The sequence below is a fragment of the Lotus japonicus genome, chromosome 4 (assembly GCF_012489685.1).
Source record: "Lotus japonicus ecotype B-129 chromosome 4, LjGifu_v1.2".
In the NCBI taxonomy this organism is placed as follows: domain Eukaryota; kingdom Viridiplantae; phylum Streptophyta; class Magnoliopsida; order Fabales; family Fabaceae; genus Lotus; species Lotus japonicus.
In genome coordinates this window covers 11,718,245-11,790,333 of record NC_080044.1, presented here as the reverse complement: position 1 = coordinate 11,790,333, position 72,089 = coordinate 11,718,245, and the positions used below count along the sequence as shown (strand labels likewise).

Below are 72,089 nucleotides of genomic sequence, written 5' to 3'. Positions count from 1 at the left end.
ACCAACCGCCGCTAAATCCCCTGGCGACGCTCAACTTAGCGATGGTTGGCCAACCGCCGACACTCTGATTTAGCGGCGGTTTTAACCGCTGCCGGTCCTACTTACAACCGCCGCTAAAGGCCTGTTTTGTTGTAGTGTGTTAGGCTATGTAATAACTTAGATTTGGATTGAATATGTCAGGTTATGTTTTTTTTTATAAGCGATAAGAAATATATTGAATAGAAGTACAAGGGGTACTTCAACCCAATACAAAGAGAAAGAAGTAGATAGAAAGAGACAAGCTACAAGCTAACTTGAACAAGAGCAATGATCCTAAGGAAAACGAAACTACCCCACCTAATACCTCAATGAAAATAGACTAAACAAAATGAGCCTCATTAAAACCTTGATAGGATAAAACCCCCTTGGGAAAACCTATCAAGGAAAAGAGTACCAATTTTGAAGATCAAGAGTAAATTTTCAAGGAGGTTTACAAAAAAAATCTAATAACCCACCCCACACCCTGTTGCCAATCCCTGCAAAATTTAAATCACCAATTAACGAATAAGTCCATGAAAATATTAGATCAAGATTGCCAATCAAACAAATAGCTTCTCCAAAAAACCGACCCAGAATGCAGACTCTGTGATCCCCTTCACGCCTCATGCCTTCAAAATCAATGCAAAACCAAGCCTTCTAGATATTGGAACAGGTAAGAATAGGATGCACCCAATACAGCTTCCATCCAATGCAGTTTTCATGCTGAAACCATATAAATGGCATCACCCAACCAACACGAACAACACTAAATCACAAGAAAAAGCCAGCAAACTTCTCACAAGCATAAAAAATATTCCAAATCTTCAAAAGCCAATATGAGGCCCTAGTACACGCCTTGTAGCTATGACAGGTTCATATTACCAACAAGTTAAGATAAGAAAGATGTATTCCATACACAACTATCAACAACAGCAGCTGAATCACATGTCCTCCAAGCAAGATAATGGCTCACCAAACCACTCTGATAGAGCATGAGTAAAATTCTTATTCTTTGATTTAAGCCAAAGCCAAGCTTTCATTCGAGCCTGATCAAAACACACTGACAGATTAAAATCCTCCCCCCTAAACAGCTTTGCATTTCGCCCCACCCAAATTTGTCATATTACTGCTAACCAAATAACCAAAAACCAGCCCTTGATTTCAATGACCCAAGACCCACAAACTGCAGAAGATGAGCTTTGGCCTGCCAAGGTATAACCACAGAAAAACCCAGCCATTTGTGAATTAAACCCCATATTTTCCAAGCCACCGAACAGGAAAAGAATAAATGGCATGACCTTTCTTCCAAAGCATCACATAAAGGACATGGCAAATCAACAATCGGAATGTTCCTATGTACCAAATTATCTTTAGTTTGGATTCTGTCCAGTAACACCTTCCATCCCAAAGCAATTGCATTTGACGGAGCTTGTGCTTTCCACAGCAGTTTGAAACACGGTTCCTCTTCCCAACTAACATCAAAAGCCAAGGCCTCATAAGCTGAGCAGACAGAAAAAATACCATTACCTTCCTTTATCCAGAACCATTTATCCTTCTGCCCTCTAACTGGGGAAAAAGATGACAAAATATTTAGAAGAGATGACAACTGGTTTGAACAGCCATCCTCCAACCTACAAAGCCACTGGAAATTCCAAACCCATTTATCCGATTCCTAGCGACCCATTTCCACCACCCTCAAATCTTGTTGGGCCGAGACATGAAAAAGATCAGCAAACACCTCACAAAATTTACCAAGGCCAAGCCAATCTTCCCTCCAAAACCATGTATCATCCCCTTCCCCTATTCTCCTGCTAACTGCATTTTCAAACCAGAATTTTGCTTCTGAACCAACACAAGATTTTAGTAAATCAGCCCACCAAATCGACACTTTTTTCGCTTGACCATCCCCATATTTTGCATAGAGAACTTTGCACCATAATTGGTCTTTTTCATGCATTAAGCGCCATCTCCACTTTCCCAATAATGCTAAATTGAACCATTCCAATTCTCTAATCCCAAGCCCACCCGCTGACTTTGGTTTGCAAAGATCATTCCAATTTACCCATGCCACCTTCCGATCTTCATCAGAACTTCCCCAAAGGAAGCGAGACATAATTTGCTTACATTGCTTTAGCACTCCTTTGGGAATCCTGAAAAAAGAAAGATAGGAAAGAGGAATTGCAGTTAAGACACTCTTAATAAGACATACCCTGCCACCAAAAGAGAGATGTTTTCTCTTCCATGAGGATAACTTGTTTTTCAACTTTTGTACTACTGGTTCCCAAGAAAGCAATCTTCTCGGGTTACACCCAACCTGAATACCCAAATAGATGAAGGGAGTAGTCATAGTCCTACAGTTCAACAATGAAGCAAAACGAGCCACTGCAGACCCCACAACCGAGACCCCTGCCAACTTACTCTTATGAAGGGAATATGTCAGGTTATGTAATAACCTGCAATTCGAGCCTTTTTATTTGAAAATTTAAGGAGGAGCATTACTGATATCACCCGATCATGGTAGACATCATTATGCTCACTAGTTAAATTATGTCTATGAGTTAAGGATGTGTATTTCACAGAATGTCTTCACATCAGACCCAATAACCAACAATATATCCCCAATGCTTCTTCAATATCCGTTGTCACTGCCCCACCCCACTTGGATGAGACCGAGGCTTGAACGACAAGGTCCCACCACCCCACTCAAAGCGGCCCATGGGCTTCAACGGCGATGGTCGCCGCCACGACGGACGCGAATCAGGCAATGACAAAACCCGACGAAGAGGGTGGGGGTTGACCCATCTCGATTTATTGGTGAAAATGGTAAGCACCCTCTACTATAGCTTCAACATGTTTCTGTTCTCCTCTTCTTCTTCATCATCTTCTTACTCAATCCCTCCCTCCCTCACCTAAAAACCCAACAAAAATACCCAGATTTGAGAATGCAACAGAGGGAGGGCTAGATCGACGAAGGCGTCGTCGTAGGTGTGAAGGGAGAAGATCCGGTGGGTCGAAACAGAAGTGGGCACGACAGTGTGAAGGTTGCACGGTGGTGGTAGATTTGGGTCTATTGAGGAAGAGAGAAATTGGTCATGGTGGTATTACAATCATACCCTTCTAACACTAATTCAATCCTAACCACTTAATTTAAGAATATTCCTAGATTGTTTCATCCAACGGTTCTAAGCAATGGACCACCGGTGGACCAAAATATAATTGGTCCACCCTAGTGGGCACCAAATAAAATGATGTTAAATGTAAAAAGAATTATAAAAGTATGTTCTTTTATATGATTTTATAATTTCAGCTTGTTCAACAACTAATTTTACCAAACACATTTTTTATAATTAGGTAGTTTTTCAGTTATCAGTTTTCAGCTAGCTTATAAGCTTTTAGCTAGACATGCCAACCATAGCCTAAATGTGGAAAATAAGAAAAATAAATAAATAAAAAATAAATAAATAAATTTCACAAAGATTTGTCTTATGGGTCCGATAACGTGACATATAGGCTTGGCCGTTTTAGGGGAAATGACGAACGTGAAATAATTTTCCAAATTGAGGGGCTTCTAAAACTATTTTCTAAGTTGAAGGGCCAACCTACAATAAATGTGAGACCCAAGTTTTTAAGCTTGGAATAAATTAGTGAAATTTCTTATTCACGATTAATTTGATGCAACATGAAGGAAAACCTGAACAAGTGTTTAATGAATGGAGTAAATTGTGTAGGAGAAAGTTCAGGAAAAGGCTAAGAATTGTATCAAAGTCGATAAAAGTTATAGCACGATTAGTATTCGCTTAGACCTAGGACAAGAACCCTAGGAAAAGATTAATTCCACCTTTGGAACACTCTAGGAATAAATTCCAAAAATCTTCAAGAGGAGTATAAGACTTTCTCTTATTCCTTTCCATAACAAGCGTTTCGATACGAAACCCTAGAATGTAAGAACGTCGAATTCCAATACTCGGAAGTTTGCCGAAACCGAATCACTGATAGTTCAGAAACCCTAAAATCAACGGACGATGAAGACTTTTTCTATTCGGAGCGTCAAATAAAGATTTCATCCACGTACGCCCACTCTAATCGACGTTCTAGATCTTTCTTCAGAAGGAAGTTTCTGCATCCGAGGTCAAAATCATAAAGTGCATAAAGTGCATTTTAAGCCGGTACACATTAAAAACAAGCCTCGAAAACCAAAAATCATACTGATATATCTTTGGAGAATTAGAAGATTCAGCGGGAAGAATATCGTGTCTAAAATATGTTGGAATCAGTAGGAAAAATCGGAATCGCGAAATTCTCATTTTTCCGCATTTTCCATTTCCTATATATAGTATATGAAAGAAAAAAAAAACAACAAAAAATCACAACACACACACACACGGCCGTAGCTTCAAGAGTGCCAATTCTTGACCGATCGTCGTTCCGTTCTTTGCTACGCGTAGGCCTCGAGGTACTGATGCTTTTCCTTACCTCTGATCGCTTTTTCCATAGCTTTTCTCTAGGTATTTCTGTGCTCATAGTTTTGAGGTTTTTGCAAAACTATCCTGAATATCTCATTTTTGATTCTAAACATCTTCCCTACGTTCTCCTGAGTATGTTTAGCTAATAATACTCCGCCGATTCTCGAAAAACTACCGTCGAGTTTCAATTCTGGTGAAAATACCCATTTTGGGGCAAAGCTTCGTCCTTTGGAATGAAAACTATCTCCTTAGCTTAGTGCTAGTAGGATTAGTTGTCATAAACGTCGTTGGTGACGTCCCCATCCAATTTGCTTTTTGAAATTTCAGTTTTGAATTTCTGAGCTAAAAATAATGACCAAAATACCCCTGCGACAGTTTTTGATCCGATAATTTTTCCGAGTTTAGAATACCCTTAGTTACGGCTTATGATAGCATAGGAACCAAGTTTGATCGAAGAAAAATCGAGCCACCTAATTACCTAAAGTGGCCGAGCACTCTAAGGGGGGAGGAGGAAAATTCCTTTTTCGAAAACTTGTCCTTTCGCGCTAGATTTTCGTACCTCGGAGTATGTATTACTTCGGGTAACCTTAGTGAGCATTGATAGCTTAGTTTCCGATAGATGTTGATGGAATTCTGTGGTTTTTGCTCTAAGGTTTATTTGAGGAGTTTCAAGGAGAAGAAGGCATAGAGTGTGAAGGAACGTTTGAGGAGAACGCTGGAATAACTATAGGTAAGGGCAACTTACCTTACTAGCTAATGCTTTAGGTGTCGATGTTTTCGATATTGATTTACTGTTTATGCACTTGTTTGTGGTTGATTGGAAAAATGTTTTTTGAGGCTTCGGCTGACAATGTAGATGATGCATCTACTGATATGTTTTTGAGATTGACTTACATGCTATGTGCTATGTGGGTAATCTAGGATGTGTGGTGCATGCCTTATATGCTAAGTGCTACGTGATTATTCTAGAATATGTTGAAATATGACATGTTCGTTGACTGTGTTGATGTAATTATGTCTTTCGCTGATATCTGCGATTCTGAAAAGTGAGAATAGCGGGCAGGTCATGCCGATTTTATTCTGAGATTTTGGGGAAAGTTTGATAGGACGAATGAGATTCGGGCCTTGTTATGGTTTTTCATGGATCGAGACATTCTCTGGAGTCATTTGGGATTTGGAGATCCCGGGAACTTATAAAATTCGCGATAAGATTAAAAGGATATTATTTTGTAAAGAAAACTCATAAGACATTAAACAACCTCTAAATCTTTAAGTATTGGTAATAATCTCGAAGGAAGCTTGGGAGTCAGAATCTTAGTTTTGGAAAACGAGAAGTGTCGTCGGATCCAAGTGTTGAGAAAGTTGAGAAGTTTTGAGTATGTTGATACTCTTGTGCTGTGGGAGCAGTTGTGTCGTTGGGCTATCCGAGGGATAAGCCGGGAAATTGATAGTTTCCGAGTATGTTGATACTCTTTGCTCGTTGAGCAGTTTTGACCATCGGATGGAGATGAGTCGGATGATTTGGAGATCATCATGAGGTACAGTTTATGCCTTCGGGTACAGTTTATGCCTTCGGGTACAGTTTATGCCTTCGGGTAATTCGGACATCGACGAGGGATATGATCGACCGTGAGGTTAGGATCGACCTGTTGATTGTCGGGCATAGCGGAGGGAAAAGTCGACCCGCAGGGTTAGGACTGATCCGGCTATGTCAAGGTTGTAAGTGACACCCGAGGGTTATGGTCGACACAATGCCAGTGTTAGGACCGACTCGATCGTGCCCAGCCTACTTCTTCTGGAATCGTCGAGATTGACGTTGCATGGGCATATCATGCACTCTAATTATATTCGTTGGGATTTGGATGAGTTGAAGTTGATAAAATTCATTCTGGGTATTTGATGAGTAGATGTTGATAAATATCGTTACGTGCTTTGATGATTGAATTGTACTAGAGATGTGATAACATGCTATGTTTAAACCTTAGGGTAGACAATGCAGAACTTATATGTATGTATACAATGTATATATATACCCCTTATACTTTACCTGTTGTCTTGTATTCTCTATATTATATTCCGTAAGTTGACCCTTGCACGTGCTACCTGTGTTTGGGGGGCTATGTATGCCCTTTTTGTCAGATGTCGTCGATGGATTCCTTCGTGATTCTTCGTCGTTCGGGGAAGACCCGGAGCGAAATGACTACTACTGAGCCGTCGACGTGGACCCGGACTTCATGCATGACCATATGAGAGTCGATGATGGAAGTATAGGGGATGGGTGTTTAGAGTCTACTAAGGTTGGGTGTTAGTGTCATAGCTCTGACTATTTCTCATTTTTGAGGGCTTGTGTTGCTGACACTTGACCTATCCTTTTGGGACTGTACATTTTGCCTACGGGCGTTACACTTTTCTACTTTCCGTCACTGGAGGTTACTCGTGACGAGGTTGCTACTTACAGCGGGGACTGTATTTATATTATACATTAGTTCTGTTATCTTTTGTTGGGAGTTTATTTCTTTCAGACTTTGGTTCTACTATGAAAAAAAAATATATATTCACGTTTTTCCACCTTAAGTTTCTTTTTGGTTACTAAAGTGACGCCACCGAAATCGGGGTGTTACAATAAATTTGTAACTTCAAGGACAAAGTTGAGTATTCACTCTCCCCATTCCTTCTTCTTGATCACATTTCCAACTTTCTTTTTCTTTTTCTTCTTTCTTCTTTCGCAGTCTATCAATCCTAATTGCAAACCCTAACTTCTACATGCCATGTTCACTTACTCGAATATGATAAGTGCCAATTTTACGTAGTTTTCCATTGTTATTAAGGCACTTGTCTATGTGATTTATGGAAATTATCTTGCAAATTGACTCTCTTTTGATTAGAATGTGTTTAAATGGAGATCCAATCTCAATTGTTGTTGTAGGGACATGAATCTAGTGAAGAGATGAAGATTTGGTGAAAAGATAAAGAGTTTTGGAAGGTTTGGGAAAAATCAGCTAAGCCCTTTAAAAACCAGCTGAGCTCCTTTTATCCTGTCAGAAAAGGGCTGAGCGGCCAAGAAAGGGGCTGAGCGTCTTCAAGGCGGTTAAAGAAAACCCATCCCTAAAGTAACAGGGCGCTGAGCGGCCAGAAAAGGGGCTGAGCGGTCGTGCCAGATTTGCAATTTAAAAGGAAAATTTAAATCATAACAGAGGGGAACTTCTGGGACCAGAACTGAAACCCACAACTTTGGGAAAGATAGAACTCGAAGGAGAGCATCAAGGGAGGTATAGGAGACTTGGGAGAAGGCTTTAGAGCCGATTTCATCGCCGGAGAACCGTCACGTATTCGGTTTTTCATCATTCTTCTTCTCTTTTATGATTGTAAAGCTATCCATGGAAATGGATAGCTAATTTCTCATTTGTTGGGATTGGAACTAGTTGTTTTGATGCTCATGTAATCTATTTGATTTCCTTTCATGCAAATTTGATGTTTCTATGTTAAAGAATCAATGGTTTTCTCTTTTGCTTCATGCTATATCTTAGGTTGATCCCCTTGGGTATTTTGATTGATTCAAACTTGTGTAGGGAACTCACACGTTCTTGAGTCTGAACTAGAGTTAATCATATGTATCTTTGCCATGATTCAATGATTTTACCTTGTGCATTATGCTTGTTTTGGATTGATCACCTAGAACATAAATTTAGGTTTAATAGGATGGTGGGAACTAGCTATTTAAACCTGAAGTAGGTAAAATCATCTAATGATTCTAAGGTCTAGGGATAGGGTTAGATCATTAGTCCATTCAAACATCCATGCTTAATGCTACTCACTATTGTTAATCGATCAAGGGATTGAGGGTTAATATAGCTGAGTTGATAATTTCCTACGCCGGGGGACTGGGTAGTAAGATAAGAAATGGTGGGAGGAATCAATTTCATAGAACTATATTTGTATGTGAATCAATAGAATACATAGAGGTCAGACAACGAAACTCTAATCTCAGCAAAACTATCTACCTTGGTGAATCCAACTCTTTTATCTTCTTTATTTATGTTTTTATGTTTTTAAACAAACACCCAATATATTTGTAAACCATCATTTAAGTCTGTTAGCTATTGAACGGCATAAGTATTACACCTCCCTGTGGATACGACAAAACCCTTTACTATACTACAATTGAGTCTTGAGAGATTCAACGCAGAGTGGTAAAAAATCTTTCAACAAAATGGCGCCGTTGCCGGGGAGGTGTGCCAATACTAATTGCATTGCAGTAGTTTTCATTCTTGAATGATTGTGAATATAGTGTACAGTTTTTGTTTTCTGTTTACTTTCCTTGTTGTTACTAATCTCTTGTGTTAGTTATCTAGCTCAAGAGGAGAATCAACAAGAAGCTTCTAAATCACCAACTTCTTTAAATGGATCAACCATCTCAGTCATTCTACCCCTCTGAAGAGGATAGGATTTCCAAGCTTGAGAATACCTTGGTGCAATTCATGCAATTGTCAATGATTAATCAAAGGAATACCGAGGCTTCGATCAAAAACTTGGAGGATCAAATTGGAAAGCTAGCTACCATGGTAGCTGAACATGGAAGAGATGTCGTTGAAGCACAAGGGGAAGTGTAAGAAAGTGAGGAAGAAGAGAAAAAATCAAAAAAAGAAGAAAATGATCCAACCCTTCACCACTTACCGATTTCTTCAAGCCCTCCAACGGTAAAACGTGAAGAGGATGAGGTAAGCTTTGAAGAATTTGATAGTATATCACATCACCAACACAATGATGAAATTCTTAATGTTGAGCATATAGACGTTGTATTTGGTGATAGGTTTGATGAGCTGACTGAATCCAATTCTTCAAAGAATTGTAAATTCGCATTCATTCATATGCATGTAAATAGCTTGGCATGTGAGTTGAGTGTAGGTGAATTGGTTTGGGTTGAGAAAATGAAGAGAAATAAAAAAATTTTGCTGGCTTGGAAAGCTTTTGATAGGAATTTAGATGAAATCCAAGTCAAACGGCCTAAGAAGCGGAAGGGGTTATATTATAACCCTTGTTTATGGTCACCTTGGTTGTGTTTGCGTCAAGCTAATGACGTTAAACAAGCTCTTCCCGAAAGGCAACCCAGTTTTTTATTGTTTTTATTGTGCTTTTAGAACTAGGGTAGTGATTTTGTGAAGCTTTGATTAAATTTGTGCTTTAAGGTGCTTCACAAGTTTTGATAGATATATTGAGTGTGTTTAAAGGTTTTGGAAGCAATGAAAATGATGAATTTGGAATTTGAGGGATTGACTTGTGAAAATGCATGAAAACTTACTGAAATTTGAATCATGTGAAATTTCTTTTCAAAATCTGCAATTGAGAGTTGTAACAAGTCCAAATTTAGATTTAGCATGCATATGGATGGTTGGTGTGTATGGTTTGAGTGTTTTGCAAAATTCGGGGTTTGTGGTTGTGAGTTTCGGATGAAAAACTAGTCTCTCCTAGCCATTTTCTGCATAAATTGTGAAATCGTGCTTCCCATTACTTATGAACCATCTCATGTGTGAATTAATGTTGTTTTTCAAGTTTAAGAATAGTTTTGTAGTGAACCCTTTGATGATGTGATGAAATTTCAAAATTGAAGGTCAATTTGCTCTTGTATGGTCTATGGAGTATGTCATGAGAAAATGTGCTTCAATTGTGTGTTATAAGGCTCTCCACAAGTTTTAAATGACATGGATGAGTGATTATGAGGCATAGAATGCAAGGAATTTGAGCAATGAAAAAGATAAGGTGTTGAGTTGTGAAATCATGAAATTTGACCATTAATGGAACCTAGAATGACTTTTGTGCTAAATGTGCTTCAATTGCTAATTTTTAGGTACGCACAAGTTTCTTAGGGTATTTATGTGTGCTTGGACTAAGCGGCATGTACTAGAAATGAATATATCAAATTATGGCCTATCAAGTTGTGAAAAAGCATGGAAACTTGTCTTTGGAAGACTTGGATTGTGAATCTTTGCTAAATTATGCTTGATTGTTAAATTTTAGGGCTTGGACAAGTTTTAAATGATATATGAATATGAATAAATCAATTGGCATGATCGGGAAGTGTAGAACTCAAAATTGGACCGATCGAGTTGTGGGTTTTGAGTTTACTTGAGTTTTTACACTGCACAGGGCGCCCAGCGTCCATCTGATAGGGCTCAGCGGCCTCAAACTCTGATGTCGACCGCTCAGCGCTATGCAGAGGCCGCTCAGCGCCACCCCCTTATCAGCAATTCACTCTTTTATTCAAATGAGCATAACTTCTTCATTTCTTATTGGATTTAAACCAATGACCACTCTCTGGAAAGCTCTTGAAATCTATTTTCATATGGACTAGGGTTTGACTTGTTTCAATGCTTTGATATTCTCATTTATCTCTTGTACTCTAACCTGTTATTTAGTGACTGTAAGGCAGATTAACAGGTGAATCATGCAATTTGGCCTGAGGACAGTCCAATTCCCATGGAGGGAGAAAGAGATCAAAGATTTAAGTATAGAGCTTGGTTCAAAGCATTCACATCATGAGGGAGTCCTTTTTTCACCGTTTTTAGTTTCCTTTTAATCGTGTAGTTTATATATAGCACTCGTGTTCCGGTTTCCATGATTCCCTGACTGTTTCAATACTTGCATGACTATTGTAAGAATTGCTTGATTTATGCTACAAAAATGAATGATTCCATGATTGAAATTGTGCTTGCACTAATTGATTCCATGACTTGATATGATTGCATGATTCACTTGGAATTCTTGAAGCATAACATGAAAATTACTTGAAAATCAGGGTTATTTGAAACTTTTTAGCCTGTGAGGGAGTGTTCCTATACACTGTGAGTTGAGAGAGCATCACTTCTTTGCATGGTTGATTTTGTTTGAGTCTCTGATATCATTGGCTGCATGGAATTGATAGGAAAGGATCTAGGCATATTTTGTTATGTATATATAGCTACTTAGCTAAATAGCCTTCCTATTTCAATAGAAGTCCATTTGTTACCCCTTTGAGCCTGAATGTTGAATGTTTTGTGTATTGTTCTTCACTATAACCCTATCCCTAAAAGAAAAACAACGACTTTCCTAAGCTCGATAGGCTAAGAGAGCATTCACTAGTGTGAGTTGTATGCAAGTTGGGGGGAGAAGGCTCTTGAGCTGAATTTTTTGTGCAATTTCAGATTCAATGTATTTGTAAACATTTTCAAATGTGAGTATGCTTGAAAAGAAAAAAAAAGGGCAAAAATAGAAAGAAAAAAAAATGCAACAAGAACAAAAAGAGAATAAAGAAAAGATTGATGAGAAAACAAAGGGTTGAGTTGAATTGAACATGGTGAATGGGAGTTGGTTTAAAGCAAGTTGAGGGGAGTGAATATCATGAATGTAAAGTGTGATTTCTCTCTTGCCTTGTTGAGTTTCTTTGCATATCCTGAAAAACAAAACTCTTTGAAGCCTAGCCTCATTACAACCCTGTAAAGACCTTAGTGATCCTTGATTTCACATGTAGTTTTGATGATTGAGGAGACAAGTAACAATCTTGACTTATGTGATTCAGTGATGTACATGAGCGAAACACAGACCTTGCCTGATTTACATGCTATATCCTGACTCGATTGAGTGGTTCCCTGATCAAGAGTAATTGACTGCATGCCTATTGAGTTTCAGGTTGCATAAGTAGTTGTATTAATGTCATGCATTCTCTTGTGGGCATCATGTTTCTGTTTTGGATCATTGATTCAATCTTTGTGAGATCTTGCAAATTGAGCTTTGAAAAAGTTTAAGTCATGCTTGTTTGATTTAAGTCATTACCTTTTGTTTGAGGACAAACAAAGTGCTAAGTTGGGGGGAGTTGATAAGTGCCAATTTTACGTAGTTTTCCATTGTTATTAAGGCACTTGTCTATGTGATTTATGGAAATTATCTTGCAAATTGACTCTCTTTTGATTAGAATGTGTTTAAATGGAGATCCAATCTCAATTGTTGTTGTAGGGACATGAATCTAGTGAAGAGATGAAGATTTGGTGAAAAGATAAAGAGTTTTGGAAGGTTTGGGAAAAATCAGCTGAGCCCTTTAAAAACCAGCTGAGCTCCTTTTATCATGTCAGAAAAGGGCTGAGCGGCCAAGAAAGGGGCTGAGCGTCTTCAAGGCGGTTAAAGAAAACCCATCCCTAAAGTAACAGGGCGCTGAGCGGCCAGAAAAGGGGCTGAGCGGTCGTGCCAGATTTGCAATTTAAAAGGAAAATTTAAATCATAACAGAGGGGAACTTCTGGGACCATAACTGAAACCCACAACTTTGGGAAAGATAGAACTCGAAGGAGAGCATCAAGGGAGGTATAGGAGACTTGGGAGAAGGCTTTAGAGCCGATTTCATCGCCGGGGAACCGTCACGTATTCGGTTTTTCATCATTCTTCTTCTCTTTTATGATTGTAAAGCTATCCATGGAAATGGATAGCTAATTTCTCATTTGTTGGGATTGGAACTAGTTGTTTTGATGCTCATGTAATCTATTTGATTTCCTTTCATGCAAATTTGATGTTTCTATGTTAAAGAATCAATGGTTTTCTCTTTTGCTTCATGCTATATCTTAGGTTGATCCCCTTGGGTATTTTGATTGATTCAAACTTGTGTAGGGAACTCACACGTTCTTGAGTCTGAACTAGAGTTAATCATATGTATCTTTGCCATGATTCAATGATTTTACCTTGTGCATTATGCTTGTTTTGGATTGATCACCTAGAACATAAATTTAGGTTTAATAGGATGGTGGGAACAAGCTATTTAAACCTGAAATAGGTAAAATCATCTAATGATTCTAAGGTCTAGGGATAGGGTTAGATCATTAGTCCATTCAAACATCCATGCTTAATGCTACTCACTATTGTTAATCGATCAAGGGATTGAGGGTTAATATAGCTGAGTTGATAATTTCCTACGCCGGGGGACTGGGTAGTAAGATAAGAAATGGTGGGAGGAATCAATTTCATAGAACTATATTTGTATGTGAATCAATAGAATACATAGAGGTCAGACAACGAAACTCTAATCTCAGCAAAACTATCTACCTTGGTGAATCCAACTCTTTTATCTTCTTTATTTATGTTTTTATGTTTTTAAACAAACACCCAATATATTTGTAAACCATCATTTAAGTCTGTTAGCTATTGAACTGCATAAGTATTACACCTCCCTGTGGATACGACAAAACCCTTTACTATACTACAATTGAGTCTTGAGAGATTCAACGCAGAGTGGTAAAAAATCTTTCAACAGAATACAAGGCAAATGGTGGTTGGGTTTTGGTTTCATGGCGAAGTGAGGCTATGGCGTTTTGACCCAGAGAGAGACAGTGGGCCGGTTAGGTCTCATCGAGTCTTGCCGCACCCATGGTGGTCTGACCTGGTTACGATATGAGCATGAGTGGTTTCAAATTTGGGGTAGGTCTCATGTATCTTGATCGTGAAGCCTTCCTCTCACTCACCCATATTTGACAAAGTATTCTAATCACTGTCCACGTCACCTGCCATACATGTGGAATACACGTGGCATTGACGAGTGCGGTGACAATTATCCACATATTTCCTTAATGGAGGAACACTAATGGGAGAATTTTTTTTTTCTTTTTGAAAGTACTAATGGGAGAAACTAACTTCACCTTTTTCTTTAGGCTATGTTTGGATTAGTGGTACATAATGGAGCGGAACGGAATGAAATATAATGGAACGGAGTGGAGCGGAACGGAATTGAATGAAAATTTCATTCCTTTGTTTGGATGTTTGACGACGGAGCGGAACAAATTAACTCTTCAATTGTTTGGATAATTGACGAAGCAGAATGAATTATGAATTTTTTATTCCTATATTACCCTTTTTTATTCTTATAACTTTTTTTTAATGAACTATAATTTTGTTCACGTCTACTGTCTACATAGCTAGCCATCTGATGGTCATTTTCTAATCTACACCAAAAGTAAAAAAAATGCCAATTCTCTTATTCAATTTTTTCTTCATCATCCATCTGCTATATAGTTGAGAAATATTAGAAGGAGCGAAAAAAACAATAAGAACGCAACAGCAAAGGAATGAAATATATAGCACTATTATAAGATGAAGAACAATAAACGAAACATCAAAAATTAACAAAACAAAATTTGTGACCAAGGTGCCAAAACGACATATGAAATAAAAAATTATTAGTTGCATTCAAATGTGAAGCAATACACTTGAATAAAAATGCATTTAAAATGAGAATTCACATTGACAAAAAAAAACATAATTGACACAAACGCATTCAGTGAAAGAACAAAACATTCAGAAACAAGCAAAAGGAAAGAGAACGAAACAAATAATTGCAACAAGGAAAAGAACTGGAACGGAACGAGCAACAGGAACAAAATGGGAAGCAGTTGAAGATTAAGGTGCACAAAGTGGAGTCATGGAGGGAGGTAATCAGGGATAAAATAGTATTTTCATGATTTAATTACATGATCAGTTTTCTTTCCATTCGTTTCCATCCAATTTTGGGGGGAGGAAATCTGAAGGAAATCAATGGAGCATGATGGAACTTGGACCATTACTTACCACTCTCTTCCATCATATTTTAAATAAAACAAACAATGGAACCCACCCTCCTTCCACTCCACTCCACTCCTTCCCCCTCCCCCAATCCAAACAGACCCTTAACGTAGGAGATTAAAATCTATGAATGTTTTTTAGGGTCCTAATCCAATTTTTCCTAATAAGGACTAAATCATATATAACCCAAATAGGTTCTATAACCGGCAACATTTTGAAACGATTGAGTACTAGGAATGGAGAAATTTAAGTACATTTTGTTAACCTAAATACTCTTCTTCACTAATACCATGTATCTTTGCTGGCTTTCTGAAACCAAGTGTGGTAAATTGTCCATGAATTTCAACAGATGAAAGCAAGAAACCAGGAAATCTGGAACTTATTTACATAAAGTGAAAATGATCAAACTTCAAATGAGCAGGTAGAGCTACATGTACATGTCAGATAATAGAGTTGTGAAACCAAATAATTACAGATTTTAGTTTGTTCCCAAACTCATATGTTACATACACAATTGGTGGTTTTTATTAGAAGCATGAGCACACCCCTGGAAGCTTGCCTGTTGTTCTAATTTTATTTGCCTTCTCTTTTGCTCTGAGCTCTTCATTCCTTAACCTTTCATGTGATTGTGCTCTCGCTCCCCCTGCAATCTCATCTATATATTTCATCTTATCTTGATATTTCCTCATTGCTTTCGCCCTTTTCCGCTCATTGTCACTTTGCTGCATATATCAAAATGTGAGAGGAATACATTTAAACTTCTAGATTTACATGCATTAAAAGAAAGAGTTATATAAATTAGTACCCACCTAGTCTTCAAATAATTGTTACTCTTTATATATCTGTGTAGAATTATATTTTTAGCTAAACAAAGTAAGGTTGAATTGAGAAAAAAATCTCACCTCATGCTTGTTTAGCTTCCGTCTGGCTTTCATCCTCTTCCTCTTTTCCCATGAATCTATTGTCTCTAACAACTTTTCATACCTGAGAATCATTGCATGAAGCCAGGGATTGTCAATGTCAATGTAATGCAATTGAGAACATATTCTCTAATTAATTTGCTACAATGTCAATGTCATGCAATTGCCATGTGCCTACCTCTCTTTGATATTTTTAAGCTCTTCCCTCAGCCAAGCATCTGCTTTTGCTTCACTAGTACCTGGTCTTGGTAGAGTCTGTCCAGTTGGTGGTACTCTTGCAGGGGTTGAGGTCTGCCTGATTGGTGGTGGTGGCGGTGGTGGCATTGACCACCGTGGAACTTCTGGTTTTGGGGTCTCAGCCTCAGGTTTTATATCATCAGTGTCCATCAAATACGGATCACTAAAAGTTGGAGTCTTTTTGAGTACTGGGGTCTTAGGTTTTATATCATCAGTGTTCATCAAATGCTGATCACTAAAACTTGGAGTCTTTTTGGGTACTGAGGTCTCAGGTTTTTTATCAGTGCTTTGGAATTTTTCACTAAATGTTAAAGCCTTTTTCATTGAAGGTGCAGGGGTGAAGGTCTTTTCAGGCTTCTTTTGTTCTGTAGCAGGGGATATTGGCACCTTGTAACTACCTTGGTCATCAGTGGTTTTAAATGAACCTACATATATGATTCAGATGCAGATCACCATAAATGTGAGTGTTTTTTTTTCTTTCTCAACAAGGTATAAAATATAAATTACCACTCAAGTGTTTTGTTCATGTTCTCAATTACCTGAGAATCTCTTGGATACACTACCAAGGTGGGATAATATTGGAGGTTTTTTAGCATCAACCTTGCTTTTGGTCCTGGTCATTGAGATCTCACGGGGATCAATCATTTCTTTTTCTTGTGAGATTATTGCGAATGCAGCAGCAGCTACTGCTGTGGCATGCTCCATTTCTATGGAGTCATAATCACGACTCATTTTCCTTGAAAATTGTCTTGGAAACCAGTTCTGAGCTTTTTTCTTCTCTTTCTTATCTGTGGAAGTTTGTTTTGTTTATTAATTAACTGATTCCCTCGTTCTATTTTAAGTCAGAACTAGTAAGCAAATCAATAGCCTCATCAAAGAGAAATTCTCACTTGTTTCCCTTGTATAAATTATTGCATGTTAATAAGGTGTTAGTTTCCCACCATGTATTGACTTTTATATTTATCATTCCAACCTTATTTTCAGAAAAAAATAAGTTTAACCAAGCAAGATTGAAAAGATACAATATCCGCCATATGGCAGATTAAGGCGGGATATTAGCCATGACGGAGAGCCCAAAACCTACCATGAGATTCATCCATGGCAATGCCATAGTGGACATTTAATTTGATAACACTGGTACTAACGACTGAGATGTAAAAAAAGGCTTTTGTTGTTTCCTCCCTTGACTATGGTAAAGATGACAGGATTTCATAAATTCTCAGTCCTCCATTTCCCTTTTCTATATTTATGTGCTTAATCATGATAATAAACCATGTGAGGGAAAAACAACATTACCTTTGAAGGATGGGGTTTTCTGTATTGGTATTTTCCGATCCCAGCTGCTACCCAGATCAGCTTTATCTTCCTCTTCTGCACCAGTTAATATTACTCTAACAGAAAGTGTTCAGCATAAACAATACTCAATTGTGTAAGCAAAAACTACTTTATGCAGTTATTGTTTTTGTATGCACATGGAGGCTCTGTTAAAAAACTTCTATAATATACAAAGAAGATTGTGTAAAAAGGAAATGAAAATTTGTTTGTAACATTCTGACTTATATGCTAATCCTGTTATTCTTGACCAGGAACCCTATACATTCAAATATTGCAAAACTGGCCTTGATAACACAGAAAACACAATCTGGCACATATGCATGGTTAATATTGTTGTATGGGAACAAAAGCCTCTTTCTTTGTTAAGATTTAAAATTAAAATTTGCAGATCATCCAAAATGAGTGGTATGAAAATTGCAACACATGATGCATGTGTTACTATCCAATATTTTTAAAGGATGAAAAGTATGAATTACTAACCTTATCTGATTCATAAAATTCTCCATTCTACAGGAAGAATTTTTTCTCCAACTTCCTTTTCATCAGCAATGCTTTAATATCAAGTGATAAGTGTTTGGTGCTTATTTGAAAGGGGAAGAAACCTAGGAAAAGAGAACCTTTTTCTAGATTATAGTCATATTCTGTCAGTTGGGGGGAAGAAGACAAGCAAGGTAAAATATACTTTGCATGTTTGGAACTCATAAAGTGCCTTGTGGGGGAAGATAGGGTATCCTTTTGACTTGCCATCAAGCATAGGATCTTATTTGACCTTCTTGAACACACCTTCTTCTCTGTCTCTGATGAAAACTTTATAGAATCTCAAAATCAAATTTTCAAATTTTTTACTCTAAATTATTGTGTTTCTTTGAACATTACATTTCCGGATAGGAGTTTCAAAGAGAGAAACAAATTAATGGTGTTCCCATCTCTTGAGCACTTTTTTCTCTCTAGGGTGAGCAAATTGACAAGCAGAGTGCCTGAACAAATTATACCACTCCTACAAATAAGCACCAAACATGCTATTTGAAGAGATTGTTGGGCACTTTGTAGAAGTTGTGCTTGGCATAAGTTAGACATGAATTGCTTATGTATCTATATGATGATATATGAATATGACCTGTTGAACATGCTAGCAAATTGTTATTTAGAACATGCTATTTTTTTTATGTTTAAATTTCTAGTTTATGTTATTGATTACTTGCAAGTAAATATTACGATCGTAAAACGTTCGTGACGTGGACGTGATGGGACATGGATGCCTTGGATGACTAACTTGCATAACATGAGTGTTTTATCAAGTCAGAGGGACTTGATGGCCAGGGTGGAGTCCATGAAGGGCTAGCCCGTGCTATGCTTCACGAGCCATGAGACGACCCTCATTAAGTGGCAAAACGGATGTGGCAGTGCATCATGAGATGAAGATGATGAAGATAAGGATTTTCGATTTTTATGTAAATAATTTTTATATTTTAAAAACAAAAAAAGTTTGTTTCAATCTCAAATCATCGTTATTGAAAAAAGTTATCTTTCCGATGTACCAAAAAAGAAAAAAAAAAAGTTATCTGAAGATTTTTAGGGATTTAATTTTTTCTTCTTTATAGTTAGGAGTTTAAATTAAGATTAGGAAAAGTAATAATTTAAATGAAGATTTTTAGGGGTTCAAATTGTATTTTTATTTTTTAATAATTTTTTACCTATGTGGAATTTAAATAAAATAAATAAAAAGGAAAAAAGCCACGTGGACTCATTAAAAGACGTTAGATTGTCGGAACTCCGGCGTTGACCCAATTGGTTGAAGGGACTAAAATCAATCATTAATGCAAAGGTTAGAAACGACCTCCCGCACTTGCTCTGGCAATGGACTAAAACCGAATGTGGTGTAAAGTTTAGGGACAAAAACTTAATTAAGCAAAATAAAATAACATTAGTCTAGTGATGATGTTAACAAAACCTCATTCCCGTAGCTATCATAGAAAAAGTAAAGTACAAAAACTCATTCTTTTATTATTTTGAGTATTAATAATACTTCTTTCATCAAATATTCAAGTGAAATTTCCCAAGTGCTTAAAATGGCCTCAAGAATTAAATTGTCAATTTCTAGCTGTTGGAGAATTGAAAAGACAAAAAGGAAAAAGAAGAAATCGATTCTCGAATACAATTGTCATCTTACTATTTATACGTTTATACCCTCATTTAAATTGTCATCTTAGTATTTATATCATAACTTTAAACAATAATCTATGTGAAATAAAAGTAGTAATTCATTAATCATCTTCTAATGAATACAATTGCAATTCACAAGATTAATCAGTTCAAAGAAATTAGCTTGAAAATGCTCTCTTTGAAAAGGTTGTCATGGTTGGGGCTTGCATAGTTGCATGGAGTGCATGAACTTTCACAACTAATTTGTTTTTTCATTTTGTAAATACTTACAAATAGGAATCTTGTTTTGAACATTGCAAATTCTGATAACACAGATATGCGCACAATATCACACTAACAGAATGCACCGATAACAAGTAATGAATCACATAATGTAAAAGAAGACAGAACAAACCTCTGATTTGGGAGAGAAATGATTTCAGTTAATTCTTGATGCGCAGTGTTGATTGAACCCAAGAGTTCCCCCAAACGCTTCATTGATGAAAGGAGTATCATTTGTACTATGTTTTAGATCAGATAGCTCCACACCACATACGAAGCATTCGGAGGAACTCCAAGAGACAAACAACAAATATGTAATTTCCATAGACATGCATGCTTCATTGGCTTGTTGTCTTGGTTACTGGTTAGACAATGCACACCAAGTGTTCTATATATACTGGACATTTTATGTCAGAAGGACAATAAAGGTAGAAAAGATTTTGTGGACTCGGAGAAATCTTAGTACATAAAAGCTAGTTTCAAGAATTTCTACCACTGAACCTAGCCAGGATGTTTAGCAAGAAGAAAAACATTTTTTTTTAGTTTTTTAGATAGTAAAAAGTGGGCTTGGTGTCACCAATCTCACGGTTGATTTGCTTCAATATATACTAAACTTTTCATTTTACATCTAGAATTCTAGTTCCATAAGCATCGCATTCCGGGAAACACGTGTAGTAATGTCAAAACTGAGGTCAGAAACTCCATTTAATACTTTGTCTCTCTGTGGGAAGAGCATAAAACAGAGACATGGCAAAAACATGTACCAGGATAGCATGTGGTAACTTGCTATTGACAATATTCTCATTCTATTCATTTTCATTTTGTCCAATGTTGCGTCTAGGTTCACTTGCCTGCAGGCTGCATCTTTACCCCTCCACTTTTTCCCGGAAGAGCAAACTCGACAGGTCAATGCAGTAGTGAACTTGGACACACAATCCAGGACATTGAGTAATGATTTATGGATACTTCATTTTCACTCTCATCTCATTTTTACACATTTTTTTCCCCTATTTCTCTTTGCATGTTCTGTCACATCATATATCATATCACTCATTTCTCTTTTTATACATGTAAGATGAAGGTGGAAAATATATGTGAACAAAACATTAATGAATGACATAACGTGTTGTATACATCAGGTGCACTTGAGTTATTCTCATTCACACCTCACTTTCTCTTCCTTCGTATTTTTCATTTTATTTTTCTTTCTTTTTGATCTTACTTCTACTTCTATCACATCAACTATATATCTCTTATTTTTCTCGTTTTATTCATATATATCTCAAGGTGAAAGTGTGTTTGAAGTGTTAACAAAACATAAATAGAATAGAAACACAAGTAACAAGGGGGTTGGTTGATTGTTTGTTTTCAGAATATTAACCAGAAAATAAAAATGATTTAAGAATTTAGATGAGAGAGCGTCAATTCTTGAGTATCAATCATTCAAGTACACAAAATCGTCATTGGTCACAAAAAGGTTTATTTAACTTTTTATTATAGTCTTTGAGTTGAATTCCAACTCATAAGCATGAGTTGGAAGATCCAGATTCTCTACTGGACAATCGTTCAGAATTCGATTAGTTCAGGTTAATATCCTGATTCTCTACTAAGGAGTTTAGCAACCCATGGAATTGGATGAAAACTCAAAAAAGAAAAGAAAAAAGAAAGTAATTGAAACTAAGAAAATAAGGATTGCGGAAAATTAAAGTGCAAAGCATAAGGTGTTTAACCTAGACTAAAACACGGGTGTATTTATAAATAAATAAAAAATCAGCTCCAAATTTGTGCTGCTTCTGTCCTTCTTCATCACTTCACAGTTCAAAGCCCAATATAAGTAAGCGAGCAAGTATTTAGTTGGCCCAACAACGTGCAACAACGTTAATCAGTTTCAGACCTGTACGGGACCCACTTAATGTCTGAAACTTCACTGAAGTTCTTCACAAAAGTCTTACCCCTTTAAGTTAGCTTTTATTAGCTTCATACAAAGCCCAATTCTGATTTTTGTCCTGAATTTTGTAGCCCAAGATATGATAATATTAGTCTAGGTTGTTCATATTCGCATGTTCCACCAATAGAATGATTGAAACTAGATTTTAACCAAATTCGAGACTGAGTGGAGTTTAACATGTTGTGGAGATTTCTTATCTTTCCGATGACGTATATTATTTATTTTATTCCGACAAGAGACTCAACATGTTTTATGCAAAATGTTATGGAAGCTAAAAATGAAGAATTAAGCATTTTTTCATTAAAAACCCAAACAAGTGAAAGAGGTCAAAGTCAAAATAATGCACAAAATAAACGTAATCTAGCTTAGCATATACTAGTATTGGTGAGTTGGGTTTGGAATCGGTTTCATCAGTTGTGAAGTGGGTTTGGTCCAGTGGGAACTCGTCTCATATCTACGCCATACCTTGGATCAACCACATTTTCTTGGGGTGGAACAGGACGCAAGTTATGGTGGATTCTTTGAATGTCAATGCACAAAGAACGCGGTGTTCTGCTGGGAAAAGAATCACAATAGTAGGTGTTTCTTAAAGAAGAAGTTGGAGATGGAAGCAATTGGGTGGGGATTCTACAGTTTGTTGATGAGACGAAGAGGAGTAAGAGGCAAAGAATCATGATGAGTGATGATAGAGAGCTCTTCATTGTTGAGAGGAGGGAAGGGAAGAGTAAAAGGTGATCGATGATGGATGGTGGATTTTGGTGGTGCTTGAGAGAGAGGTTGATCAAGAAGTGATGGAAAAAGTCAAAAAAGCAAAGGAAAAGAGGAGGTGAGATTAACCGAAGTGAGTGATCAAGTGTGTATTAATGAGAAGCAAGAGACACATGAAGTGACATAATTGCGGAGGGGACTTCACCTCACTCGAACTCAATTATTTGGGCTTCACACCATCTCTCATCAAATGAATCACGAACTTTATATGCAGGCGTTGGATTTGAATGTGTGTCTTGTATGGGGTGCTATGTTGGAGATAGAATTGAGTTGATAGAAACATGTTATGGGGAATGGTATTTTAGGATGAATACTTTAAGTAATAGAAATGCTACAGTTTAGATGAAAGCATTTTATAATTCGAAGCATTAGACCATCCACAGTGCTTAAACAAAAAATGTTTTGTTTAACCCTTTTCTACCCCATTTTTTCTCTTCCCAACATTCCACATCATCTTCTCTCTCCAATTCAACAAACTTTCAACAATTACACACTTCAATGGTTTTACTTAACTCTCAACACCCTACCCCACCACTCACCACTCATCCTACCCCACCACTTTTTTATTTCACATTTTTATTTAATTTTATATTTTTGTTTTTATAATTACATAAAATTACAATTATCGATTTAAATTAAATTAAAACAATAAACACTTAACAATTTATTTATTTTTTAAATATAGACTATAATTTTTTTTTCTTAACTTAAAATGCAAGACAACAAACTAAGCATACTAGAATTTATTTTATTTTCTTAAAATAAAATGCAAGACAACAAACTAAGCACACAATATCTTAAAATGCAAGACAAGGAAAAACTAAGCACACAACACACAAATAACGTAAATAGTACGATACAAATCATCTTCAATCCTGAGACATTCCAAACTTTGCCCAGATGTGCTTCACTAGATCTGCTTGCAGTTCATGATGAACATTTGAATCACGCAACTCGGATCTAGCACGCACATGATTTGCAAAAGCGGGTAAAACCTCGGTCGAGTATGGTTGCTGTGTACTAGATCCACCTTCCCCAGATTGCTCAAAATCGGTCCAACGTTGAGCATATGAATCTTGTTCATCCTCGACAATCATATTATGTAATATGATGCATGACCTCATAATGATACTCAAGTCATCTATGTCCCACAAGCGAGATGGTTCACGGATGATTTTAAAACGAGCTTGAAGAACTCCAAATGCACGTTCGATGTCCTTCCGACATCCCTCCTGAACTTTTGCAAATAACTTATCGGGTTCACTTTGAGGAAGTCTAATCGTTTTGACGAAAGTTGGATAAGAAGGATAGATACCATCGGCTAGATAGTATGCCATATTATAGGGACGTTGATTAATAAAGAAATTCACAGCTGGAGCCTTTCCCTGTTCCACGTCATCAAACACTGGTGACCGATCTAGAACGTTTATGTCGTTCAACGTTCCAGGACATCCAAAAAAGGCATGCCAGATCCATAGGTCATAAGTTGCAACTGCTTCAAGAATAACTGTTGTGGTTCCCTTATCCCCTCTAGTAAGTTGACCTTCCCATGCTTTAGGACAATTTTTCCACTCCCAGTGCATGCAGTCAATACTCCCGATCATGCCTGGGAACCCCCGCATGTCATTAGCATGTAGTATTCTTTGCAGGTCTTCTTGGGTTGGTGCTCTCAGGTATTGTTGCTCATACAATCGTATGATTCCTTTACAGAATCTACGTAAACACTCCAATGCTATAGTACCTCCAATTTTGATGTACTCATCGACCGCATCTGCTGCCACACCATATGCTAACATTCGCATTGCTGTGGTACATTTTGCTAAGGGTGATATACCTTGTTTATTGGCTGCATCAACGCGTTGGGTGAAGTAGTTATCACTACTTGAAAGGTCATCAACGATTCGAAGGAAAAGATGTTTTTGCATCCGGTACCGACGACAAAACATTGCATCGTCATATGTAGGCTCATTGGCAAAGTAGTCGCCAATTAGCCTCTGGTTTGCCGCTGTATGATCTCTACCGAGATATTTTCTACTACGAGGTGCAGTATCTTCTCGAATTTTTCTTCGACGCTCTCTAAATCGGTTGAGTACATAAGCTTCTTCAATTTGACTATTTTGAATGTATGCTGCAAGATCAAAAGGACACTCAGATGGATCCATTTTTTGTGAAATTTGAAGTAGATTGGAAGAGATTTGGGATATTGGTACATCAATGGATCTATGAGTCCATATAAGTAGGTACATTGAATGGTGGTTGAGTGCCGGATTTGAAATAAGTTATCAACCAGAGTTAATTATCGGAAAAGGACAAGATTCGAATTGAGTGGTACATATTCAAACACAGTTACCCGAGAATTATAAAAGCCAAACACTACTGACCTAACACCACGGACAAATTATTAAAGCAAACACTACAGATTTGACACCACTGGTGGATTTGAAATAAGTTATCAACCAGAGTTAATTATCGGAAAAGGACAAGATTCGAATTGAGTAGTACATATTCAAACACAGTTACCCGAGAATTATAAAAGCCAAACACTACTGACCTAACACCACGGGCAAATTATTAAAGCAAACACTACAGACTTGACACCACTGGTGGATTTGAAATAAGTTATCAACCAGAGTTAATTATCGGAAAAGGACAAGATTCGAATTGAGTGGTACATATTCAAACACAGTTACCCGACAATTATAAAAGCCAAACACTACTGACCTAACACCACGGGAAAATTATTAAAGCAAACACTACAGACTTAACACCACTGGTGGATTTGAAATAAGTTATCAACCAGAGTTAATTATCGGAAAAGGACAAGATTCGAATTGAGTGGTACATATTCAAACACAGTTACCCGAGAATTATAAAAGCCAAACACTACTGACCTAACACCACGGGCAAATTATTAAAGCAAACACTACAGACTTGACACCACTGGTGGATTTGAAATAAGTTATCAACCAGAGTTAATTATCGGAAAATGACAAGATTCGAATTGAGTGGTACATATTCAAACACAGTTACCCGACAATTATAAAAGTCAAACACTACTGACCTAACACCACGGGCAAATTATTAAAGCAAACACTACAGACTTGACACCACTGGTGGATTTGAAATAAGTTATCAACCAGAGTTAATTATCGGAAAAGGACAAGATTCGAATTGAGTGGTACATATTCAAACACAGTTACCCGAGAATTATAAAAGCCAAACACTACTGACCTAACACCACGGGCAAATTATTAAAGCAAACACTACAGACTTGACACCACTGGTGGATTTGAAATAAGTTATCAACCAGAGTTAATTATCGGAAAAGGACAAGATTCGAATTGAGTGGTACATATTCAAACACAGTTACCCGAGAATTATAAAAGCCAAACACTACTGACCTAACACCACGGGCAAATTATTAAAGCAAACACTACAGACTTGACACCACTGGTGGATTTGAAATAAGTTATCAACCAGAGTTAATTATCGGAAAAGGACAAGATTCGAATTGAGTGGTACATATTCAAACACAGTTACCCATACATTAAAGCAAACATTACATAGCTGTCACCACTTGAAAATTATTAAAGCAAACATTAAAGCAAACACTACAGACTTTACACCACGGACAAGTTTGACCGAATACAGACAAAGACTCGCTTGAAATTAATTTCCAAATAGCTCTTTGGACAACTGCTCTAACAACTCTTTCTTACGGTCACTGAGATGCTCTTCCGAAGTTAGCTTTAGATACATACTAACTTTCTTAGCATTAGTCTTCTCTTTCATCGCATTAGTCTTCTTTTTCATCAATTCGTTAGTCTCTGCTTGCACCGATGCTATCTTGTCCAATCATTCAAGCTCTTTCTCCTTGAATTGGATATAAGAATCCCACTCTTTGTCCACCACCTCGTCGGCATCTTCTCTAATTTTCTTTTTACTCTTTTTTTTAGCTGCCTCCCTACCCATTGGACGAGGAATTGATCCTATAGAGTTTGAGCCACTTGCATCACTATCGTGTGATCTCTTAGATTCTCGAGCCACTATTTCCTCCTACCTGACTACAAAAACGTGGTTGATCACGGAGAACGCGCCATTCTTCCATCAAAGTAAATTGACCAATCTTCCCACTTGCGTATAATTCCTGCGCTCTTGCGATAACATCATCTTCCGACCAACCGCTTCGGTGCTCACGCTTAGCGCTATCATAAGCGCCAATCCATTTACCCAGTCTTGTGTTCATATAATTCCAACGGTTTCGGCAGGCAACCCAATCGCGCGGAGGATCGAATGAGCAATGCTCATTACAATACTCAGCAATATCTCTCCAAAATGTTTCTCCTTTCTGGTTTCTTCCGACAACACTGTTTGTGTAAGATCAAGTTTTGATCTAGTAGTACAACTCTATGTTTTGATGATTACAAGTTAACCTTTTGATATGAACAATTGTGGTACTCTAACGTGTTTTTCTGAGTGTGCTATTTACAGGCTCTGACCTCAACTCAATCTCACACAAATCAGAAGCACTGTGTATAAAGGGTAACCCAAGCAACGCTTTCGCATTCACCATGTTCAGTATGAACAGTGGAAAAGCTTCAGAAGTTCTGAAGCTATACAAACTCTGATGTGGACTCAGTCGCTAGAAGCTCTGAAGATCCAGAAGTTCTGATAACCTAGAAACACTGAAGGTTCAGATGTTCTGATGGTGTAGAAGACTCTGAAGATCCAGAAGCTGAATAGTGGAAACTCTGATGTCCAGAAGCAAGAAACTCTGAAGGCCATGTTCTTCCCTCTGAGTTCAGAATCAGAAGATACAATGGTCAGAGGATCTGTGCTTTCCCTCTGACTCTGATCAACCGGCTTCACAAGTTCCAATATGAAGTATTCCCCTGATCAGAAGTCTCCTAGGTTAAAAGGTCAAGTCGCTATCCAAGTACAAAAGCAAGTGTACCTTCCTGACGACCTACCTAACGTTCTCAGCCACAGCAGAAGCTGGATTTTCCAGAACTGCCCTCCAACGGTAGCATTTCCCATGCATTGCTCAACCCTAATCCTTGGAGTATATATAGAGGCTGAAGATTGAAAGAAGCGGCTAGAAGCAATACATACGCGCAAGACATATTCAAATTATTCTAAGCTTTCTTTCATCTGAAATTCATTGAGTTTACTATTAGCTTTTTAGAAGCAAATCTCTTGTAAACATTTCTTTGATAAACAGTTTGTTTAGTTCCTTTAGGAGATCAAGGTTGATCGGATCCTAGAGAAGACTAAGAGAGTGAATCTTAGTGTGAGCTAAGTCAGTGTAATTGTTAGTCACTTGTAGGTTTCAAGTGCAGTTGTAACTCTTACCTGATTAGTGGATTGCCTTCATTCTAAGAAGGAAGAAATCACCTTAACGGGTGGACTGGAGTAGCTTGAGTGATTTATCAAGTGAACCAGGATAAAATCCTTGTGTGCTTCTCTATCTCTTATCTTTAGCACTTAAGTTCTCGAAAGATTTGTCAAAATCTTTAAGGTGGAAGTTTTGTACTGAAAACGTTATTCAAACCCCCCCTTTCTACCGTTTTTCATACCTTCAGTTTGTTCCACAATTAATCCACCCACTAATTAGCACTAGATTTTGTGCAGTGTTCCATGCGGGTAAATGGGCTTTTTAGCTCTTAGGAGTGATTTCATTGACTTCATTATCAGCTGACCCGCCACCAAGATTGACTTGTGTTGAAAATTCCGGAAATTCCGGTACATCAACACTCGGAAAATTTTCAGGAACCACTGGCATATAACCACTAGACTGGGGTGTTTGAGATGAATATCTCACAGATCCATAAGATGGATGAGAGTTTGGAACAATTGATGACTGGTTAAAATTTTGTATGTTTTGAGGAGGTTGGTACGAATATTGATTTGGATCTGGATAATAGTTTGGATTTTGAGGACGTTGGTTGGAGATTTGATGTGGGACTTGATAATAGTTTGGATTTTGAGGACGTTGGTTGGACATTTGATGTGGGACTTGATAATAGTTTGGATTTTGAGGACGTTGGTAAGAAATTTGATTTGGATCTTCATAGTTGTTGTGATTTTGGTTGTAAAATGGGTTGTTTGAAGAATTCTGGGTGTTGAAATGATGATTGTTGGGATCCATTTCAATACAAATGCTAATAGATAGATAAATAAGATGGTGAGAGAGATAATAAGAGAGTGAAAAAACTTGGTTTTTTTTCTGTGTCCAAATCAAACGAACCAAGTCTCTATTTATAGAGAAAAAAAAAATCATGAATTTTGGTATAATTTTTTTTTTCAGAATTTTTTTTTTTTGATGAAATAATTGAGTTCAAAAGATAAGGAAAAACGAAATCCGGACCAACCAACCAGAGGCAGCCACGTGGCAGGGGCTGCAAAATTTTTTCTCTCTCCCCTGCAGACAAGGCGCGTGACGCGCCTTGTCTGGGCGTGCAGGACACGCGCCTGCGGTGGCCACTGGCCTCGCACCACGTGGCACACCGCAGGCTCTTTAAACATGTTTAAAATCTTCAACAAATTCACCCTCTCTCTCCCCTTTCAACCAATTTCAACAAACCATTAAACCTATTCAACACAATTCAACATAATTCAACAACACTTTCAACCATCCATTGTGGATAGTCACATCATCTGTGTATAGATTTTTATAAATGTTTTCATGTGCTCGTTAATTGATCACTCATATGATCAGCATGGATCATTGTTGTTTATGACCTAAACTTAAATTGAGTTTCATACTTTTTGTTCTTACTTGAGTCTTTGTGGTCCGGTCAAAAGCTTGCCAATTACTGGATATTCAATCTGTAGCACCCATAATTCCAAGAAGAGGAATCCCACCCGGCTTGACAACCATGTCCATGGGTGACTTGATTCAAGCTCACAACACGAATCATACCTCGCTCCAATATCTTTGTTGAAGGATATAAAATCAACCCTTCAATCATTGGAGATGGTTTCACTTTAGACGTGGGGAAAGGAAATGGATAAGGACCAATCAAAGAGTCCATATGGGCCAACTGACTAGGTACGTTCAAGAATGTTTTATGCTATGATCCAACGATCATCCGTACTATACGATACATGTAACACCTCGATTTTCACGGAATTACTAAAGTGGCCAAAAGTGGAAATAAACATGCTAAAACATTTACTTTTCGTATTAACTCGAGTAAGTTCAAGAAACATAAAGATGTTTAAATATGTATAAATAAGTCAAGATACAATTACGTACATATAAATAATAGACCACACAGTTAAAAGACATCTTGTCTGATGGGCTCAAATAAAATGGCAGGAGCCAACTCCACAAAAAAAAAAAAGTATACCACATATGAAAAAGGACTTCATACACGAAGCACTTGCTGTCATTCCTCACAGGGGATTCCACTGCGAAGTACAACACCACACTCTGCCCCAATTAGCCCTCATATATAAAAAGATAGGGAAGACTCAACAATACTATACTACCCTCAAAACCCATAGGTGTCGAAAGACTAGTGCGAAGACTCCTCCTCCATAGCTCTAGAAGATTCATCTCCGTTATCTACTACCGAGATGTAGCCATCCAAAGAACCTCAGGGCCAAGATCAACCACTGAGCCCGTAACTCCATAAGGTACGATTCACCCATTAGACTACCTCCTCCTCCACACGATGGTCGGGTGAATAACGCTGTTATGCACAGGAGAGGGAGGGGGAAGCACAAACTTCACCTCAAGGGGTGAAGAGACAACCTCCTCCAACGAGGGAGAATAGCTAGAGGTCGCAACAGAACTCAAAACAGTAGGAGTTGACTCAACGTCCACCTAGACCATTCATGGGGAAATGTGTCAACCCACAGACCTCTAAACACGCTGGGCAGAGATGGGGCTCCATGATCGTCAAAGCGAGACTCCTCCATTAGACACTAAGAGTGGCAGCAAAAGTCCCAAGCGACGTCCCTCAAGTCAATATCGGGAAGCTCAAACTCGATCGATTATTTCAAGTGAGAGACGCGAACGTTTGAGAAGAAGTTACCGTTTAACTAACCAACCATGATACGTATGATATGTAACCATGATACGTATGATATGTAAATAAAACATTTTTGCCCCAAAATTTAAGAGGAAGGAGAAGAATGTCATATATCATATGCATGGGAAGATGAGAATAAAACTAGAATATACCACCCATTTGAGTAAGAGAATGCTTCACGTTTCTGCAAACAAACCATGATTAATGTTCATTCATAATCACTTCCAACTGAACCACCCACACATCTCCGACTCTCACCATGTCCACACTCTCTTTCCGCCTCTTCCCGTTCCTCTTCCTACTATCCATCATCTCAAACTGTGCCCCCACCCAATCCAAACCCACCGTATCAGTGGCCCCCACAACCCTCTCAAGATCCGGCGACACCGTCACGATACGGTGGTCAGGAATCGATTCTCCGTCGGAGCTCGACTGGGTAGGCATCTACTCTCCTCCCTCCTCCGCCCACGACGACTTCATCGGCTACCTCTTCCTCTCCAAATCCCCGACCTGGCAATCCGGGTCGGGCTCCCTCTCCCTCCCGCTCGTCAACCTCCGATCCAACTACACCTTCCGGATCTTCCGATGGACCCGCTCCGAAATCAACCCGAAGCGCCAGGACCACGACCACAATCCCTTACCCGGCACCAGAAACCTCCTCGCCTCGTCGGAGGAGGTGGCGTTTGTCTCGGGTCGGGGACCCGAGCAGATCCACCTGGCGTTCGCCGACGCGGAGGATGCGATGCGGGTGATGTACGTGACGCCGGAGCCGAGGGAGACGTACGTAAGGTTTGGAGAGAAGGAGGGTGATCTTGATGGTGTGGCTCTTGCGCGTGTTGTGAGGTACGAGAGGGAGCACATGTGTGATGGTCCTGCTAATGCTAGCGTTGGTTGGAGGGACCCTGGTTATATACATGATGCCTTGATCACCAATTTGAAGAAAGGGAAAAGATACTATTACAAGGTTGGTTCCTTGGTTTTCTGAAAATGGAAATGTAATCAAAATAGCCCATTATGTTTTCTGTTTTGTCATTGTGTTTTAAATTCTAGCTTAAGATGTGGAAGTATTTTTCGGAAACTAGGGATGAGGAACCTTAACTTAACTGTGACTAAATCCCGAATCTGGCGGCATCCAAAGGGGGACCGGGTATTGGATGTTTATACCAAAGACTAGTACTTTTAAAACTGAAGTGAAATCTCAGTAGATTTCTAAGTTTGGGGATAAGTGATTTTGGGAGAAGGAAGTAGCTTTTGTGGGGAAGGGGGGAGTACTTGTACTATAGGAAGTATTGTGACTACTTATATATAGTTAGGCCCTGTTTAGGAGAGCTTATTTAAGCTTATCTAATAGCATAAGCACTTGTGCAAGTGTTTGGGAGAGCTTATGCAAACAGCTTATGACAGACCATAAGCTGTTTTGAGCTTATTTTCATGCGCTACTCAGGATAGCTTATGAAAAAGAGATTATGCTTATATATAGCTTATTTTCAATTTATTTTAATAAATTTTTTAAAATAGCTTATGAAGGTCGCGCTTAATTAAGCTGTTTTTCCAAACGGGGCCTTAATTTTATAGCAGTTTTTATCCAATATTATGTATGGATCCTTGGTTAAATATTACCTACCTTGGTTCAGTTGAGATTAGAGTACAACTTCCTTACATTGACTCATGTGAACTTTACATGCAACGGTATGGATTTAAATTCAAGGCTCATAACTGCTACCGTGCTACTTATACTACTGTCAGAAAACCAAAAATTATCATGCCACATATCATTCTCAGTGAAGTGATGTAGACTGTAGTACTAAGGGTTGCTCAATTAGTTAAGAAACAGCGCTGAGATGGTTTAAAAACTATTCAACTTTGATATATAGTTTCTGCATTGACCCTCCGGTTGAGCCAGAATGATACTTCTATTTGTGACTTTGATTATTTTTGTAGCCTCCTTTTCATTGCTTCACATGTATTACAATTTACAATTGTGTTCTGTGAAAAGGTTATTGTCTATTCTACATGTTTCCTTTGCATTCTGAAAATTCCATCTTTTGTGTAATCCTTTGATGAATCTTCTGGTTATTACCTCTATTGTGAATTTGTTTTTTTCATTTGCTGCTCTCCATAACCATAGCCCTCATTTGGTGAATATATAAATACATATTTTGCTGGGGTCTTAAAGTCTTTTTGATTTAATCATGTGGTCTACGGCAACCATAGACTTATTTTCAGATTATGATTGTTTTTGTGTCAGGTTGGAGATGATAATGGTGGTTGGAGTGCAACTCACAGCTTTGTGTCAAGGAATAGTGATTCAGATGAAACAATAGCTTTCCTTTTTGGAGACATGGGAACAGCCACACCGTACAATACGTTTTTGCGTACACAAGATGAGAGCATATCAACCATGAAGTGGATCCTCCGTGATGTTGAAGCTCTAGGCAACAAGCCTGCCTTCATCTCACACATTGGAGATATTAGTTATGCAAGAGGTTATGCATGGTTGTGGGACCATTTCTTCACGCAGATTGAACCTGTTGCTTCCAAAGTGGCATACCATGTTTGCATTGGCAATCATGAGTATGACTGGCCGTTACAGCCATGGAAGCCTGATTGGGCCAGTTATGGAAAAGATGGGGGTGGTGAGTGCGGTGTACCCTATAGTTTAAGGTTCAACATGCCTGGAAACTCTTCAGAACCCACTGGAACTGGAGCCCCAGCAACAAAGAATCTTTATTACTCATTTGATACAGGAGCAGTGCATTTTGTGTATTTCTCCACAGAGACCAATTTCCTTCAAGGGAGCAACCAGTATAACTTCTTAAAGCATGACTTGGAATCAGTTGACAGGAGCAAGACTCCTTTTGTAGTAGTCCAGGGGCACCGACCCATGTACACCACAAGCCATGAAAATAGGGATGCTGCGTTAAGAGGAAAAATGCTTGAGCACTTGGAACCCCTATTGGTGAATAACAATGTGACCCTTGCCCTTTGGGGTCATGTTCATAGATACGAGAGATTTAGTCCGCTGAATAACTTCACCTGTGGTGATAGTGTGGGTCAGAAAGCAGGGGACAAAGAAGCATACACAGTTCATCTTGTGATCGGAATGGCAGGGCAAGACTGGCAGCCCATCTGGGAACCAAGACCTGATCATCCCAATGACCCAATCTATCCACAACCAAAAGAGTCTCTGTACCGCGGGGGTGAGTTTGGGTACATTAGACTGGTGGCAACAAAACAGAAGCTTCTGATTTCTTATGTTGGAAACCATGATGGCGAGGTGCATGACACATTTGAAATTCTGGCATCTGGTGAGGTAATCAATGGTAATGGGGATGGCGGTAGTGGTAGTGATAAAGATGGAGGTCAGATTGTGGAATCCACGTTGTCGTGGTATATCCAGGGAGGAAGTGTACTGGTCCTTGGGGCCTTTGTGGGTTACATTCTCGGTTTCGTGTCTCGTTCCAGTAAGAAATCTGAGGCCAGGGGTAGTTGGTCACCCGTGAAGACTGAGGAAACTTAAACAATTTATTGCCCCACTTTTTTATACAGGGATGAAGGTTTGCTCAAAATAGAAATTAGGGTATGAAGGTGTTCGATTGTGAGTATTCCTGCTATTTGTTTGAGTAAACAACCCTAGTTGCTACTTGAGAAATAATGTTTGTACATATTCAAATTTTGTTGAGTGAACTGTGCCATTTATGGCATGCCTTGTAGGACTTGTTTTGTATGATATTCATGGTATTGATAAAAATGAGTTAGATTAAGGATACCACTGTAATTAAATTCAGAAATAAAGTTTTTTCCCTCTCCCCTTTGTTTCTGTGTGGGTCTGTGAATAGTAATTACTCAATTAAGCTTAAGTTATGCATGGCGTCATGGCCAGTTCAGAAAGTTGACTTGTTCCTGATTGGAGAAGGGAATGAATACAGAGAATATGAAAGTTCCCAATTTGATCAAAAAGTTTGAGTGACATATCAACTTTGTTTATCATGCATAGGATTATAAGCCACGATATGAAAGGAAATTAGCAATATTATGTTGCTGTCTAAGTTGCCATATTCGGACAATAAGCCAGCATGGCAGTATCAGTATGTGGACAGGAGGACTAAAAAAGAAAAAAATCCAAATGGGCGAAGCAGAAAGCAAGAAATATCAGAGGGAGTGTTTTGGCCATTTAGTGGTTCATACAGATCCACATGGTAATGATTCTTGATCGTGAGAGAGGAAGAGGACCTACCCACTGGCCATATTTTGCCTCGTGCTCAATATGATATAAGCATATCCTCGAAATACCCAGATATTAATAAGGATAAGACACACTGTTCCTCTTTCACCCATTCTTTTTTCTTCCTCACATGTTAAAACAACGTAAACATTATTTCTGTTACTACTTCCTCTGAGACAGAAACATCTTTGCAGCAATGGCTGCTCTACCCTTCTCAACTACCTGCAAGCATTCCAACTCATGTATACACCGCAGTTCCAAATCAAGTTTCACAGGTTTCAGTCAAAGAAACAATATTTGGCTGCTGTTTGCCACCACAAAGTCAAATCCCAGAAGGGCAATGAGAAAGCTTTGCGTGAAGAATGTTGCCAGTGACAAAAGGGAGGAACTGAAAGAACCACTCACTGAATTGAATGGACAAGGTACATTCTGGGATTTTCTCTTACTTGATCACTTATCACTCTATTTTCTTCAATCAGAAAATTCGTGTTTATAATTCACATGGTTATCTATTTTTCAGTTAGCCTTGCAAGAGTCTCAGTTTTCGGGCGTTTGATTGAGTAATAATGTGCATTGTTCTGAAAGGTTCCTTGTAGTAAATAAGTGGGGAACCATGGTCATGTTCAAGCATATATTATGTTAACAGAATAACAGTCAATGAACACATTATAGCTAGCTGATTCAAATGTTAGCTTTGTTATTATTTTGGAATTATAACTTGAATGACCAAAGGAAGGGTGGCTCTTAATTTCTTATGATGTTAATTTGGATTTGTGTAATCTAATTGAAGAAGATAAAGTTTAGGGTCTATGCTCTGTATAAGCTATCTCAATGTTTCCTTTCTCAGATAATGTGCCTTTCCTTTTGAAATTCGCGGGGAGGAATTCTAGTAACAAAATACTGGGAACTTAAGAGACATTTCTCTACTTAATGTTTAAATGCCATAAACATCATATTATAATGAATTTTGTTGAAAGTGATGAATCATGATATTTATAGGACTGGCTGTGGACTAGTTAGTATGCTGTCACTCCTTTCTTCTATGGATTCGTCTTTCATACTTATCAAGCTTCCTTGTGTCTTGGTGGAGTTTATGGTAAAACCTCAAATTTGATGGATTCATTAGTTGTTTATTTATTCAGTTAACCAAACTAGCAACACTTTTAAGCAATACCATAGCCAATATAGCTGTGTGGTTTTGAAGTTATGACTGAGGACACTCTAGATTTTGTCCCCATCTTTATGTTTCTATTGAACTAAAAATCCAAGATGCATAAGTAATATAGCTGTACAATATTGTTTTTCTTGTTTCTGCCAGTATGGTCCTAAATACAAATTCTTTATTTCTGAACACTTGCAGGCACTTCAAATGAATTTATACCAGATTCTGCATCTATTGCTTCAAGCATCAAATATCATGCTGAGTTCACCGCATCTTTTTCGCCTGAGAAGTTTGATCTCAGTAAGGCTTACTTCGCAACTGCAGAGAGTGTTCGTGATTCCCTCATCATAAATTGGAATGCAACATATGACTATTATGAGAGGATGAATGTTAAGCAAGCTTATTACATGTCTATGGAGTATCTACAGGTTCATATTGGGTTTCTTTTACTGAGGCAGTGGACATTTCTCATTGCAAATTATTTATTAATTTTCATCACTACTGTTGTTTGTTTGTTTTGTTTTTTTAAATTGTGAAGGGTAGAGCATTGTTGAATGCAATTGGAAATTTACAACTCTCAGGCCCATATGCTGAAGCTCTCAAAAAGCTGGGTCACAATTTAGAGGATGTTGCTAATCAGGTTTTTTTTCCTATTCGTATTCTCTTATTTGAAATTTAAATAACAGGTTGATATTTGATTCCCAAGATCGTTAAAAGAGATTTCTTAGGAAGAAGTGTTTGGAAACAAGCAAGTCTATTAATAGGATAAATTGCACTGACCTCCCATCTATTTTGAAAATAATGCACTGACTTCCCCTCCTTCATACACCTTTTAGAATAATAAAGGGATGCTGAGTATTATAATGAAAAACCTTGGGGGAGGTCAGTGCAATAATGATAAATCTCAGGGGAGGTTAGTGTAATGTTCCCAATAATATAGGGGTGGTTAGTGTCTTAAATAATAGAGGGTATGCCAGTCACCCTCAGGAGTGGGGATGTAAGTGCAATTTGCCCTTAATAATAAAACATATTCATCTTGTTTGGAAAAATACTCATGAATGATAAAGAAAGACAGCAGAAGAACCGCATAAGCTTTCAAGATTGACAGTTTTATGAACATACTTCTAAATGCCAAGAATTAATCAAAGCTTATTTAAAATCAAATTCCCGTACAATCCACAGGAGCCAGATGCTGCCCTTGGGAATGGGGGATTAGGTCGTCTTGCTTCTTGCTTTCTGGACTCCTTGGCAACTCTGAATTACCCTGCATGGGGATATGGACTCAGATACAAGTATGGTTTATTCAAACAGGTTATAACCAAGGATGGTCAGGAGGAAGTTGCTGAAAGCTGGCTTGAGGTATTTATATGCATCCACCAATAGTTATTGTCTGGAAGCCACTTTCATTTAGGTTATGCCTGCCTTGTTCTATAATAGTTATTATCTTGAAGCCACTTTCATTTTAGATTATGCTTGCCTTGTTCTATGATAGTTATTATCTGGAAGCCACTTTCATTTCAAGTTCTTATGTTGATTCATTCACCGAATTTGTCACTTTACAGATGGGAAATCCCTGGGAAATTCTGAGAAATGATGTCTCTTACCCAGTTAGATTCTATGGAGAAGTTATTTCAGGGCCAAATGGAAGCAAACAGTGGATTGGAGGAGAAAATATATTGGCTGTTGCTTATGACGTTCCAATACCTGGATACAAAACTAGAACCACTATCAACCTTCGGTTGTGGACCACTAAGGTTTCACCAGAGGGATTTGATTTACATGCATTCAATACGGGAGATCATGTGAAAGCACACGCTGCTATGAAGAATGCAGAGAAGGTCTGCGAACACATCTTTTTCTACTTGTTGTTTTCACACATTTAGAACCTTGAAATGGTGATACTTTTACATTTAAGTTCAGTGAGCTACTATTGAATTTTAAAGGCACATTCTGAAACGTTCTAAAATTTCCACTACTAAACTGAGACCTCTATTTGATAGATATGAAGAAAAAGCTTATTTTCTTCAAGTTTCATATTTAACTGTCAACCTCATTTCGTCTACCAATTATCAGAGGAGTTTCTTGGCATTAATGAAAACTATGTTCAGTGAACTGTCTTCACAAATCAGTAGTGATGTTTTAGTTTTGTGAACATTATTTAATTTTGCAATTAGATATGCTACATTCTGTACCCGGGGGATGAGTCAATAGAAGGAAAGACTCTACGGCTAAAGCAGCAATATACATTATGCTCTGCCTCTCTCCAAGATATTATTGCACGCTTTGAGAAGAGATCAGGAAAGACAGTAAATTGGGACACCCTCCCAGACAAAGTGGTGGTGCAAATGAATGATACTCACCCAACACTCTGCATTCCTGAGCTGATTCGGATATTGATGGATGTAAAGGGTTTAAGCTGGGAGGAAGCTTGGGATATTACTAAAAGGTGCCCCCTTTTGCGTTATCTGTGTATTCAATTATATCTAAAACATATAAAATCATCTTTTACGTGATTGGGGTGATATGTATGTTCTGTTCTAAATTTGTGTTGTTTATCCTTGGGTGCATCCATGTGTTTCAAGATTCCTGCGTTTACATTTTTCAAAGTATCAGTGTGCCAACTTCAACAAATAGAGTGGGTTGAAAACTCACAGCTTCTCAGTAATAACGTTTCTAATGCATCTGCGCTGCAGTACCTTCTGCCGTACCTACAATGATCTTTATGCATAAGACTGATCCCTTTTTTAATGGCTCTTCTCTTAGAACCGTTGCGTACACAAACCACACAGTTCTACCAGAAGCATTAGAGAAATGGAGTTTGATGCTTCTGCAGGATTTGCTTCCACGACATGTGGAAATAATAAGAATGATAGATGAGGAGGTAATGTTGAGAACTTACGTAGCTTAGGCATTCAAATTGTTATGACATATATAGTTCTAACTTTGGTCATATGGCATGTCATTCCACTTTATGAAGTGTTATCTATATCCATCTAACATCATCTATATTCGTTTTGTTAACCAGTTCATTCATGAAATTATTTCTGAGCATGGGGCACATGATCTTGACTTGCTGCACGAAAAGCTTAGAAATATGAGAATACTTGAAAATATTGAGTTGCCTAATTCAGTGATAGAGCTGCTTAATAATACAAAAGTGGTTCCTGCCATTGATCCTGTTGGTGAAATTGATGTTGATGATGATGATATAATGGCTATAGAAGGGAAAAAAGAAGAAGATGATGGTGGAAATGAAGTAGGGGAAGAGGATGGTGGAGACCCTGTTGGAGAGGATACTGAAAACAAAATACAGAAGACATTCAAAGTTGATCCAAAGCAGCCAATGATGGTTCGCATGGCTAATCTATGTGTTGTTGGTGGATTTTCTGTGAATGGGGTTGCTGAAATTCACAGTGAGATTGTAAAAGAGGAAGTTTTTAATGCATTTTACAAGGTAACAACACCAGTTCTCTTTCACTGTTGTTACAAACAATTAATTACTGGGATCTCCGCGTAAAATACATCCATAAAAGAAGATACTTATTAAATTTCTTTATCATTGAACTCTTGACAGTTTTGGCCTGAGAAATTCCAGAATAAAACAAATGGGGTTACTCCTAGAAGATGGATCCGTTTCTGTAATCCCAATCTTAGTAAAATCATAACCAAGTGGATTGGAACAGAAGACTGGGTAACAGATCTTGAGAAATTGGCTATACTTCGCCAGGTTGGTTAATTCAGCAAAAGATCTGTGAATAAATTTTTATTAGGAAATTTATACAACTTCCACAGTTAATGGTAGCAAGCATTATAGGTGATTCCTTAGTCGATTGTCACTTACGCAATATTTTCAATACACAATTTCTAAGGTATTTTTATTAGTTAATATATAATTTTCTTATTATGGATGAATTTTTTTAACAGTTTGCAGATAATGAGAATCTACTGTTAGAATGGATGGATGCAAAAAGAAGAAACAAGATTAAGGTTGCGTCATTTCTCTTAGAGAAAACCGGTTATGTTGTCAGTCCAGATGCAATGTTCGATGTACAGGTTAGTTTTCTGCCACAAGAACTTCATTTCTTTCTTCTCATGTTCAGTTAACATGTGTCATAAAGTATTCGAGTGAATAATTGTGCTGGAAATGTTTTTTTATTGTCTGGAGTGTTTATTTCCAACATTTCAAGGAATGAATGTTAGTTCTTGGTCCATACTTAAACAACTGAAAGCATACATAATTCAAAACATTGTTTAGTACTTTTGATAATTAAAGAGATTTAGAATTCCATCTAACACTTACACATTGAGGATCACAGTTGCCTTCTTCTCTAGTGTTTTCTACACAGGAGAAGAGACTCAGGCCTGTATTATTAGTTAAAAACTCCCATGCTATAGAATAACATCAACCTTTTATGAGATTTTTTAAATAGTGAAGTGTTTCAGAGTTAACTATCTAACTTTTTCTTTTAAGTTTGTTTAATAGCGCAGATTCAATTATATGCCATATTTTATGTTTTTTCATTGGATTAATGCAATATTTTTGAAGTTTGCATGTAGTACCTTTCGATAAATTCACAAGTGATTATTAACACGAAATAAGATAAAGAGCTTTGCTATATCCTCCTATAAATCATCTTACAAGTCCTCCATTTACGGTACAAAGAAACTATGAATGAAATAGTGAATGCAGTTAGTTACATTAAAATATTATAGATTATTTATTCAGTAAGAAGATTATTAGGAGGAACAAGATTTAGGATTATTCTAAAGTAAATTATATAACTGGGTATTGGCTAATTATTAGCCCACACTCTCAATTCTAACATATCCATTTTCAGGTGAAGCGCATTCATGAATACAAACGACAGTTACTGAATATCCTAGGAATTGTTTATCGCTACAAAAAGATGAAAGAACTAAGTGCTGAGGAAAGAAAACAAAGGTTTGTTCCTCGGGTTTGTATTTTTGGTGGGAAAGCATTTTCAACATATGTTCAAGCCAAGAGGATCGTAAAATTCATCACAGACGTAGGAGATACAATCAATCATGATCCTGAGATTGGAGATCTTTTGAAGGTATGTGTTGAGAAGTGCCACATTGACTAGAGATATGACCAAGATAGCCCTCATATATGGGAAGACAATCCTCACATCTTGATCTAGCTTTTGGGGTAGAGTTAGGCCTCCCAAATTCTAATAGTATGCTTCAACTTGGGTGATAGATAATTGGGCATAGTGTGACATCCATTATAGTAATTCCATAATTTTTGTTGCCTATGCCTAATGATGATTGAATTAATATCTTAACTTGTATTTTGGAGACTGTTTGATACCAGGATTGAACCCCATTGAGGCCTCTCTGACTTAATCTGTAGGTTGTATTTGTTCCTGACTACAATGTCAGTGTTGCTGAAACGCTAATTCCTGGCAGTGAATTATCCCAGCACATCAGGTAGATTTCTTGTTGGATAACTATTTTCAGAAAAATCAAATATGATTCTTTTGGTTTGGCAAATTCTTACAATTCCAAATTTGAACTTTATATTCTAAAGTTGATGTGTTATGCAGTTTTTGTTTCTGACTTTTTTTGTGTTTAGCACGGGTGGGATGGAGGCCAGTGGAACAAGTAACATGAAATTTGCAATGAATGGGTGTTTACTTATTGGAACTCTTGATGGGGCTAATGTTGAAATAAGAGAAGAAGTTGGAGAAGAAAACTTCTTTCTTTTTGGTGCACGAGCTCAAGAAATTGCTGGGCTACGGAAAGAAAGAGCAGAAGGAAAAGTAAGCATTGAAAGAAATCGAAATAACGAGAATTTACCACGTTGAGTTTAAAGTGGACCGAAGAAATAAGATTTTGCTACATTGAGTTCAACGTGGATCAAAGTTTAGTTTGGAAATCCAAACACACTATAACTCCTCAGTTTTTTATTTAAAGTGGATCCAATTCACTTGAGATGAGCCTATATAATCTGACAATAGAAGAGACATTAAAATTTGTTTTCTGTAGATCCTTTAAGGCATTATTATTCTAGTCCAAGCCAGTGGAATTACCATGATCTCAATCTTCTGTACTCTGTTCCATACTATATGCAGTTTGTACCAGACCCACGGTTTGAAGAAGTGAAGGCATATGTTAGAAGTGGCGTTTTTGGTCCTTACAACTATGATGACTTGATGGGTTCCTTAGAAGGGAATGAAGGCTATGGTCGTGCTGATTATTTTCTTGTAGGCAAGGACTTCCCTAGCTACTTGGAGTGCCAAGAGGAGGTTGATAAAGCATATCGTGATCAAAAAGTAAGTAATATCTACTTATCAGGCACTCACTCTAACAATGAAAGAAATTCAGGAACAAAGAATTTTCATCAAAAAATTATTTTTAACATTTAACCCCAAATTATGGACGTAAACCAATGGGCTAAGACTTGGTGATTTTAAATACCATATCTTCACCTATAACCCTGGGACAATAAGTCAATAAGTACATGCATGAATTTCTCACGGACATAACAACTAAATTAGCATTCATTTGACACATTTCTAGGATTTCACGCCATATAGCTCATGTGCCAATTTAAAAATTTATTGATGTTGGTGCAGAGATGGACAAGAATGTCAATCTTGAACACAGCTGGTTCATACAAATTCAGCAGTGACAGAACTATTAGTGAATATGCTAGAGATATATGGAGAATTGAACCTGTTGCATTGGCTTGAAGACTTACACATGCTTGATCTTAGATTTTGACATACTCCGTTTGTAGAATTATAAGTGAGGTCTCCTTACTATGGACGTATTATTAGTTGGTTATAAAATTTATAAGGATGTCTATAGAAAAATTACCATAATTTTTAAAATGTAATAAAGGGTTAGTGGTCAACTTAGTCTCTGATTTTGTAAGCGAATTTGATTGTAGTTCTTCGGCGGAAAAATGACATTTAGTGGCGGTAATTTTTATAATTACTTGTTTTTTACTGCCACTAAACGTCATTTTCCGTCAAATGACTAAAATCAAACTTGCTTACAAAATCAGTTATTAATTTAACCATTAACCCTATAATAAATTATTTGTCGACGAATTTTTTATTTTTTTCCGCTCTAGATGTTTTTCTATTTCATCTAGACTTCCATAAACTTGGATCTCCAAAAGAAACATGAGAACGTGGAAGCATACAATGTGATCGTGCACTTAAAAGAGCTCTATTAAGAGCAAGTTAGGGATGAGAGGTCTAAGGTCACCAAGCGAAAAATCATTGTAGACAACTTGGTAGAGCGAAGTTCTGTAGGGTCTCATGGACTCAAGATTTTTGGGTACATTGAACTAAGATAGACATATATTCCCACTAGGCTAAGAGTTGACCACTGATCTTGTTCCTCAATTGTTGTTGGTCAGTTTAATCAATTTAACATGATTTATACATGAATGAAATTGTGAAAACGCTGCTTGCTCAGCAGTTCTCAACTACTTACCATAAAAATAGTAAACGAAATGGTAAGGCCATATTGATTGTAATGCCCCAATTTCTCAGGGAATGGCCATAGTTAAGAAAAATTAAACATGCTAAACCATTTTTAGCTTTGTAAAACATGAGTAATTTAAAAAAAAAACCATAGATGCATAAATAATTTGAGTTCAATTAACTACATATAATTAAGAACAACATAGTTAAAAGACATGATGTCCTCAGGTTCAAATAAAAGAAAACTTGAATGTAAACTCCACACAAAACAGAGAGTACACCATGCATGAAAGACTTAATACTCAATCTACTTCCTGTAATCCCACGCTGGATATTTACTAGTGAAGCAAACTATCGAACGATCCCCCATCGCTGATACAAAACTCTGCGAAACTCCCTCGGGGTCTAAATCAACTATGGTGCGTGTCAGATCTACATGAATGGTCCGCACCACAGTCTCCTCAACAACCGTGGGGTGGAGAATTCGGTAATGCACCAGGGATGGAGTGTAGAAAGACTGTTCCTTCACCACGAACGGTGAAGCGATAACTCCGTGATTGACTTAATCGTCGCTCTCATGGCTGAGGGAGTTGAATCCGCATCTACCAAGGCTATCCAGGAAGGGATAGGCCACTTCAACATCCTCCAATCGCGCTGACTGGAAATCAAGTTCCTTGATCATTGATAGACTCTCCACGATCTACCCAAAGTAATTGAGCGACGAGAGCAGAGGTCGTACTCCCATGCGTCCCTCGATCCGGCATCAATCAGGTCAAAGTTGGTCTAACCCAAAAACCAGACTCCCATCCACAACCTTCGTAAAGCTTTTAATGAAACTTCGGTAGTAACCAGCTAAACCAACAAAACTCCTTATGCCAGTCATCATTTTTTGTTGTTTCCATGCTAACATTGCCTCTACTTTGGCCAGATCCACAACGATACTCTCCTTCGATATGACATGCCCCAAGAATTTCACCTCCTCAAGCCAAAACTCACACTTTGTCGGATTGGCGTATGACACCCGTTCACGAAGAATCTATAACACATGTTGCATGTGCTCCTCATGCTCCTCATGACTCTTGGAATATATGAGAATATCATTAATAAACACGACAACAAACTTATAAAGGAACATACTAAATATTCTGTTCATGTAGTTCATGAAGACGACAAGCGCACCAGTGACGTTAAACGACATCATGAGGTATTCATGATGACCATAACGAGTCCTGAAAGCGAACTTTTGAATTTCCTCATCCTTCACCCATATCTGATGATACCCTGACTTTAAGTCGATTTAGAAAAATGTGGCAGGTCCTCTAAGTTGACCCATTAGATCCTCAATCCTAGGCAAAGGATAAATATTCTTCACTATTACCTTGTTAAGTTGGCGATAATCTACACAAAGCCTTGATCGTCCATCCTTCTCCTTGACCATCAAGACTGGTGCTCCCCACGGTGAAACACTTGGCTCGATGAATCCCTTCGATATATCTTCTAGTTGATCCTTAAACTCTTCCAATTATGCAGGTTCCATCTTGTACGGTGAAATTGAGATCGGTCCCGTGTCGGGGGCTATGTCAATGGAGAACTCAACGTCCCTCACCAACGGTAATCCTTGCACATCGTCCGAGAAAGCATCGATAAATCCTACACAACTGGTATGTTGCCTTAAACATTCTCCTTCTTCTCCTCCACGCTAGCCGACAAAAGAAATTTCTGAAATCTCTCTTTCAAGGCAATCCTCAAGAGATTAACAGTTACACACATAGAGATGTCCTCATCCGAAAATACTACTGCCTTTATGGTACATTCGAATAGTACATGGTACTGAGATAGCTATTCCATCCCGAGAATCACATCAATATTGGTAAGGCGCAAGCACAACAAATTGGCATAAAAGTCGCTACCTCGATAAACCACATGGCAATTTAAGCAAGCGGTTTACGAAATCAAAGTCTTAGCACCGAATGTAGTAACCACCAAATCAAAGGGCAAAGCATTAACAAGAAATTCCAGGTAATATTCCATCCATAAAGATAAATGCATGCATTGCACCCGAATCAATTAAAACAAATAAAGATTTACCAGCTATGTCACAACTCCCCTGAATCAGTCATGCGACATGTCAACAAATAAAGTTTTTTTTTTTTTTTTTATATTAATATTAATAATATGATATCCTGTAACCCAACAAAGCTTATAAACTGGGAAAAAAATCTATTTGATTTATATTAAAATATTAGTATATGTAAAACTTTTATAATAATTTTTTTAATACATCGGAATGATAAATTGCACCCTCCAGTAGGGGTGGAAATAGGCCGAGCCGAGCCAAGTTTTGCGTGGCCTAGGCCTGGCCTGCATTTTTTTTCGTGGCCCAAGCCTGGCCTGTGGCCTATCAATAGGCCAAATTTTATGGCTTGGTCTGGCCTTTTCTAGGGTCTGGCCTGGCCTACAAGCCTTCTTAAAAGCCTATTTAACAGACAATTTTATCAAAAGAAGGTCATTAGGCTTGCGGGCTAATAAGCCTTTTATATATCATTGCACTTTATTTTCAAATAAAAAAACCTGTATCATTACATTTCAAAAACTAAACCTATATCATTGGAGGAGAGGTGGACTTGGCAGCGGTAGATCGGTAGTGGCGGCTGGCTGCAGCCTGCGTCCTGTGTGGCTGAGGATGTGTTATGCTGAATATGTTTGGAACGTTTCTAATCTAGGTTAGGGTAGAGACTTAGGGTTTTCTTTTATACTAAAGTATACATCAGTTTAAAAAAAATTAAATTATATATAATTAAATTATATTTATTTATATTATTAATAAAAATAATATATAAGTAGGCCGGCCTATCAGGCTAAATAGACTTTTTAAATTGTTTGGGCCTGACCTTTTTAGTTAAATAGGCCTCTTAAAAAGCCTAAGTCTGACCTTTTTAATAAACGAGCCAGGCCGGGCCGAGCCTCAGACGAGCCGAGCCATAGGCCCCTGACGAGCCGGCTGGCCTATTTCCACCCCTACCCTCCAGGGATTGATCTCTGGTCTTCCCCACTCAACTCACATGTCCCCTAGCTCTTACTACTTAGCTATCATTCGGGGACATAAATTTTTTTTAAACACATAAGATAATAATCAATAACTATCCAAGAAAATAATAGAAAATAGATCTAAGAAATAATAAGAATATTCTAGAAGATCATAAGTAGAGTTCAAAAAAAAAAAATAGAAGATCATAAGTACTTGAAAAATTGAAAAACTTACTGAATCCAGAAAGATCTAGAAAATGAACCTGGTCATCATTACATCCGAAAATAAAGAAAAATCAGGAAACAAATAAACAAAATCAGGAAATACATAAAAAATGGAAATTCGTATCAAACCAATTCTATGAGAACAATTATAAATAGAAGATGGTTGATTAGGGATAGAGACCATTGAGCAGATTGGAATCGTGACCTCCTCTAAACACCAACAACAGCCGTCATCTTCACCAAGTGACCTCTTTTGTACAACCTAGTAACTTTTCTCCCTCATTCTCATATTTATCTGATTTGGTTTTGTGATAAGCTCTCTTATTCATTTTGAACAAGAATTTCAGAAATAAAAATCGAAACACATTCTTATTAAAAATATTATGATCACTTGGTTATTTTTGTTATACTTCTTTTACTCGTAACTAATAATATTATTATTGTGTTGACATTAGAAAAAACTAGCAGACTTTAATGTTGTTCGTGATTTGTTAGACAATTTTCAAAATTTTTTATTTGTGAGATATGTTTCATCTCCTGAATTAGGTTTCAATTGTTTGATAGTATACTTTACTTTTGTTTTTTTTCTTTCTGTAGAATTATATTTGCTCCGATTGCTTTTCTTGAGTGGTGGGATGCGCCACCAGATCCTGTAGTTCATGCTCTATTTGTTGCTTTGTAGCTTTTCATAAAAAAACTATTAATATATATTTTTTTCTAATGAAGCTCATAGAAAAACGAAATGGCAATAGAATTCGGTGATGCCTTGGAGTATGTCAAGGCAGTGAAGGAAGTCTTTCTTGATGAGAGGGAAAACTATCTATCTTTTTTAGATGTACTAGAGGATTACAGACATCACAGGTTGATAGTGTGCTGATTTATCCTCCACTTATTGTTTCCACTTTTTTAATAGAGGGTGTCGATTTATTTTGTTTCTTTTACTTAATTTCAGAATTGACACTAAGGGTGTTGCAGATAGAGTAAAGGAGATATTGAAAGATCATAATGATCTTATTTTGAGATTTAACATCTTCTTGCCCTTGGACTATGAAATCACACCTCCAGTGGAGTGTGAATATTCTCGTATGGAGGATGATGATCAAAATGTTAGGAGGCCAACAACAAAGGAAGGCTTAGAATTTATTGGGGCAGTAAAGGAAGCCTTTCGTGAAAACATGGAAAACTATCAATGTTTTTTAGATGTACTCATGGATTTCAAACATAACAGGTTTGACCCGTTCTTGCTCGTTACTCATTTCTCTTTGACAGAGTGTATTGATTAATTTTGATAAATTTTTTTTTTTTTTTGTTTAATTTCAGAAGTGACACTAAGGGTGTTGTAGACAAAATAAAGAAGTTATTGAAAGATCATATTGATCTTCTTATGAGATTTAACATTTTCTTGCCAAAGGGATATAAAATTTGTGAAAATTCTCCTATGGAGGATGACCAAGAACCAGCCACATATTCTATGGAGGAGAATTCTATGGAGGAGAGGAGTAAGGAGGATGAACAAGATTTGAAGAGGATTTTATGTGATTTAACTCATTTAGTAATTTAAAAATGCATTGATGTTGGTTTTGATATGGACAAGAATGTAGAATTGCTCTGGTAGTTGATGTTACCTATTTTGTTATGACATATATGAGGGTTATTAGTTTCTTAATCATTTTGTTCCGAGTTGATTTTTAAACCACGCAGTCAAAATTAAATTTCCAAACTACTGTATGACTCTACTTAGGCTATGTTTGACATGTTTAGCTGATAAGCTAGCTGAAAGCTGAAAAGCTAGCAGAAAGCTTATAAGCTAGCTGATAGCTGAAAGCTGATAAGCTAGCTGAAAGCTGATAGCTGAAAGTTGAAAAGCTACATGATTAAAACAAAAGTGTTTGGAAAAACTAGCTGTTAAACAAACTGAAACTGTAAAATGACATAAAAGGACATACTTGTATAATTATTTTTATATTTAACATTACTTTATTTTCACATTAATATCTATATGATATTAATATTAAAATTAATATCACTTTAAATATTTTTTATTAACTCAAGTTATTTATCATCTTAATATAATATTTTTAATACTTGTGGTGCGCAGTGGTGTGGCGGGAACTGCATACGTAAGTGTGATGAAAAATAGGTTTAGTGTTTTTATAAATATATAAGGGTAATGGTAGAATTTTAATAAATTAATAAGGATAAAAATGAGAATAAATTTAATAAGCTATAAGCTTTAAGCTATAAGCTACCTGAGATAGTTTATAGCTTAAAGCTTTAAGCTACTGAAATAAGCTCCTTCACCAAACACTTTTAAAGAGCTTTTAAGCTAGTCAAATAAGCTTTAAGCTAGTCAAATAAGCTATAAGCTAGCTGAAATGGCATGCCAAACATAACCTTAATCGGACTTAAAATTATAAGTGAGGTCTTACAGAGGACGTATTATTGGTTGGTTATAAAGGCTTAATTGCAGTTTTCGTCCCTGATGTATAGTACTTGTGCAATTTTCATCTCCTGTGTTTAAAACGAGCGATTTTGGTACACCTAAGTTTGAAACGTGAAAATTGGGTCCATCCGTTAGTTCACCGTTTAATACTTAACTCCGTTAGCCTACGTGGACATCCAAAATGGTCTAGAATTACTACCTGCACCACCCTTGATTAAAATTGTTTATTTTTTGAAACAAAAGAATTGAATTAAAAGTAAATTTAAAATAACTCATCCCAAATCTATTACCCGATTAACCTCACCAATCTTAAAAACCTTATCTTTTTCACCTTCTTTGTGCGCATCGAACCCCCTTTCTTCCTGATAAGCGCATAATTGATGCACTTTACGTGTGTCTTTCTAAGTTTCATTATATACATTTTTGTGCTTAATTGTTATGACTTAGTCATGTTTTGACCATTAGTGTTTATTTGGATTATTCATGAAAAAGAGCTTAATTCTACACTTTTAGTTTCTGTGACTGTTTTGCAAAACAGTCACAGAAACATGGTCAATGTTCACATGACTCATGACAATGTTCAGTTTGAGTGAAAACTTTTTCCAAGCATGTGTACCACCTGAAATAAGAGTAAATGAAAAATCAGTACATTCAACAATCAACTCTTTGTCTGGAGGCTTCGGTAGAGGTTTCAAAACATATTCCTCCATGGAAATTGATTGGTTGCAATCAACAGAGTCTCCAATAAGCACGACTTTTTAAAAAATGTCTAGATTAATTAAAAGCGGCTTATGTGGAAATATTGCTAATTTAGATCCACGTTCTACATCCATCTTCTAAACTTCATCCCTTGCAAAACATTTCTTGAAATCATCCAACAACTTATTTTCTTCTTCACCATGATACATCTTCTCATTCTCATAAGTTCTTTGTGGAAGAGGGAGATGTATTTCTTGTTGGTTGACTTCATCATTAGAATTAGCATCAGAAGCAACATTGGCTTCAAACTCATTAACATCACAAGAACCATCAGTGCTAGCATCAAGATGAGTATCAACACAAGGATTAACTTCATCATCAATCTCCGCATCAGCTTCATGTTGCAATGTGGGAGCGCGTGCAACTAGCTCGTTAACTGGAGCTTGTAAATTTGCAGTATCTTGCAGGTGTTGATCAGCATTTGCATTGAGATTTGCAGACATTTGGTTATCATAATTGATTTTCTGAATCTTCTTTGAAGTTAAGTTTTGCCCAGGAGTGCAAAAGGTTAAGTGTGGGGGTATTTGATAAGCGCATAATTGATGCACTTTACGTGTGTCTTTCTAAGCTTCATTATATACATTTTTGTGCTTAATTGTTATAACTTAGCCATGTTTTGACCATTAGTGTTTATTTGGATTATTCATGGAAAAGAGCTTAATTCTACACTTTTAGTTTCTGTGATGAATAATCCAAATAAGCACTAATGGTCAAAACATGGCTAAGTTATAACAATTAAGCACAAAAATGTATATAATGAAGCTTAGAAAGACACACGTAAAGTGCATCAATTATGCGCTTATCACTTCCTTCCCCTTCAATCTCCTTCAACTGATTGTGAGGAAGTGTGTGATCGAACGGCTCCAACGGAAGAATCTCCAATGGCTGGTGGGCACGCGCGTGGAACACGAGGCTCACAGGGACAACGACCAGGAAAGGAGCATGTGGTCCCTGAACCTGAACCAAGAACATGCGACAAGGAGCCTTTTGACCTGTTTTCGTTATTGGTAGGGGATAAACTGCCGGAAAATTACCGCTTTAGGTACAAATCCCCAACTTTCTCTTGTCTTTTTACTTTCATATTGTTCGGTTACTGTTTAGGGTTTGCTAGGGTATTCATTACAAAGTTAATGGGGTTGTTGAAACATTGTTGCTTTTGGTTTGTAGGCCTACTGCTTCCAATATAATCACAGTTCACTTATGGCATAAAGGGTATTTTGTCGATGAACCCAGATATGACTATGTTGAAGGTGTGTGTCAAAGTTTTGAGGGATAGGATGTTGATCAGCTTAATTCAATAGAAATTGGCAAGTTGGTGAAATCACTGGGTTATGCTTCATTCAAATGTGTGTGGTATAGGAACCCTAGACTAGGGTTGTACAATGGCATCAAACCATTTAAACATGATGCAGATGTGATTGGATTTCTGCGAGATGTTGAAGGGCATGATGAAGTGGAGTTCTATGTATAGCATTGGGTAGATACTCAGATTGATGTGGAAGAAAGAAATGACAAGGGGGAAAGGGAGATTTCAGTGGAAGTTCTCAGTGACAGTTTCTTCAGTCAACCTGAGGTCCTAAGTATTTTAAATCAGTGTGAGCAATCTAGTCTTCATACTGTAACTGTAGAGAGTGTGGTTGCTGAGAAGTCTATTCCTGCAACTGTAGACAATGTGGTTGTTGAGGATTCTCTCCCACCAAAGGAGACTTTGGTCAGCCAGCAATCTGAGGTTGTTGAGGAGGAGCCTCTCCCACCAAAGGATACTGTGGTCAGTCAGGATTCTGTGATTGGTGAGGAAGACTATTGTCCATATTCTGATGATGAGGAAGATGATGAGTATGAGCCTGCAACAGATGAAGATGTAGATTCTGATGATGTTAGTCTGGATGACCCTGATTATGATGAAAGCTGGGATTGGGCTTATGTTGTGCCACCTGTAACAAGCAAAACTCCTGCATTGAATCTTATACCTGCCTTTGCTTCCTCCAACAATCCCAAAACTAGTGTTTTTGATGACTTTGAAAATGATGATGGAAATTCTGATGAGTTAGACACCCCACCAGGAAGTGATGATGAAGATGAGCAGAGGAATTTTCCAAAGTTCAAGTTAGGTGAAGAAGACAATGAGGTTAAATTTGAACTTGGGCTCATTTTCCCAACAGCTGAACTGTTTAGGACATCTTTGAAGGAGTATGCTTTACAGAACAAGAAGAATGTGTATTTGTGGAAGAATGACAAAAAAAGGCTTGTGGTGAAGTGCATGCCAGAATGTCCTTACTACATTAGAGCCTCTAAGTATACGCAGAACACTTACTACCAGATTGTTAGCTTTGTTGATAAACACACATGCCATAGGACATCAAAGAATAGACAAGCCAAGACAAAATGCATTGCTCGGAAGTTTGTTCCTCTTTTGAGACATACACCATCAATGAAGATTAGAGCACTTGTTGAGGAGGCCAGAAATCGGTGGGGGATTCGTATGAGCAGATTTCAAGTGTACAGAGCTAAGGTTAAGGCACTTGAGATGATCAACGGAGCTATTTATGAGCAGTATACTCACCTGAGGAGTTATGTTGAAGAACTCCTCAGAAGTAATCCAGGGAGTACTGTGATCATCAAAAGCTCTGTTGGAGTTGATGGACCAGTCTTTGAAAGGATTTACGTGTGTTTTGCAGCTTGTAAAATGGCTTTTGCTACCACATGCAGGCCTTTAATAGGGTTAGATGGCTGTTTTCTAAAGGGAGTTTATGGTGGGCAGTTGTTGACAACAGTAGGGAAAGATGGTAATAACCAAATGATTCCTATTGCATTTGCAGTTGTGGAAGCAGAAACAAAGGATTCATGGTCTTGGTTTGTGGACCTATTGATGGGGGATTTGGATGGGATTCAGAGAAAGCCATGGTGCTTTATTTCAGATCAACAGAAGGTTATATATTTCAGATTTCAATCACCTAATTTCACTTTAATTTCACTCATACTTAATGTATTTTCCTTTTGGTTTGTAGGGTTTGGTTCCTACATTACAGGAGTTGAATCCTAATGTTGACCACAGGCTTTGTGTCAAGCACTTGTATGGTAATTGGAGGAAGAAGTACCCAGGTGAGGAGATGAAAAGTGCATTATGGGCTGCTGCTAGGGCGAGTACAATGCCAGAATGGGAGAGAGCAATGGAGAATATGAAGAGGTTGAATGAGGAAGCATGGAAAGACATGTCTGAGATCCCTCCAAAGAAGTGGACTAGAGCTGCCTTTAGCACTTACCCTGTGTGTCATCTACAAGTCAATAACATGTGCGAGGCATTCAACAGGGCTATTCTGGAATGGAGAGAGAAGCCAATAATCTCTCTCATTGATGGACTAAAATCATATATGACTGATAGGATTGTGAAGCAGAGAGACTTGATGCTGAGGTACAGAGGAGAAATTTGTCCAATGGTACAACAAAAGCTTGAGGTGAACAAGGACTATGCTGATAGATGGCATGCTCAATGGCATGGAGATGGGAGCAATGCACAATTTGAGGTTTCAAATGGGCATGACAAGTATATTGTTGACTTGAAGATTAAGAGTTGTGCTTGCAGAAGGTGGGTTTGTCTGGAATTCCCTGCTGCCATGCAATTGCTTGTATGTATTACAACAATGAAATTCCTGAAGACTATGTTAGTCCTTGGTACAGGTAAATAAATAACAGACTTCATTGTGTTTCTTTGGTTGTGTTTGTTAATCCTTGGTGAATGACTATGTAAGTGTTGACTGTGTTTTTTGCAGGAAAACAACATTTCTAAAGACCTATGAGTATATTATCATGCCCTCAAATGGTCCTAAGTTATGGTCCACAAGTCCAGCTCCACCCCTGAAGCCACCTTACATGAGAAGGGCACCAGGAAGACCCAAGAAGCAGCGGATTAAGACTAATGATGAGCCTAAGAACCCTCACAAGCTAAAGAGACAACAATCTACAATTAAGTGTGGCAGATGTGGGGAATGGGGCCATAATGTTAGGACATGCAAAGGGAAGACTACTGCTGATAGGGAGATACCAACTGGTGGAAATCAGGTAACATCAAAATTTCTTTGTTGACATTTTGATATTCATTCTTTAGTTATAGTGGGACTAAGACAATGTTTTTGTAATTGCTTTGCTTCTAGGATCATACACAACTTGTTCACCCTGAACAGAGGGTGAGTAATGCACAGGGAAGTGGAGCTGGAGCAGGGCCAAGTAATGCACAAGGAAGTGGAGCTGGAGCAGGGCCAAGTAATGCTGGAAGAGGAGCTGGAAGGGGATCAGATAGAGGAGCTGGAAGGGGAGCAGGAAGTGGAGCTGGAGCAGGGCCAAGTAATGCACAAGGAAGTGGATATGGAGCAGGGCCAAGTAATGCTGGAAGAGGAGCTGGAAGGGGAGCAGGTAGAGGAGCTGGAAGGGGAGCAGGTAGAGGAGCAGGAAGGAGAGCTGGAAGGGGAGCTGGTAGAGGAGCAGGAAGAGGTCAGCCATTACCACCACCACAAGCTACTCAGCCTATTCAGAACTCTCAAACAGGCAGCACATTAACCTCACAACTTCCAAGTGCTTCTCAGGTTGATGAAAGGTCAAGGAAGAAGCAGAAAATGGTGGTGGGAACTCAAGAAAGCAATGCATAACTGAATATGCATTGCAATCTGTCATTTTGGTGTCATTTGGAACAAGTTATGTCTGTTTAGTGTCATTTTGAACAAGTTATGTCATGTTCTCAGTTTAGTGTCATTTTGAACAAGCTATGTAATGTGTTTAATGTCACTTTGGACAAGTAAGGTTAAGTGCAATTGTGTTATTTTCATTTCAAGTGCAATGTGTTATTCTGAGATGTTATTTTCTCAGTTTAGTGTCATTTTGAACAAGTTATGTAATGTGTTTAATGTCACTTTGGACAAGTAAGGTTAAGTGCAATTGTGTTATTTTCATTTCAAGTGCAATGTGTTATTCTGTGATGTTATTTTCATTTCAAGTGCAATGGTGCAATGTGTTATTCTGAGATCTTCTAGTGGCAATTGTTTAGAGAAATCCATTGTGTTATTCTCATTTCTTCAAATGCATTTGTTTAGAGAAATCCACTTTGTACTGTTGTTTCCTTGCACTTAATTTGTGTCACTGGAATTTTGTGAAGTTTGGTTTTCCTCATTAAATTTGGGGTAGAAAGGTCCAATCACTATGACCAACACCACAATAACTACACAGCAAACTCCAATACACCAAAGTAAAAACTTCTCCTTCTTCTTCAAGCCTTCAACCACAGTAAGTAACCAAGCAATCACCTTCTTCTCGCGTTGATTGAACTCTTGATCATGCCACTGGAAAAACCCACATCTCCTTTTCCTGCCCTGAAATTTTCAACAAAAGATTGGGTGGAGATTCAGATCAAGGGAATGTGAGGAGTGGACAACCGAATGAAAACCTCATGTTTACCTGATACAAGCCACATCCATAGAACCTTCTCCCTGGGTTCTCTCTGGTCCACGACGTCCTAAGTGGAGAAACAACCCCACAATCGCAAATCACTCTTCTGCCATGGGGGTCACTCACACTCGTCGCAGACGACGACGAAGCTTGAGGCACTCGCCCATTCATGTCCATTCACGAAGCCTGGAGAAAGTTCTTGTTCTGGAGAACGTTGGTCTCGAACAACTGATTTCTAGGGTTTAGAATTGGGAAATTTGGGACTGAATCCTTATTTAAATGTCCATGGTAATTTTTTTATTTTATTCATCTTTTTTTAATCACATGGAAGCTTATCTGGAGTCATAGTGGCAGTACAGGTCATTAATGAGAGCCACGTATGCCAATTTAAACGGTGAACTAACGGATGGACCCAATTTTCACGTTTCAAACTTAGGTGTACCAAAATCGCTCATTTTAAACACAGGGGATGAAAATTGCACAAGCACTATACATCAGGGACGAAAAATGCAATTAAGCCAAATTTATAATGATGTTACAGAGAAATTGCCAAGCGTAAGATATGATTATGGGAAAGTTTTAGAGGTTTGAGGTGTCATACCCCCACTTTTGGGGGCACAATATTTTAACCTTTCTTGAAACAAATATGCAACAGTTCTTATAAAAATGAGGATATTTTTTTTCCCTTTTTCAAAGCAAAGAGATTTTTCAACATGCAATGCATAAGACCATACATTAATACTAAACCCACCAAAATCTGTAACTTCTTATGGCGAGCTCTGAATAACGGGGTTTGGGTTAATTTTCAGCGGTGGTAAGCTGGCATGACAGTGGACCCGTTTTGCCCGCTCTGCGGTGAGGATTCAGAAACTATTCTTCATCTCCTCCGTGATTGCAGCCATGTTCGTCCTCTGTGGTGCCAGTTAGTGTGCCCGCGCCTTCAACTAGCGTTCTTTGCCTCAGATTTCAAGCCGTGGTTGTTGACCCACCTGCAAGAAGGGTTGTTGGAGAACCTGGGCAGAGGAGTCGCTCCGGATTTCGGGCTTATCCTTTGGATGATCTGGACTATGAGAGCAAATTTCATTTTTCAGGGTGTTCCTTTCGACCTGCATCATGTTCTCACTACAGCGCTACAGATGTAGTTGCAGCACTCATGGTGTCGAGCAGCGATTCAAAGGACTTCCTTGTCGGGGCACGGTGCATACCATATTGATCAAATCCGCTTGTCTCCTCCCCCTCCGTCTTGGGTCAACTTCAACACCGATGGCTTAGTGAGGGGTCCCTCGAACCAGGCAGCGTGTGGCGGAGTTGCTCGAGATTCTAATGGCAGATGGTTGCTTGGTTTTGGAAGGAATTTGGGAAGCTCTAATGTCCTTTGGTCGGAGCTCTGGGGCTTTTTCTCAGCTCTCTCTAGCTTGGAGTAGAAGTTTCACTTGAGTGATTGTTGAAAGCGACTCTAGTGTGGCGGTTCAGCTCATCAACAATGGGTGTGATCCTTGTCACCCTTATGGTGGCCTCATGAACCAGATCTGTGCTTCTATGGCGCAAGCTTGGGAGGTCAGGTGTGTGCATGTTTGTAGGGAGGCGAACCAGGTTGCAGATTGTTTGGCTAGCTTAGCTCATGATCTTGAGTTAGGGCTTTATGTAATGGAGAGCCCCCCTCCTAGATGTTCAAACCTGCTCCTCTATGATGTGTCATGAGTATCGTTTCCTAGGTCTATCCGTGTGTAGTTGTCTTTTGTTTCGGGCTTAAGCCCTCCTTTCAACCAATTTTTTTTTACTAAACCCACCATAAATCTAAACATAAGCTCGAAGGTAGAAGTAACCAAGTCGTCGGTAGCATTAGTACATATGTATTTTTTTTATTGAAATTTAGTACATATGTATTTTACAATGCTCCAAAGTCCGACTGTTGTTCCTGATTCCCTACCGAGGAGAACCACACAAAAAGTAACATGCCAAGTCCCTACCTAAAAATACAAACACCAGCTGGTCAAATTTTCGCCTCACAACAACAAGTAGGCACTACCCTCCTATATATACACTGCCACACTAGTACAACATCGTCTCAAGATCCCTCCCGAAGTCTGACTCATCGTCAATGCCCTCAATAGTTATCACCTCTGCATCCACTCCCTCCTGTGAACCTACTCCTCCATCCTCACATCACCCGTCTCCACATCTGTGACTGCCACCTTCATGATCCTTCTCCAATATGCACCGGATGCTCGATGCGATATCAGAGGGATGAAGTGGGAGTATAGAATGGTGAAGGGGGTGGTGACAAGGGCTCTCTCTTGAACACAACACATACCGAGGTAGATGAAATGGAAGTAATATCATGGACTAATGCTAGAGCAAAAGAAGAAGACTCATCGGAAGGATCATCCTCAATAGTAGCAGTCTCCTGAATAGGGGGTCCTCCTCCCCCGGTCCCAATGAAGAAAGGCGGACGGTTGGTACCCACTTTCATCAGGTATCCATGCATGTCGTGCACATCCTCAACCACTTTCCCATAATACGTCGCCCGCCTTGCGGCCTGGTCTACCGCCCAGCCTGCATGATCATCGCGATCCATGAACTCAAATCAAACCTGTCCCGAGTGGTGAATCCTCATCCAAAGGTCCTCCATAGTTTGACACTTTTCCGACCGCCCAAACACAATCATACAAACAAGGCGTGCAAGGGTCTCTTCTCACTACTTTGATCATCGATCTTCCCCTTTTAAGAAACTCTTTCCAAAGTCCTAAGTTTTTCCTTATCAAACTGATTGCTAGTGAAGCATGTTGATTGAGATACGAGAGGTCTGAACCACTGCTGTTGTTGTAGGATCGAGATTTTCCTTGGGAAGTTTGTCGTTGGGGGGGGGGGGGATCTTTAGAAAATGATAAGTTTTGGAAAAGTAAGAAGAGACTTATCTCAATCAAACATGCTTCAATATCATCACACAACATGGAAGTTGCCCTCACGTTTGTCGTTTCTTTGGTCCTCCTTCTTTCATTGTGGTCGCTCCAAATTTGAACGTTCAAAACCTTAAGGAAAATGCACTTACTTAGTCTTTACGTGATTCTCAACTTAAAGTGTCTCAATCAACACATGAAAATATTCCCTAGGATCTAGGAACCCCTTCACTTAACCAACCACATGAAACTTACCCTCAAGGTAACTTGACTCAAAACACAAGTTGAAATCATGCATTTACTAAGTAAGTTTCTTAATGTCCTAGTAGCACATACAAGCACATAAATCATGCAACTGTAACCCTAATCACGCTTCTAATGATTTCCAAGAACTTTTCCTCTTCCATTACCAACACGACCCCACAGCCACACGGCCTATACATGTACTATTTTTCCTTTCAATTATCTTTCAATTTAACTCAAACTTAGGCTCATATTAGGCTATTCATGCATTTATACTTAGCATTTTCTTCACTTGCTCAAAAAGCAAGAAACATATAACATTTAGCAACTTTTCCAATAAGTACAAACCTAAATCTTTCCCAACAACAACTTAAGCATCATGCATCAAGTTTAAGCTTACAAAAAAGACTTTCACTCCTCAATCATACATGGTACGTGAAATTCTGGCAAACATTGGACTGATGTTATACCAAATGTCTAGGACATTGCATGACTTCTTGCACATAAAACGTTTAAATTAACAAGTAAGGAAACAAAACAGTATAGCTAAACACAAGAAGTTGGTAACCCAGTTCGATGAAACATTACCTACGTCTGGAGGGTTTTCACCCGAGAAAGCAAATTCAATATTAGTGTATTGGTACAATGGTTTTACAAAAGCAAACCTTGCTTAATACCCATGTCCCCTAATACTACCCAGTATTTTGTACTTAATCCTCCCCCTAAGTATGAGAACATCTCTCACAATATCTGCCACAATGGTTAAACCCTTACAATAGGATTAAAGAGCAAAACAAACAACTAACACAACCAAAACCTTAGCCAAGGAATAACAAGTGAACGCGGCTAAGGTAGGAACAAAGAACAATATGAACTCACAATAACAAAACCCAAAACTCCTATGATCAAAGCACGTGATTCAAGAACTAGGTTTAGGTCTTCATATATAGTAGTTCTTCAGGCCTTGTTTGCAATGGGCTTGAACAACCCTAGAGTCCATAACACAAACAAGAAGTAAATCTTTTAAAAACTGGTACCAAATCTTTTCAATTAAGATTTGAACAAAAAAGATATAAACTTCCACAATTCAAACCAAATCAAATCCTCTTCAAGAGATTTGATTACACTCGATATATTTCTCAATAACACGCGGAAGCTCCTTCAATAACCCTAGCTTGTTGATCACGTAAAACAATCCAAAGCTCCTAGAAAACACGCGCAACACACAGCAGCTATGCAGGGACAAATGTTGTACTCAAATGCTCCAGCATCATGTCCCACATCTTGACAGACAAAACATATTAGCAAAAATGTAGACAATTAAGAGCATAGGAACAACAGTACGCATGGCCAAGTAAGGCCAAATGACAACCCAATAATTTCTTCCAAAACTAGTTAATTCCTAAGCATATTCATGGCTTTTATATGGTTAAAAGCTCAACCAAACTCTCATGTAAGGCCTATCTTGAATTACCAAACTTCTCAAGTTCAAAATCATACATCAATATTAGCAATTCTAGAAAGCCTAAGGCATGTATATTTTGTGGAGATTAAAGCATGAAGCTAAACTTGACAAAAATCCTAAAACACAAAATTTGAGGTTTTCCAAAATTAATTCCATACAACCTAAATTAAAAAGCACACAAACATATAATGTGAAGACATTTTGCCTAAATCATGCCATGACTCTAAAACCAACTCACTAAGTTCCTCCCTCTCATGCATCAACCAACAAAACATCAAGAATTCATGGTGTAAGAGAGAAACTAACCATAAGAATGCCTATAAAAAAAACCATAAAAATACACTCCCAAGCCTATAAACTCAAAGCTTTGGGCCAACATACCTTAAATCAAACAAAACTCCAAGAAACAAAGATGAAGAAGAAGACAATGATGGTGTTGTGAAGATCCAAGCAAGCTCCACCAAAATCTCCCTCAACTCCCAAGAACAAGAACAAGAACAAGATCACAAGAACAAAAACAATGTTAGTTTTGTAAGCTTCTTTTAATTTATACATATATATGATAAATAAAATTATAAAATTAATATTAATTTTCATTAGTTACAATGTAATTAAAATAAAATTAACCATAGCTATGGATTATATTTAAATAAAAACAAACATTACTAACAACTAACATGTGATACGCTCTGTTATTCATTTTGCTTGAAAATTCTGAGACATGTGCTACTGAATCGTCTAAAATGAAAATTTTAAATAAATATCTCATAAATTAACAGAAATTTCAATTTCAGAATATGCGAATAAAATTACATCAAAAGTCAAAACACATTCTTGTTCCCCCTTCTCTACTTTGTAGTATGGTTCCATTGGCAAACATGGATGATAAGCAAGGACTATGTATCCACCTTATGTGACCAATTGCCCTTACAAACATTTTGTGAAGAGGTTCATATCGTTGATGTTTATGATCACTTGGAAGATGGCTCTCATCTTTTTTTTCACTTGTTCTGTGCCGTGGTTTGTCTGGTCAAAAATATGTCAGTGGCTTGGCTTGCAATTAGCATTGCCTAAGGAGGCAAGTGATCATTTTTCTGCAATTTGGGCACGGTTTGGGTGGGGAAATTTCTTGTTGGGGAGGATCTTTATTGTTTATGTCACTAAACATAGATATGCAGACCAAGTTAAGCATGTGTTAAGTCGTCCAAAAATTCTAGTATTCGCGTAAGAATTTGTCTAGTGTACATGCACCACGGGGATTAAATTTGGCACCCCACTCATTAGAAATGTCACCCCACTTAAAACACTTTTCAGAAACTTAATTTCCGAAATATTTCGGAACTTAAAAATCCGAAGTATTTTCCCACTCAAAAGTGGGGTGTTACATTGTATTTTGCACTGCCGCGTATGTAAATCACGAATTAATTTCGGAATATAAAATTCCGAAATAATTCGGAACTTGAAAATCCGAAAATGGGGGTGTGAAATTTAATAGTGGGGGTGGGAAATCTAACACCCATGCACCGCCCGTACTGATAAATGTTGTATAAGTTGTACACGTAGGATTTATAACCATGTAATATTTAACTAATGTTCTTTTACCCGCGCGTTGCACGGGGAATATGTCTATTGTATTTGATACGTCAATTAATACCTTGATTATTAAAAATATATTAAACAACAGATGAAATAGAAGAGTTAGAAATGCTAAGCAAAGTGGACATAAAGACTTCTCTTCTAAGTCTGATTGAGACCAACGGGAACTCGTTTCAAATTCTTCGTGAATATGAAGACGATAACACAAATCATAGATATAAGGAATTACCAACATATTAATCTTAAAAAAATGAATGTGCTAGTAGAACAAATCAAGATTGTGAAAGATAAATCATAAAGTATGACATTATTGTGTTTATTCCAAGTCATCAAAGTTTGAGCCAATATTGCAAGGTACCTACAGAACAAAATAATAACACAACTTGATATCTTTGTAAAATCATGATAATCAATACTCACTTGGTCATTGTTGTGGTCTTGCTCAGACAAACTCAATCAGGCCACATATCCCCATAGGCCATAGCCCTGACCACCCACAAACTTCATCAGACACATCAACAATATCACCGCCATACCATTTCAGTGTTAATTTTAATAGCAAACCATATCGATTAACTAATTAAATTTATAGCAAATCATGAATTAGAATAAAACATCATGGAGGCTAAACACTGAAAATACAAACTCTCTAACAAAAGAGAAAAATGGAGGGACAAAAAAGAAGTAAAAAAATTTAGAATCTAATATCAAATACTTAGAAAGTAAAAGCCAACATATTTTCCCTACGCCTATAATTCAACATATTTTCATTACAAAGAATGCCTCAAAAATCTGGTGAATCATAATTCCCCACAAATCTCAGCCAAGTCAATGTTTGTACATTTACCAACTCTACAGATAATGACAAACCAAAACTGATCAAAATCTATCATCTGAGATGCTAAATTTCACTTCCACTTTTATTAAACAAAGAAATATTTCCCCACAACCTTCCCACTTCTTCTCTCATCTCAATCATAGCTCCACTTCCTCTCTTTCACTTCAACATGCTTCTTTACTGCCAGATGTAAGATAGAATGCTACATGGCCAACTCCTCCCTAGCACTGAGGAATGGTGTGCTTCTCCTTTGATTAATTCAAGTTTTCTCTTATGCTTCTTCTACTTTGTCTTTTGACCTTCTTCAAAGAAATAAATACTCTTAGTGTTTGCTCTTAAGATGGGCAAGTTCTAAAAGATAGAAAATATGAGGAGATTTTAGATATCCGTAGAAGTAAAAAAAACTTGGACAAAGCAGATCCCACCAAATCTATAGAAACAAAAAACTATTGCATTCGAGTTTCTACCACATCTAGCGGACATCTAGACCAGCTCATAGAGTTTCTACAACAAAACCAGCATTGGAATCATCTCCCAAATAAACTAAGAATATTTCTTCAAGTCTGCAAAGCCAGAGTAGTTGGACTAAACATAAACTAAAATCACATTCAGTTTCCAATATGCTTTCCTCAAAAAAAATGTGAATCAAATCCATATGATTTGATCCTATATTTTCTTGTAGAAAAAAAAAAAACAAAACCGGGCAAACCCACTCAAAAAAACAAAAAAATTCCAACAAAATCTAATTTCTCAGACAATTCGAAAAAGGAAGAATTGCATATCTAAAGAACTTCTGAAAATCACAGCGTGTAGATGTCATCAAAAGAGAAATACAAAGGGAGAACCACATATTGCATCCGTCCTCACTTTCTAACACTTGTTCAAAGATGCAATACTTCTTCGTGAGAAAAATCAGACATTACAAAACCACAAGGAAAAATACTGAATCAATTTTTGAAATGAAAGAAGCTTAATCACAATATGCACAAAAATCTTCGATGGAAGGCGCAATCTTAGATAATTAGGGTAAATCTTTTAAAATTTTAATATTTTATGAAAAAGTTTTTCGGATTTAAAATTACCTTTAAAAATCGGTTTCAAGATTTGTTATGGAAATAAATTTTAGGTGAAGTAAAAGTTTATTTTTAGAGTATTAATTAAATTTAATGATATTTTTATTGAATTTTCGGATTTTTATTTAATTCATAATTTTATGAGTTATTATTGTGATTTGGTAGATTTTGATAGTTTTTATTAATTAATTTTTATGGTATTTTATTGAATTTTTTGGTTTTTTATTTAATATAGGTAAATCCTAGATATTTTGGGCAAATCTTTTAAAATTTAATTTTAATATTTTATGAAAAAATTTCTCAGATTTAAACATCAAAAGCTATCCAACATTTTGAAAGCTATTATGTGAAAAAAAAAATTATTTTTAGAGTATTAATTAATTTTTATGTTATTTTTATTGAATTTTCATATTTTTATTTAATTAAGGATTTTATGGGGTTTTATTGTGATTTGGTAGTTTTTATTAATTAATTTTTATAGAATTTTTAGTTTTTTATTTAATCTAGGTAAGTCTTAGATAATTAGGGCAAATCTTTTAAAATTTTAAAATTTTATGAAAAAGTTTCTCAGACTTAAAATTATCTTTAAAAAATCGGTTTCAAGATTTGTTATGAAAATAAATTTTAGGTGAAGAAAAAGTTTATTTTTAGAGTATTAATTAAATTTTATGGTATTTTTATTGAATTTTTGGATTTTTATTTAATTCATCATTTTATGAGTTTTTATTGTGATTTGGTAGATTTTGATAGGTTTAATTTATTAATTTTTATGGTATTTTTTGTTTTTTACTTTATCTAGGTAAATCTTAGATAATTAGGGCAAATCTTTAAAATTTTAATATTTTATGAAAAAGTTTCTCAGATTTAAATCAAAATAGGTCAAGATTGATTTGATTTGATTTTGAAATAAAATATGTCAAGATTTTATTTAGTAATTAAGTGTGACACGTGTCAACAAAAGAGAAGCTCAAATGAGAATTAATCTAGGAGTGACACCTAATCATATTGGCCTGAGAATTAATCTGGGAGTGACACCTCATCAAATTGGTCTGATGGAAGTTCTTCTTTTCTAATATACTAGTGTTTCTTTACCCGCGCGTTGCACGGGGAATATGTCTATTGTATTTGATACATCAATTAATCATGAACATGATTATGTGAGTTCGTTTTTCGTTATTATTTTTTAAATTCGAACTTATCTATGTTTTTTTAAAGTTGTTCCCAAAATGTGATCTCCTATTTCCCTATTAATTCTCCCTTAATTGTCTTTTTTCTCCCCCAATTTCGTTCCTCTCTCTTCCCTCTCATCTGACATTTTAAATTTTTGGTTTCCCTATATCTTTTTCTTATTTCCCCATTAATTGTCCTTCTACCCCTCCCCTCTCTCTCTAATCACTTCTTTCAAATTCCCCTTTCCCTCATTTATTTGTCTATAATAATTTCTTATTTCTAGAATGATTATTAAAACATTTCATTTTCTTAAACATTTAGAAACCAATGAAATCAAATATTGTAAACTTCCCTGTATCCATCAAATAATAACTGCTTTATTTCCCCAAAATAATTAAACAACCTAAATCAATAAATTTTCCTACGCCTATAATTCAACTTATTTTCATTACAAAGAATGCCTCAAAAATCCAGTGAATCATAATTCTCTACAAATTCCAGCCAAGTCAATGTTTGTACATTTACCAAATCTACAAACAATGACAAACCAAAACTGACCAAAATCTATCATCCGAGATGCTAAATTTCACTTCCACTTATATTAATAAAAGGAATATTTTCCCACAACCTTCCCACTTCTTGCCTCATCTCAATCATAGCTCCACTTGCTCTCTTTCACCTCAACATGCTTCTTTACCACCAGATGTAAGATAGAATGCAACATGGCCAACTCCTCGCTAGCATTGAGGAATGGTGTGCTTCTATTTTGGTTAATGCAAGTTTTCTCTTAAGCTTCTTTTACTTTGTCCTTTGACCTTCTTCAAAGAAATAAATACTCTTAGTGTTTGCTCTTAAGATGGGCAAGTTCAAAAAGACAGAAAATATTAGGAGATTTTAGATATCCGTAGAAGTAAAAAAAACTTGAACAAAGCAGATCTCACCAGATCTACAAAAACAAACAACTATTGCATTCGAGTTCCTACACATCTAGCGGACATCTAGACCAGCTGATAGAGTTCATGCAACAAAACCAGCATTGGAATCATCTCCCAAATAAACTAAGAATACTTCTTCAAGTCTGCAAAGCCAGAGTAGTTGGACTAAACATAAACTAAAATCAAATTCAGTTTCCAATATGCTTTCCTCAAACAAAATGTGATCAAATCCATCTGGTTTCATCCTATCTTTTATTGTAGAAAAAAAAATAAACCCGAGCAAACCCATTCAGAAAAAACAAAAGAAATTCCAACAAAATATATTTTCTCATACAATTAGAAAAGGAAAGAATTGCATGTCTAAAGAACTTCTGCAAATCACAGCGAGTAGAGGTCATCAAAAGAGAAATACAGATGGAGAACGACATATTGCATTCGTCCTCCCTTTCTACAACTTGTTCAAAGATGCAATACTTCTTCGTGAGAAAAATCATACATTACAAAACCACAGGTAAAGAGGCCCCTTGTTTTAAAGTAAAAGAGACATACCAAAAAAACGTACTTCAGTCAGGTGGTTCATGGCCAGCGCCACCACCCACATACTCAAATACTTGTATCAAGCTCTTTAAACTACAAGAGAAAACAAATAGAAAATTCAGGCCTGGGCGCACTTATCACAGTAGATTACAATAAGAAAAAACTCAAAGCAAACTAACTAATACAGAAATAGAAAAACATAACATTAAAGATTCGAATAATCAATTCACAAAAAACCCTTAAATTAAAAAAAAAATTCACAGTTAGACAAAAACTCCAATCTCCAATTCATGAACTGTGTCTAATCTACATAGTTTCCACCACTCCTCACATCAGCAACTGCATGGGTTGTATGAGAGCAGTTTCTCAAGCATTCCTTCTCACACTGTTCGAAGAAGTGTCTCTCGAAACTCGGAAGAGACTCTAACCAGAGATTTCTGATATGAACCCTACATGAAACGCAAAAATAAGAAAATGCTCAAGCTTTTACTTAGCATATGTATAAGAATGATGAGAAATAAGAAGTAAGACTGCATTTGGCACCAATTTTTTACGGGGTCTATCAGCATAAAACACTTCTGATATTTGCTCTGATGTGTGATAATCAGCACTAGAGTACAATTGTGCTACTCATTAAATCGAGTGAATCGGATTCACATCATAAGTTACAAAAATTAAAGGCACATTTCAGTCAAGTGGAACAAAAAAATGTTGTAATGCCCTTCATGTGAACACCTCAAAAAATTATCCATATATGTGAGAAAAGAACAAAATAATTCTCCCATCGAAACTCATAATTCCCCCATCGAAAATAATTCTATCCATAGGATCAACTATCCAGTATCAAGATAGGTTAATTCATAAGTTATGTAATGCCAAAAGTAATTGTGGTTACTTCACCAATGAACTTATACTAAAAATTAACTTAAGGAAATATATAGAGCAAAGTAAGATATGTCACCCAATTGGCGTACTAAAACATAATTGATTATATGTAAAGCTGATGAGTTTCAGGGAAAGATGAACCAACCTTAAGAATGAGCTAGACATGCTCATGAAGATTAAATATGAGCTCTTCATATGCTTTCATCAATTTGAGTGACCTGTGCATCATAAAAAAATTCATCAACCTTGCTTTTCGTAAGAATCAAAACTTGAACCGGATCAGGAAAATTGGCTACGTTTCAGACCCTAAGGAAATTTTAAAGGAAAAAAACTGAAACAATTTTTGAAATCAAAGAAACGTAATCACAATATGCACAAAAAATCTTCGATGGAGGAAGGCGCAATCTTAGATAATTATGACAAATCTTTTAAAATTTTAATATTTTATGAAAAAGTTTCTCAGATTTAAAATTACCTTAAAAAATCGGTTTCAAGATTTGTTATAAAAATAAATTTAGGTGAAGAAAAAGTTTGTTTTTAGAGTATGAATTAAATTTTATGATATTTTTATTGAATTTTCGGATTTTTATTTAATTCATAATTTTATGAGTTTTTATTGTGATTTGATAGATTTTGATAGTTTTTATTAATTATTTTTAGAGTATTAATTAAATTTTATGTTATTTTTATTGAATTTTCAGATTTTTACTTAATTAAGGATTTTATGAGTTTTTATTGTGATTTGGTAGTTTTTATTAATTAATGTTTATGGTATTTTTATTGAATTTTTAGTTTTTTATTTAATCTAGGTAAATCTTAGATAGTTAGGGCAAATCTTTTAAAAGTTTAATATTTTATGAAAACGTTTCTCATATTTAAAATTACCTTTAAAAAATCGGTTTCAAGATTTGTTATGAAAATAAATTTTAGGTGAAGAAAAAGTTTATTTTTAGAGTATTAATTAAATTTTATGGTATTTTTATTGAATTTTCAGATTTTTATTTAATTCTGAATTTTATGAGTTTTTATTGTGATTTTGTAGATTTTGATAGTTTTTATTAATTAATTTTTGTGGTATTTTTTTTTTTACTTTATCTAGGTAAATCTTAGATAATTAGGGCAAATCTTTAAAATTTTAATATTTTATGAAAAAGTTTCTCAGATTTAAATCAAAATAGGTCAAGATTGATTTGATTTGATTTTGAAATAAAATATGTCAAGATTTTATTTTGTAATTAAGTGAGACACGTGTCAACATAAAAGAAGCTCAAATGAGAATTAATCTAGGAGTGACACATAATCAAATTGGCCTGAGAATTAATTTGGGAGTGACACCTCATTAAATTAGCCACATCATATAGTGTTTTTTCCCGTGCGTTGCACGGATAATATGTCTATTGTATTTGATTCATCAATTAATCTTGAATGTGACTATGCGTGTTCGTTTAAATCTTAGATAATTAGGGCGAATCTCTTAAAATTCAGTTTCAAAATTTTTTGTGGAGTTAGGGAACATGTGTCAACATAAGATAAGTTATCTAATTCTTTTCTAATATAGATTGATATATAGAGGAGGAGATGACTGATGTAGTATCTTAGATAATTAGGGAAAATCTTTTAAAATTTTAATGAATTATAATCTCAGCACTACATATTTTATTTTTATATATTGTAAATTATGAGAAATAATAAAAGGATTAATCATGAGATTCCTGTAAATATGTAGTAAATTAGGCTTGAGACTTTTCCTAATTTAAAGAAACAATGAAAACGGTTTCAAGATTTGTTTTGGAAATAAATTTAGTAAGAAGTAATCTAGGTAAATCTTAGATAATTAGGGAAAATCTTTTAAAATTCGGTTTCTATATAAAATAACACAACAGAAAAGAAACTATCTAATGGAATGACATGTATAATTTTTTTTAAATTTTGGATGATTAGATTTTACATCAAAATAGGTCAAGATTAATTTGATTTTGAAATAAAATATGGCAAGATTTTATTTAGTAATTAAGGTGTGATGTAACACCCCATTTTCTGTTATTAGGTTATTTATTATTTTATTTTAATTAGTATTATGGTATATGGTAATTAAGTGATTTTGTTAGATAATTAAGTGATTATGTGATATAGATAAATACGGTTTTAGGGTTTAGTATGAGTAATTGAGTGTGGGGCCCATTGTATGGCTATTTAAGGGTTAGGAGTGAAATAGAAAGAAAGAAAAGAAAAAAAATAAGGATTAGAAGAGAAGCAGAACAAGAAACACGTGAAAGCAGAGAAGGAGAGGAGAAAAGAGGAGAAAACTTAGAACTGATCTACAAGAGGTAAGGGTTTGAATTCATGTTTTATGGATTGGTATGATAGTGGATAATGATAGAAAGCATGATTTAGGAACCCTAGGTTGCAAAAATTCCCAAATTGAAATAGTTAGGGTTTGGCTTTTAGATGATTTTGGGGGTAGATGATAGGCTTGCATGATGCGCAGAAATTTACGTTCTCTTGTACCCTTTTTCGTGCTATGTTAATGGCAGAATTTGAAGAAGTAGTCTTCATAAAAGTTGTAGGTTTTTCTGTTACGAAACGTTTGCCACTGGTTTCACGTCATTCCGACGTCTGTAGCTCGAGTTATGTGTATTTTAGTGAGTATAGGTTAAGCTGTCCAGTTTCTTACGAACTGCGGTTAGTGTACGATTTTTCCTGATTTTTGTACTTTGAATTGTGACTTGAAAATTTATAGAGGTTTACAAAACGTGTATACGGAACCATGATAAAAATATTAGATTTTTCTGAGTATATTTGATAATTTACATCTGTTTAATAGTTCATTAGATGTGTGGTGCGCGCACATGGCGAGTTGCGCAGGAACATGTCGCAAGATGTCGCGACATGGCGAGTTGCGTAGGGAGATGTCGTGAGATGTCGCGACATGGCGAGTTATTCAGCGACATGGCGAGTTGCGTAGGGAGATGTCGTGAGATGTCGCGACATGGCGAGTTGTGCAGTGAGATGTCGCGAGATGGCGAGCATGAGCATGTCGCGAGTTTTTGGGAAAATTTAGAGAGAAATCCAGTCTTTAGGAAATAGTTGCAGAACCTGTTATATATGAATTATATTTAATTTACATCTATTTTTAATAATCATTATATGATGTTGTTTCTGAATTGATGTTATGTTTGAGATGCTAAGTTGTTGTGATTGCAAGTTGTATAATTGATAACATGTAATATGTGTTTTGTGCAACTGGTGATGAATATGCTAAAATAATTAGGACTTGGAGATGGTCTGAATATGCATATGTTAGTTGAGTTTTGCACAATACACTGCATAGTTGTCAAGAGGCAATGTTTGCTAGTTCTCGTGGAGGCTAGTGACTTGTCCCAAAACTGGAGTGGTTTTGAAGCCTAGAGCGAGGGCTTTATTGGTGGTTATCTGTCTGGAGTGGACGCGGTGATACCGCTAAAGATAACAACTTTGGTACCAAAGGCATTTGCACGGGTCTCACTTGAGTCATATGTGTTATGGTGATATTTTTGGAGAGATTTGATGTGGTGGTAATTAGAGACTATTATATATGTTCTAATTGAGCTATAATTTATGGAGTATTTGCCATAATTGTGAACTTGATTAATTATGTTAAAATTACATAATTTATTATTTGTTAGTGAATGTGAGTAATTTATGTGGAGCATAGATAAGCTTTTACATTATTTATTATTATGCTTATCCATATGATATGAGTTCTCACCCTTCTGTTGGAATGATGTTCTATGCGACATCGCTCAGGTACCGAAGATAGTGGAGCTTCTCGCGAGGGTTAGTTGGAGGAGCTAGTCTTTCATTTACGGTTTAGTTAGGGGAGTCATGCTCTGTTATGTAACACCGGGAAACGTTTAGTTTTGTACCTTGATGTTAAGAGTTACCTATGAACTCTCTTTATGTTAAATTTTGGAGTTAAAATAAATCCGCTGTGCTATGCATATGATGTTGCGACATTAAAGTTGGAAAATTTATATATTTATTATGAGCATGACAAGTGTTTTGATTTATGTTTCTGGAGAATAAGTGTGACACCCTCTGTGTTATACATTTTACTCTGATTTATGATATATTATTATGCGGGGTTTAGAGGGTGTTACATGTGACACGTGTCAACAGAAGAGAAGCTCAAATGAGAATTAATCTGAGAGTGACACTTCATCAAATTGGCCTGAGAATTAATCTGGGAGTGACACCACATCAAATTGACCTGATGGAAGTTCTTCTTTTATAGTAAGGAGTAATCTAGGTAAATCTAAGATAATTATGGAAAATCTTTTAAAATTCGGTTTCTATATAAAAAAACACAGCATAAGAGAAAATATCTAATGGAATGACATGTATAATTTTTTAAAATTTTGGATAATTTGATTTTAAATCAAAATAGGTTAAGATTAATTTTTTTTTTTTGTTACAGAGGAAAATAGGTTAAGATTAATTTGATTTTGAAATAAAATATGTCAAGATTTTATTTAGTAATTAAAGTGTGACACGTGTTAAAAGAAGAGAAGCTCAAATGAGAATTAATCTGAGAGTTACACTTCATCAAATTGGCCTGAGAATTAATCTGGGAGTGACACCTCATCAAATTGACCTTGTGGAAGTTCTTCTTTTCTAATATATATTAATATTGATTGATTTGTAACTCGAAAAATTGTTATAACATAATCGATCTCTTGAAAATTGGCTACGAATTTATGTTCACGCAGCTAATTCACACAGTGACAAGGAATTTTTTTGTTGTCGTGGGAGCAACATATATACATAAATTTACATTGCTAAAAATATATTATATAAAATATTGAATTAGACGTCATTGTTATTCTTAGGGATTTTTTATATTTAGAAAACATTGCATTGAGAAATTTTCACCATTTCTATTAAAATAAAGTATTTTATTCTAAGGAGTAATGTTGACGACACTCACTTTAGCTCTGAGTTTAATATAT

At 36.8% G+C, this 72,089-nt stretch overlaps 4 protein-coding genes across 6 annotated transcripts; 3 read left to right on the top strand and 1 right to left on the bottom strand.

Moving 5' to 3' along the window:
* Positions 1-15,391: 15,391 nt before the first annotated feature.
* Positions 15,392-18,176, bottom strand: LOC130715904 (pollen-specific leucine-rich repeat extensin-like protein 1). Of its 2 annotated transcripts, none has more exons than XM_057566054.1 (6): positions 18,024-18,176; positions 17,505-17,599; positions 16,748-16,996; positions 16,150-16,633; positions 15,954-16,035; positions 15,392-15,773 (listed from the first exon to the last, which is right to left on the bottom strand). In XM_057566054.1, the coding sequence occupies exons 1-6, from the start codon at positions 18,047-18,049 to the stop codon at positions 15,579-15,581; spliced, it is 1,131 nt and encodes a 376-aa protein (XP_057422037.1). In that variant the 5' UTR covers positions 18,050-18,176; the 3' UTR covers positions 15,392-15,578. The 2 variants fall into 2 exon arrangements, with proteins under 2 accessions (XP_057422037.1, XP_057422038.1); XM_057566055.1 differs by having other exon boundaries at positions 17,505-17,579; positions 18,024-18,151.
* A 12,695-nt stretch (positions 18,177-30,871) lies between these two features.
* LOC130715541 (probable inactive purple acid phosphatase 9) lies at positions 30,872-34,542 on the top strand. Its single transcript, XM_057565656.1, has 2 exons — positions 30,872-31,686; positions 32,971-34,542. Exons 1-2 carry the CDS (start codon positions 30,982-30,984, stop codon positions 34,240-34,242), a joined length of 1,977 nt encoding a protein of 658 aa, XP_057421639.1. The 5' UTR covers positions 30,872-30,981; the 3' UTR covers positions 34,243-34,542.
* Positions 34,543-34,669: 127 nt separating this feature from the next.
* Positions 34,670-42,948, top strand: LOC130715540 (alpha-1,4 glucan phosphorylase L-2 isozyme, chloroplastic/amyloplastic-like). 2 transcript variants are annotated; one of them, XM_057565655.1, is made up of 16 exons: positions 35,234-35,369; positions 35,947-36,043; positions 36,308-36,537; positions 36,648-36,749; positions 37,292-37,468; positions 37,672-37,947; positions 38,284-38,555; positions 38,873-38,990; positions 39,135-39,563; positions 39,684-39,836; positions 40,034-40,162; positions 40,948-41,184; positions 41,484-41,560; positions 41,706-41,892; positions 42,205-42,405; positions 42,709-42,948. In XM_057565655.1, exons 3-16 carry the CDS (start codon positions 36,493-36,495, stop codon positions 42,823-42,825), a joined length of 2,520 nt encoding a protein of 839 aa, XP_057421638.1. In that variant the 5' UTR covers positions 35,234-35,369; positions 35,947-36,043; positions 36,308-36,492; the 3' UTR covers positions 42,826-42,948. The 2 variants fall into 2 exon arrangements, with proteins under 2 accessions (XP_057421637.1, XP_057421638.1); XM_057565654.1 differs by lacking the exon at positions 35,947-36,043 and having other exon boundaries at positions 34,670-35,369.
* A 4,615-nt stretch (positions 42,949-47,563) lies between these two features.
* Positions 47,564-48,382, top strand: LOC130712295 (paired amphipathic helix protein Sin3-like 2). The gene is made up of 3 exons (XM_057562134.1): positions 47,564-47,682; positions 47,774-48,049; positions 48,142-48,382. Exons 1-3 carry the CDS (start codon positions 47,564-47,566, stop codon positions 48,380-48,382), a joined length of 636 nt encoding a protein of 211 aa, XP_057418117.1.
* The last annotated feature ends 23,707 nt before the right edge of the window (positions 48,383-72,089 follow it).

Excerpts from the sequence above, each read along its gene's own strand:
- LOC130712295 (XM_057562134.1), top strand. The coding sequence starts at position 47,564 with ATGGCAATAGAATTCGGTGATGCCTTGGAGTATGTCAAGGCAGTGAAG. Across the intron at positions 47,683-47,773 it reads GAGGATTACAGACATCACAG|AATTGACACTAAGGGTGTTG; the intron begins GTTGATAGTGTG and ends ACTTAATTTCAG. Across the intron at positions 48,050-48,141 it reads ATGGATTTCAAACATAACAG|AAGTGACACTAAGGGTGTTG; the intron begins GTTTGACCCGTT and ends GTTTAATTTCAG.
- LOC130715541 (XM_057565656.1), top strand. The coding sequence starts at position 30,982 with ATGTCCACACTCTCTTTCCGCCTCTTCCCGTTCCTCTTCCTACTATCC. Across the intron at positions 31,687-32,970 it reads GGAAAAGATACTATTACAAG|GTTGGAGATGATAATGGTGG; the intron begins GTTGGTTCCTTG and ends TTTTTGTGTCAG.
- LOC130715904 (XM_057566054.1), bottom strand. The coding sequence starts at position 18,049 with ATGGAGAATTTTATGAATCAGATAAG. Across the intron at positions 16,997-17,504 it reads GAAAACCCCATCCTTCAAAG|ATAAGAAAGAGAAGAAAAAA; the intron begins GTAATGTTGTTT and ends AAACTTCCACAG. Across the intron at positions 15,774-15,953 it reads GGAAGCTAAACAAGCATGAG|CAAAGTGACAATGAGCGGAA; the intron begins GTGAGATTTTTT and ends TGATATATGCAG.
- LOC130715540 (XM_057565654.1), top strand. The coding sequence starts at position 35,144 with ATGGCTGCTCTACCCTTCTCAACTACCTGCAAGCATTCCAACTCATGT. Across the intron at positions 36,750-37,291 it reads TAGAGGATGTTGCTAATCAG|GAGCCAGATGCTGCCCTTGG; the intron begins GTTTTTTTTCCT and ends TACAATCCACAG. Across the intron at positions 40,163-40,947 it reads ATGCAATGTTCGATGTACAG|GTGAAGCGCATTCATGAATA; the intron begins GTTAGTTTTCTG and ends ATCCATTTTCAG.